Source organism: Aythya marila, assembly GCF_965140915.1.
Source record: "Aythya marila genome assembly, contig: HAP1_HAP1_SCAFFOLD_154, whole genome shotgun sequence".
NCBI classification, from domain to species: domain Eukaryota; kingdom Metazoa; phylum Chordata; class Aves; order Anseriformes; family Anatidae; genus Aythya; species Aythya marila.
The window spans coordinates 1,302,269-1,370,202 of record NW_028137218.1 but is presented as its reverse complement, the minus strand read 5'-3'; the positions used below and the strand labels follow the sequence as shown (position 1 = coordinate 1,370,202).

At 50.1% G+C, this 67,934-nt stretch overlaps 3 protein-coding genes across 3 annotated transcripts; 1 reads left to right on the top strand and 2 right to left on the bottom strand.

Annotated features, from left to right (window-relative positions):
• Positions 1 to 20,572: 20,572 nt before the first annotated feature.
• On the bottom strand, positions 20,573 to 21,508 carry LOC309891084 (olfactory receptor 14C36-like; the record flags this gene model as incomplete). Its single annotated transcript, XM_082785468.1, has 1 exon — positions 20,573 to 21,508. The coding sequence occupies one exon, from the start codon at positions 21,506 to 21,508 to the stop codon at positions 20,573 to 20,575; it is 936 nt and encodes a 311-aa protein (XP_082641594.1).
• Positions 21,509 to 51,879: 30,371 nt separating this feature from the next.
• LOC309891083 (olfactory receptor 14J1-like) lies at positions 51,880 to 52,794 on the top strand (the record flags this gene model as incomplete). The annotated part of the gene is made up of 1 exon (XM_082785467.1): positions 51,880 to 52,794. The coding sequence occupies one exon, from the start codon at positions 51,880 to 51,882 to the stop codon at positions 52,792 to 52,794; it is 915 nt and encodes a 304-aa protein (XP_082641593.1).
• A 9,881-nt stretch (positions 52,795 to 62,675) lies between these two features.
• Positions 62,676 to 63,638, bottom strand: LOC309891082 (olfactory receptor 14C36-like; the record flags this gene model as incomplete). Its single annotated transcript, XM_082785466.1, has 1 exon — positions 62,676 to 63,638. One exon carries the CDS (start codon positions 63,636 to 63,638, stop codon positions 62,676 to 62,678), a length of 963 nt encoding a protein of 320 aa, XP_082641592.1.
• Positions 63,639 to 67,934: the final 4,296 nt, after the last annotated feature.

Sequence of the window (67,934 nt, the reverse complement as noted above, 5' to 3'; positions counted from 1 at the left end):
TCTTCACTGACCTTGGTGTCTGCAGGGTTGTTTTCTCTCACAGTTTCTCAGTCTTCTCTCCCAGCTATTTTCTCATGCCATTTTCAACCCCTTTCTTTAAAAAGCTCTCATAGATGTACAAACAACATTACTCATTGGCTGAGTTTGGCCAGCAGCATGTCCCTTTTGGAGCCAGCTGGAAGTGGCTCTTCTCTAAGAAGGGGCAGCTTCTGGACTCTCCTCACAGACACCAGCTCTGCAGCTGCCCCCTGCTACAAAACCCTTTCCATGGAAGTCCAATACAACCTCCCACCCGCAAAGTAAAAACAGAGCCCAGACAAGCAGCAGCAGACCCATGAGCTGGCAATGGCAAGGCACATCAAGGCCTTCTAGCAGAGGCAAACCCTGGGAGAACTGCTCTGAGTTTTTTTGGCTTTGCCCTCCAAGGAGGGTTTTGGCAGGGGTTGAGCTATTCCACACTTGTGCTTAGGTGGGAGGTTAGAAACCAGCCCAGGTGTTTGTACCAATCCCAACACACCCACACACATCCCAGAGCAAAAGGAACTGCACTACCACAGGCCACCTCTGCACACCTGTGCATTTCCCTACAGGACACATTGGGTGACACACACCTTGGACATTCCAGGATGAAGGGGCCTCTGCAGAGATACTGGAGCTTGGCTCAGGGCATATGCTAAACCTGCTCTGGGCTGGAAAGCTCCCCAAAGTGCTCAGTGCGGTATTTCCAGCCTGTGGAGTTCAAGTAATAGTCAAACAAGCTTTGAGGATGTGCCCCAACACCCACCTGCACAGCCATGGGCCTCCTGTTGCCTCCTCAGACCCTGAATCACAGCTGACCTCAGCAGAGCATCCCCACCCATCTCCTCTTTGAGTCCTGTGAGCTGATCACATCCGTCTCACCTCACCTGCCTCCTCCAAACCAAGTGATTGCTACAGGACCTCTCAAGCCCTGCCCAGCCCCATGAGGTCAAACTGCTTCAGTTAGGTGTCTAGACCACAGGAATGCAGGATTTGGGGATTAGGTGTTCAGGTTAGGGTTTAGGAATTAGATCTTGCCTTCCAGGGTTAGTGGTTGGGCAGAGTATTAGAGGGAGGCCTGTGTTTACTGCTTTGGGTTCCAGTCTGTGTGTAGTGTAGAGACTGTTATTTGTTGGGATTTTCTTCAGGGCTCTGTTGAGGAGTCATGTCATGGAGTTCAGTGCTAAGGATGAAAGGCTGAGGAATAGGGTGAGAATTGAGCTAAGAGTGGATGGTAATGCCTTATGGGTTTGGGACTAGGCTAACCCATGCCAGGTGAGGTTTGAGGTTAGGGGTAAGAGTAGTGGATTCCTTGCAGAGAGAGGGATAGCATTTAGATGTAGGGGTAGGGCTTACAGTTACTGCTTAGAAATATTGCCAGGGCTTGACATGGATGTTTTCCTAGTAAGTGTTGCAGCTCACAGCCTTACCTGAACCCCTCTTAACTCTTCAAAATCTTTCCTTTCTGTTAGCGAAACCCCTCTTCTCTCTCCCAAATCCCCCACCGTTATTCTCCCAGCTTTCCCCTGGCCTTACCAAATGTGTCACCCTGTTGGGGGCAGCTTTCTGAAGGCCTTTATGACCTCAGTGGCTCTGCCTCACTGCTGTTGGCCAGCCATGTGCTGGGACAGAAGTGACCTCACAACCAGCATCCACAGGGCTACAAGGAGCTGTTGTGCTCAGGAGGCCTCTTCCCAGCCCACCCCCCCAAGAGCAGTGGGTGCAGGGGATGCCCTGCATAATCCCTCAGGTACTCTGCCTGCCAACCAGCTCATGCTTCAGAAGGCCTGCCACACATCTAGACTCACATTTCCTCATGCAGCCTTTAGAGAACAAGGGCCCAGCTCCTGCTCTGCTGCTCCTCCCTGTCTCTGCCAGGAGACCAGACCAGCCCAGCCCAGACCCTCTCTAGCACTCCACAGCTCCCTCTCCTCTCTCCAGTCTAACTCAAACCAGCCACCAGAGGAGACAAGTCTAGGCTGGCTCCAAGGCAGCAAATGCAGAATGGAGGGCAGTGGCTGTGTCTCTGCTGCAGCCATCTGCAGGAGATCCCTTACCCTTCCAATGTGCAAGCTCTTTATAATAAGATAGAGAAAATCTACATGAAATCTAAACAAGGAAACCTTTCCTATGAAGTAGTGAGGAACGGGAAAAGGTTATTCGGAGAAGTAGTACCCCACTCCCTAGTAGTTTTCAAGGCCAGGGTGAATGGGACCTTTAGCAACCAGGTCTTGTGGAAGGTGCCTCTGACCATGGCAGTGTGGCTGGAACAAGATGGTCTTTAAGATCCCCTCCAACTCATGCCATTCTATAGTTCTATGATACTGGAGGCCCCAAATTGGTTGTGTAGCTTGTGTAGACAGAAGGATTTCAATTCCTGTGAAAATGTTTCCTTCCCATGTATTACAAGTGTCACCTTGTGGGTATGCAGTCTCATAATGGAACAAGAAAAGATAATTCTCAAGACAAACTCTTCTTTTGAATTACAGAAAAAGAGAGCACTGGAAATAAGTGTCCATCCCCAGCTGCAAGAAGAGACACCAGTAATTGCTTCAGTCATTTTCAAAGTTGATTCCCCTGGAGGCCCAGGGACGTGGCAAGAGCTCCCTGTGCTGCTGAGCTGGGTTGGGCTCCTGGGCACAAGGGGAGCTCCTGGCAAGTGGGCAGTGCTGCAGAGAGACAGCTCTGCCCAGGAGCAGCTCCTCTAAACAGTGCAGCAGGGCTGGGGCACTGCCTGCAAGGGACAAGGGCGGCTGAGAGAAGGGAGGGAGATGTTAAAGGCAGTGTGAAGGGGGGATGCTGAGAGCTCACTGCAGGGGAAATCTTCACAGTCCTGAACAGGGTAAGTCTCCGGCTGCAGCGCAATGCAGCTCATGTTCCTGGTGCCATCTCCAGATTTGATGGAATATCCCACAGTAGACAGGGGCTTTCAGGAGAACACTCAATGTTTCTTTGGATAAGAGGAGAGCAACAAGCTCCAGAGCATGGATTCTCTTCCATAAACAGAAGAGGGACAGGACACGAGAGTTCCTTCTTGAAGGGCCAGCTGCAGGCTGTGAAGGCAGGGTGCAGACAGGGGTGGCCAGGGCTGTGGTGCAGAGCAGGGTCCCTGCTGTGCCCCCGGGGCTGTGTGCCGGGGCAGGTCCTCTGCCGCCTGCCAGGCTCAGCACTCAGCCTGCCTGGGGAGCTGCCCAGGGCGCTACGGGGAGAAGCTGTGGGTGGAAGGAGCCCCCCAGCAGGGCAGGACAGGGCAGGGTCCTGCTGGTGCACTGAGGTTACTGTTTCCCAGAGGCTGCTGCCTGTGGAAGGCTTCTCACAGATACACAAAACCCCCAGAACACCTCAGAGTGGACTCCTCAAGGGAAAGTTCAGAGGAAGAGTTTCCTGAAGACATGTATTCTGTGCTTTGAGATTTCTCCTCTTGCTTTGTGGGTGGCAGTTAGAGATGGAATTTATTTCTCCATTTGGATGAAGGCACTGAGACCGCAGTTATTGTAAGGTCTTTTAGGTCTGAGCTGCTCCATAGCCTTTGAAAACATGGAGTTATCCCTGAAAATTACCCTGGGACAGGAGATATCTACAAGGCAGATGTGAGTACACTGTGGATGGGATGGGTCTGTGAGCAATGGCATGGAGGAGATATGGGGACAGGGAAGAAGACCCCAGCAGGGACAGATTGAGGCAGGGGCAGGGAGAAGAGAGGGAACTGCCTGAAACTCCAAGGGAGAGGGGATTCAGGCACTCCCTGACAGGCCTGCAGTGCAGGCACCTTCTCTGCAGCAACCCCCTGCTCTCCCCTGCCACCCAGCACAGCCTCTGCCCTCAGGGGCTTTAGGGCATGAGCCACCTCCTCCTCAGCTGGACCTCCAGAAGAGGAGAGGAACCTGTTTCCTGCAAGGCGATACGCAGTTATCAGAATTATATGAGTACTTGCCCTGCAGTGTCACTTCTCTAGGTGGCATGCAAGCTTGGTAAGCTAAAGGCTTCCCTGCATGCCCATCTGCCTGTCTGTCAGCAGGTTGGACCACTGCAACGTTCTTTCTTATTTCTAAACCTGTGTGTGGTTCTCCCACTCTCTTTGTCTGGGGTGCAGGTGGATGTAAGTTCTGACATGGACTGGCAAGGCCTTGCCCTGAGGGTGTCTTCTTGGGAAAAAACTGCCCAAGCTTCATTTTAAAATGATAGGGATGGTGTCATTGAGTTGGGAGGGTAGGAGAATGAGCTCACACATTTCTCATTCGTCTCTGGGGACAGTGATTTCTTTTAGAGAAGCAGGTGGGTTGCTCAGGGAAGTTAGCCTAACTTTTCTCTGTTTTTCCCTCCATGGACAGGCAACCATGCCCAGAGGCAGCAAATGTCCAACAGCAGCTTCCCCACAGAATTCCTCCTCCTGCCATTCGCAGACACACACGAGCTGCAGCTCCTGCACTTCGGGCTCTTCCTGGGCATCTACCTGGCTGCCCTCCTGGGCAACGGCCTCATCCTCACAGCCATAGCCTGCGACCACCGCCTCCACACCCCCATGTACTTCTTTCTCTTCAACCTCGCCCTCATCGACCTGGGCTCCATCTCCATCACTGTTCCCAAAGCCATGGCCAATTCCCTGTGGGACACCAGGGCCATTTCCTATGCAGGTTGTGCCACCCAGGTCTTTATGTTTGTTGTCTTTCTCACAGCAGAGTTTTCTCTCCTTACCCTCATGGCCTATGACCGCTACATTGCCATCTGCAAACCCCTACACTATGGGACAATAATGGACAGCAGAACTTGTGTCAACATGGCAGCAGCTGCCTGGGGCAGTACTATTCTCTATGCTGTGCTGCACACTGCCAATACCTTTTCCCTTCCCCTCTGCCAAGGCAATGCCCTGGACCAGTTCTTCTGTGAAATTCCCCAGATCCTCAAGCTCTCCTGCTCAGATGCCTACCTCCAGGAAGTTGGACTTCTTGTAGTTAGTGCCTGTTTATTATTTGTTTGTTTTCTTTTCCTTGTGCTGTCCTATGTGCAGATCTTCAGGGCTGTGCTGAGGATCCCCTCACAGCATGGCCGGCACAAAGCTTTTTCCACGTGCCTCCCTCACCTGGCTGTTGTCTGCCTGTTTCTTAGTACTGCCACATTTGCCTACCTGAAGCCCTCCTCCATCTCTTCCCCTTTCCTTGATCATTTGCTGGCGGTTCTGTACTCGGTGGTGCCTCCAGTAGTGAACCCCCTCATCTACAGCATGAGGAATAAGGATCTCAAGAATGCAGTTAGTAAACTCGTTTTGGGGAGGTTTTATGGTACTCATAAAGATCCCTTCACTCTCCATTGATGAATCTCTATACATCCCTGTCCAGGCTTCTGTTTTGGTCATTCTAATTACTATTATATACTTTTTTTCTTTTTTGTCATTATGTCTGTTTTTGCCCTTTGCATTCTACATAAATATTTTTATTCCCCCCACTTCTATAAATGAATGAACCAGTTCTGTCCCATATGGAGGCCCATATGTGCATTTAACACTGTAAGTGAGTCAGTGAAGACTCTCTCATAGCATCTCTAAGAAAATGGAATTACCCCAGTGCACTTTCTGAAGACTGGGCTTTCCTTCCCTAACAAGTGCCGAGAAAAGGCCCAAAGCATTGCTCCCCAGAAGGGTCTGCTCTTGCTTCTGTTCAGGAGGGAATTATCATTGTCACATTGTGACCTGACAGAGACCTAGGGCTAGATTTAAGATTCACACATGAGTGTCTGCTCACAGCAGAGACAGGGAATGGTCACTGTATTACATAGCCAGGGCCGTTTCCACATGTGACCCATAGGTGATGTCCTTCAGGAGGGGAATCTGGAACTGCCTGCAGAGCCCAGGACACCTCCAGGGACAGCAGAGCCTGGCGTGGGCAGTGACTGCAGCCCCCATGAATGTGAGAGGTCTCCCACTGTGTGCTCAGCCACAGGGAAAGAACTAAAGCCAGGTATTCACAGGAATTCTGTGACTGCAGTCTCAGAGAAAAGAGTGGCACCCAGCAGGCAGAGGGAAGGGGAGCTGGGGACTGATTCATTTCCCCCTTTGTGAAGTACCTCTCCCTGGTCCAGCCCAGTGATCCTGGCTGTCTGCTTCCCACCCTGACTAGCACAGCCACGCAGATTCACCCCACAGCACCATAGCCCATTTGCTCTGCACAGCAGCACTGTCAGCGTGGGTATGTACTTATGGGGAGCATGGGGACTTTGGCATAATGACCACATGGACACCAGGGTTCTTTAAGGACCAGTAACTGCTTCTCCTTTATTGATGACATAACTTCAGCTCTCCTATTGATAACATGAATTGAACTCTCTTATTGAGGACAAGACTCCCTTCTTATACCATTTGCTCTACAGCAGTACTTTTCCACTATTCATCGGCCAACAACTTTGCCTGGCAACAGCAAACACCCAGCAACTTCCATGTCTTAACAGCTGGAGAACAAGCAGTCTGAGACAGCAAGGTGTCTCCTGAATGACACTTCTTTGTTCCTTCTAAACACTTTACATTCCTCATGGTCTCAGTCCAATGTTATCACCAACCATGGGTCTTGTTGACCCCCATGGCCACACTACCACAGGGGACAGCCATTCCACTGTGCCCAGGGGGAGCTGATCTTTGAAATCTGACCAGCTCCATTCTTCTGCTGCCATCAGTAGCTATACTGGGGGAACAGACACCAAGACAGTGGATCAGCACTGGGTCATGGGCCCAGAGATTTTCAGTACCCAGCTGCAGAAAGCACTGACTAACCTGATCTACCTATAGAGCTATCACTGGTCAGAGAAGATGATGGTAGTGGACACCTCCAGAGCTTCATTCTGACTCAAGGAAAAAGGGGATGGACTATGGAGTTAGAGTGTGTGACAGTCCTGTGTTTTGAGGCCTCTGAAGGTTGGTGTTTGTAATTTCTGCTCATCAAGGGTGCTTGGTGAGTGAGGTAATTCTCAAAATGAGATTCTTCCCAATGGGAACCTGAAACACAGTTGGTGCAAGGATACTACAGAAAAGTTCTCAGAAACTCTGTAAGACATTCCAGAATGACTGAATCACAAATTAGTTGGAGCTGGAAACAGTCTCTCTCCATGTTTATTGTAAGCCCTCTTATTCAAAAACCGGACTATGGTTTCCTGCAGAACTTTGGACTACAAAGCTGGTGAAGGGACTGGAACACAAATGCTATGAGGAGCAGCTGAGTGAAGTGGCGTTGTTTAGTCTGGAGAAGAGGAGGCTCAGGGGAGACCTTACTGCTCTCAACCACTACCTGAAAGTCAGGTGTGGGGAGCTGGGGGTCAGTCTCTTCTTGCAGATAGCTTGCAATAGGACAATAGGGAATGGCCTCAAGTTGCTCCAGGAGAGGTTCAAGATGGAAATTAGGAGAAATTTCTTCTCAGACAGACTGGTTAGGCATTGGAACTGATTGCCCAGGGAGGTGGTAGAGTCACTATCCCAGAGGGAGGGGGGGGGGGGGAGGCTGTTAGAAAATTTTGGATGCGGTACTTAGGGACATGGTTTAGTGGGTAATATTGGTGGTAGGGAGACAGTTGGACCAGATGATTTGGAGGTCTTTTCCAACGTTTCTGACTCTGTGATCCTATGACTCTCTACTCTAGGCCAGACAAGCCCAACTCTCTCAGCCTCTCTTCATGGGAGCATTGTTCCAGCCCTCTGATCATTTCTGTGGATGTCCTCTGGACCAAGTTGAAGTCCTAGGTCCTAAGTCTAATGAGTGTGTTGTGCCTGGGCCACACAGATGGATGCAGTACTCCAGGTGGGGTCTTTTGAGAGCAGAGTAGAGGGAGAGATTCACATCCTTCAACCTGCTGGTTACGCTGCTTTTGATGCAGTCCAGGATATGGTTGGCTTTCCGGGCTGTAAGTGCATGTTGCTGGCTCATGTCAAGCTTTTCATCTACTAGTACTCCCAAGCCCTTCTCCATAGCGCTGCTCTCAATCCGCTCATCGCCTACTCAGCACTAATGTTTGGGATTGCCCTGAGCCAGGTGCAGGACCTTGCACTTGCCCTTGTTGAACTTCATGAGGCTTGCACAGGCCTATCTCTCAAGCCTGTCACGATCCCTCCAGATAATATCCCTTTCCTCCTGCATGTCAACCGCACTGCCCAGTGCTGGGAATGGTGGGTGTGAAGGGCTTCTCTGGGACCACCGCCCTTGGGGCAGCATCTGCTAGGGTGTCCAGAGAACAAGGGCAGAGAACATCATAAAAAACAACAACAGATATTTATAGATGTATATATATATATATATATACACATATATGTGCCTATCAGCCTATCACCATATTAGTATATGGTATTCTTTGATATATTCTATTATATTACATGTTGATACATTCTTTGGAACCACTCTGATGGCAGGGTTCAGAACAATTGACTCTGGTTCAACTTGTGGTGGAACAAAAGCCCCAGGTGTCTTTGCATGGGGCTGCTCTCCAGTGTCTCTTGCCAAAGAAGAGCCAAAGACACCACCAGGAAGAAGGAGGCCTTGCCACCACTTCCTCACAGGTTCTGGAGCAATTCAGAGGGTGTTGGTGCAATGGGGACAGTGGGGAGTGGCCAAGAAGATGAGCCTGATGCCATCTTGGCCGCTGCATGCCAGGGGGCAGTCGGCAAAGGGGTGTCTTATGCTGTCTTTTCCAAGGACCTATGGCTCAGCTGGGCCCACAGAATGAAGCCTCAAAGCAGTCTGATACTCTGGGGTCCGTGGAGTGGAGAGCTGCACTAAAATGGAGTGGCCTTCCATGTGCAAAAGTCACAAGCTGCCCCCTCCTGTGGGAGCATGGGCCATCACCACTGCTGTTCATTAGTATTGTAGCATTACAATAGTATCACAACTGATTGTTCACTAGTATTTTTCATCCTGGCCATGGTTCTGATAAGGCAATTTTGGAATTTTCCATTATGACTGCTCTTCTGGTACCTCCCAGAATGTACATTTCTGGTACTCCCCAGAGCCTGGGATGCAGGGTCCGAGACATGATCAGGGAGTGCCTGTTTGCACTCACCTGTTTTAACTGTTGCTTAATGGAGGGCTGATGTGACAGGAGGTAATTCTGAACCATAGCTCAGGTGGGGAAAAGCTACTCCAGCACCTTTTTCTCCAGTCACTCTATCTGTAAGAGAAAGTGGTTGACTTGTGGTCAAACTCAGATTCCTTGCCACACTAATCTTGGTTTCCAGTGTGATCCACCCTTTCCCCGTGAGAGATTTCAAGGGGAACCTGTCACATGCTGCCCTGCCAGGGAGGAGGCTGAGGGTGCACATGGAATTGGGAGAGGACCCAGTGAGGACAGCTGACCTGAACTGACCACAGGGATATTCTGTGCCATAGGATGTCATGCACATCAATTAGAGCAGTGGGGAAAGAAGGAGGAGGGGGCATGTTCAGAGTAATGGTGTTTGTTTTCCTGAGAAGTCATTACATGTGATGGATGCTGCTTTCTTGGAAATGGCTGAAAATCTGCCTGCCAATTGCAAGTAGTGAATGAATTCCTTGGTGTACTTTAGGTATCAATATCAGGAAGGACATTCAAGAGGTTTAATTCCACATCATCAAAAAGAAAAAGAGAGGGGGAGAAATAAATAAAGCTCTTTTGTCTGGTTTCACAAGTTCTCTGTTAGGAAAGGGAAAGTCCCACAGCGTATGGGATGTGAGATTTGTTAAGTGATCCCTTGGGAAGCTCATTTTGTTTGTTTGTTTCTTTTTGCCTCCTCCTGGAGGCAATGTTAAGGCACATGCAGGACAAGGAGGCGATCTGGGACAGCTAGCATGGTTTCAACATTGGGAAAGCATGCCTGACCAATCTGTTTGCCTTCTATGAAGGAATGACTGAATCACTGGACAAGGGAAGACTGACCAATATCACCTACTTGGACTTTTTAAGGTCCGTGACATAGTCCCACATGACATCCTAATCTCTGTTTCCCAATCAGTGGGAAATTCACTAGACCATCACAACTTTTAAAACATAATGGATAGGGGCTTTTCAACTTTGTCTGGTTAGAGCAACATTTGCTGATTAGGAATATGTACATGGCCTAACATGAATGTTTTCCCAGAGTGCTTTAGGAGCATCAGCCTTACCTGAACCCCTCTCACCTCTTCCAAATCTTTCCTTTCTCTTAGCCAAGACCCTCTTCTCTGACCAGAATCTCCCAACTTTATTCCCCTAGCTTTCCCCTGACTTCCCCAAATGTGTCACCCTGTTGGGGGCAGCTTTCTGACGGCCTTTATGACCTCAGAGGCTCTGCCTCCCTGCTGTTGGCCAGCCAGGTGTTGGGACACAAATGACCTCACAGCCAGCATCCACAGAGCTACAAGGAGCTGTTGTGCTCAGGAGGCCTCTTCCCAGCCCACCCAGAAGCACCGGGTGCAGGGGATGCCCTGAACAATCCCTCAGGTTCTCACTTCAGTGCCTGGTAAAATTGTGGAGAAGATTGTTCTGGGAGCTATTGAAAAACACATAAAGGACAATGAAGTCATTGGTCAGAGCCAATATGGGTTCACTAGGGGAAGGTCATAACTAATAAACCTAATTTCCCTTTCCACAAGGTCACCAAGCTAATTGACTAAACGAATCCAGTCAATGTAATCTTCCTGGATTTCAGTACAAATTTCAATACTGTCTCTCACAGTAACCTTCTGGACAAAATGACCAGAATACAGTTAGAGAAAAGTGTAATAAGATGGGTGAACAACTGGCCAATGGGTCAGGCCCAGAAGGTTCTTGTAAATGAGGTTATATCAGGCTGGTGGCCAGTCACTAGTGGGGTTCCACAGGACTTCATTTTAGAACCAGTCCTCTTCATTTTTTTCGTAAATGATTTGGATGAAGGACTTGAAGGTTTTTGAGCATGTTCAGGGATGACACCAAACTGAGTGGAGCTGTTGACTCTATTGAGGATGGTGAGGCCTTGCAGAGAGATCTGGACAATTTAGAGAGCTGGACAATCATCAACCACATGAAGTTTAAGAAGAGCAAGTGTCAGATTCTGCACATGGGAAGGGGCAACTCTGGTTATATGTACCAACCTGGGGACAAGATGCTGGAAAACAGCCCCACAGAAAGGGATCTGGGGATTTTGATCAACAGCAATTTGACCAAGAGCCAGCAGTGTCCTTTGGCTGCCAGGAGGGCCAACTGTATCCTTGGGTGCATCAAGAAAAACATTGCCAGACGCTCAAGGGAAGTGGTTGTCTCGCTCTACTCTGTGGCTAGAACCTAGAGCTGGGAAAGGTGGTTGCAAGGAACTGCTCTGGGACCAGTGCCCTGGGGCAGCATCTGCCAGGCTGTCCCCTGTTCTGCTGGTCCTCTCTGTCTCTGCCCAGAGGCCAGCCCAGCCTATCCCCTCCCCAGCTCTCCACATCTCCCTGTCCTCTTCCCAGCCCAGCAATCTCTATGGGTGCTGGAAACCAACAAGCAAGAGCAGAATCATCCATCACTACCTTAATGCTCATCCTGGGACTCTGATCTCACCCTCACGTGCCCACAGAGAAACAAAGAAAGGAGAATCGCACAAGTCTATTCCTTAGTAATATCCATGACTGCACCTTTGGGAGAAGAGCTGAGCCTTCAGGCACTGCCCTGAGAAGATCCCCTTTTATGCTGGAGATGCTGGTATGGAGCCAGCTGTTCTAGAGAAGTGCCCCTGGCCTGTCCCTGCCTGTAGACACCGGGCTGCAACACATCAGCATGGTGAGCAAGCGACAAGAGCTATCAGTCCTCACAGCAACACAAGGGTTTAGAAGGGACGTGAAGGAGAACAGCTCGGGAAAGGCCAAGCTGTCTGCCTCCCAGGCATTGCTGCTGTGCCAGGACCCTTTCTCCCTCAATGTCTGCACACAACCAAGTGTCCCTGCAGCTCCACAGTGGTCTCAAAAGAAGGATATCAGGAGAACAAGTCACTGTAGGGACGTTCCTCTTATTAAAAGATTCAGAGAGCCTGGATCCTTCTTTACACCAAGTCTCTGAGTCACATGAAACAAGTAGATACTGAAATGGAAGGTGACGAACAATCATATTTCTTTGTTAATAACTTTATCACAAGGAATGTAAAGAAAAAAAAAAAAAGAAAAAATAATATATAAATAAATCAATAAAGAGAGAAAAAATAACATCTGGGCCAGTAATGTGTTATGTTATGAGTGATCTGCAGAAGATAGGTAGTATATTGCTTCTGAAAAGCATCCAGTCATCACTTTCCATACTGCTTCTTTCACCTCCTTGTTCCTCATGCTGTAGATGAGGGGATTCACTGCTGGAGGCACCACCGAGTACAGAACTGCCAGCAGAAGATTAAGACAGGAGGAAGATGTGAAAGGGGGCTTCAAGTAGGCAAAAAAGGCAGTGCTGATGAATAGGGAGACCACGGCAAGGTGAGGGAGGCATGTGGAAAAGGCTTTGTGCTGGCCCTGCTCTGCGCACATCCTCAGCACAGCCCTGAAGATCTGCACGTAGGACAGCACAAGGAAAACAAAACACCCAAATGCTATTAATACACTAAGCATAAGAAGCCCAGCTTCTCTGAGGTAGGCATGTGAGCAGGAGAGCTTGAGGATCTGGGGAATCTCACAGAAGAACTGGTCCAGGGCATTGCCTTGGCAGAGGGGGGAGGGAAAAGGTATTGGCAGTGTGCAACACAGCATAGACAGAAGTAATGCCCCAGGCAGCTGCTGCAGTGATGACACAAGTACTGCTGTCCATTATTGTCCTGTAGTGTAGGGGTTTGCAGATGGCAACATAGCGGTCATAGGCCATGATAGTGAGTAGGTAAAATTCCGCTGTGATAAAGACAGTAAAAAGACCTGGGTGGCACAGCCTGTATAGGAAATGGTCCTGGTGTCCCACAGGGAGTTGGCCATGGCTTTGGGAACAGTGGTGGTAATAGTGCCCAGGTCGATGAGGGCAAGTTTGAGGAGGAAGAAGTACATGGGGGTGTGGAGGTGGTGGTCACAGGCTATGGCTGTGAGGATGAGGCCGTTGCCCAGGAGGGCAGCCAGGTAGATGCCCAGGAAGAGCCCGAAGTGCAGGAGCTGTAACTCGCGTGTGTCTGCGAATGGCAGGAGGAGGAATTCTGTGGGGAAGCTGCTGTTGGACATTTGCTTCCTCAGGGCCTGGTTGCCTGTCCTTTGGAGGAAAAGAGAGACATATTAGAGAGACTTCTCTGAAGAAAACTTTCACCATGTACCACTGAAACCTCCTCAAAAAGTCTCACTGCCTCTTCCCTGTGAGCTCTGTATTTTTTCTGTCCAAGCATGCCTTGGTGATGAGGCATATTTATGTGTTTTCAGGAGGAATCCATACTGCTTTACAGTATCTAGTAAAGTGTACCAGAGACGGATCTCAGAGACGGAGCTTCAGTCTCTGACACAAACCTGACAACTCCATTATCATTCCTCTGGTTGCCCTTCAAAGTAGGAAAGCGAGACCAGAAAACCCAGAGATTGCCTTCCATTCAGATACTGCAGATTTTCATTTTCCCTGTCAAGAATGTTCCCCAAAGATGCCCCTAAGGGTGCTATGGAACTGTGAGCAGCCTGCCCCAGCAAGCAGCCTCTGGGCACCAGCAGGACCCTGCTCTGCCTTGCTTGGGGGGCTCCTTAAAGTGACAGGTTCTCCCCGCAGTGTCCTGGGCAGTTCCCTGGGAAGGCTGAGTGCTGAGCCTGGCAGGTGGCAGAGGCCCTGCCCGGGCACACAGCCTTTGGGGCACAGCTGGAACCCTGCTCTGCACCACAGCCCTGGACACCCCTGCCTGCACCCCAGCTGTGCAGCCTGCAGCTGTCCCCAAAAGAAGAAACCATCATCCCCTATCCCTGTGACAGCTTTGAAAAGTAATACCCTGCTCTGGAGCTTGTCATTCTTCTCCTATCCAAAGAAACTCTGATAGTCCTCCTGAAAGCTCCCATAGGCTGTGAGATTTGCCAGCAAATTTGGAGATGGCAACAGGAACAACAGCTGCGTTGCCCTGAAGCCAGAGACTTACCCTGTTCAGGGCTCTGAAGATTTCTTCCACAGTCAGCTCTCAGCATCCTCCCCCCACACACACACTGCCTTTAACATGTCCCTCCCTTCTCTCAGTCACCCTTGTACCCTTCATGCAGTGCCCCCAGCCCTGCTGCGCTGTGCAGAAGAGCTTCTCCTGGGCAGAGCTGTCTCTCTGCAGTACTTCCCACTTGCCAGGAGCTCCCCTTGGGCCCAGGAGCCCAGCCCAGCTCAGCAGCACAGGGAGCTCTTGACATGTCCCTGGGCCTCAAGGGGAATCGACTTTGAAACAGACTGAAGCAATCCCTGATGCTCCTTCCCTCTATAACTTAAAGAAACTTTTCCAGCACTGTCATTCCTCATACAGGAAAAGTATGAGGTCCAGGAATCACCTTTCTGTGCCCTGGTTTTAGGCAGGACACCCATCCAAGGACAGGGAGGGATCTCCATTCCCCCTCCTGAGGGAAGAGTTTCAGCTGAATCAAGCAAGGCATCTCATTCTTTGCAGTCCAGAAGCTAGGAGGGGGCTCAGCTGTCTCCCATGCCTCACACAAGCCCACAGGAGTTGGGATTCACAGAATCACAGAAGCATCTAGGTTGGAAGAGACCTCCAAGATCACCAAGTCCAACCTCTGACCTAACACTAACAAGTCCTCCACTAAACCATATCACTAAGCTCTAAATTGAAACGTTTTTTAAACACCTCCAGGGATGTCGACTCCACTACTTCCCCAGTCAGCCCATTCCAATGCCTAACAACCCTTTCAGTAAAGAACTTTTTCCTAATATCCAACCTAATATCCAACTGGCAGAAGAGCTGACTAAGCCACTCTCAATAATTTATCAGCAGCCCTGGCTATCCAGGGAAGTCCCAGATGACTGGTGGCTAGCAAACGTGATGCCCATCTACAAGAAGGGCTGGAGGGTAGACTGGGGAAACTATAGGCCTGTTAGTTTGAGTTCAGTGCCAGGGAGGATCAGGGACTACATTATCTTAAGTGTCATCACATGGTACTTACAGAGCAACCAGGCGATTAGGGCCAGTCAGCATGGATTTATGAAAGGCAGGTCTTGCTTGATGAACCTGATCTCCTTCTATGACAAAGTGATGTGCTTAGAGGGTGAGGGAAAGGCTGTGGCTGTGGTCTACCTTGACTTCAGTAAATCTTTTGACACCATTTCCTACAACATTCTCCTCAAGAAACTGGCTGCTCATGGCTTGGACTGCCATATGCTTCATTGGGTTAAAAATTTTCTGGGTAGCCAAGCCCAAAGAGTCATGGTGAATGGAGTTAAATCCAGTTGGAGGCCGGTCACTAGTGGAGTCCCCCAGGGCTGAGTACTAGGGCCATTTTTATCAATGACCTGGATGAGGGGATAGAGTGTGCCCTCAGTAAGTTTGCAGATGACGCCAGGTTAGATGCATGTGTTGATCTGCTTGAGGGTGGGAAGGCTCTACAAGAGGATCTGGATAGGCTGCACCGATGGGCTGAGGCCAGCTGCATGAAGTTCAACAAGGCCAAGTGCCGGGTCCTGCACCTGGGGCACAACAACCCCAAGCAGATCTACAGGCTGGGAGATGAGTGGTTGGAAAGCTGCCAGGCGGAGAAGGACCTGGGAGTATTGGTTGATAGTCGGCTGAATATGAGCCAGCAGTGTGCTCAGGTGGCCAGGAAGGCCAACAGCATCCTGGCTTGTATCAGAAACAGTGTGGCCAGCAGCACTAGGGAAGTGGCTCTGGTGAGGCCACACCTTCAGTACTGTGTTCAGTTTTGGACCCCTCGCTACAAGAAGGACATCGAGGTGCTTGAGCGAGTCCAGAGAAGGGTGATGAAGCTGGTGAGGGGTCTGAAGAACAAGTCTTATGAGGAATGGCTGAGGGAGCTGTGGTTGTTTAGCCTGGAGGAGGTTCAGGGGTGACCTTATATCTGTCTATAGATACCTTAAAGGAGGCTGTAGAGAGGTGGGAGTTGGTCTGTTCTCCCACACGCCTGGTGATAGGATGAGGGGGAATGAGTAAAAATTGCACCAGATGAGGTTTAGGTTAGATATTAGGAAAAACTGTTTTACTGAAAGGGCTGATAGGCATTGGAATGTGCTGCCCAGGGAGGTGGTGGAGTCACCATCCGTGGAGGTCTTTAAAAGACATTTTGATGTTGAACTTAGTGATATGGCTTAGTGGAGGACTTGTTAGTGTTAGGTCAGAGGTTGGACTAGGTGATCTTGGAGGTCTTTTCCAACCTAAATGTGATGCTGCGAAAAGCTTGTGTGTTGAGATAAAGACAGTTTAATAAGACAGAAAAGAAAGAGAAAATAATAATAATAATGATGATAATTATATATTTTATGATCAATAATAATAAATATTTTTATTACTATTACAGAATGTACAAACCAAGTGATTCTCAAGGCACTTGCTCAACACTCATTGACTAATACCCAGCCTATCCCCAGGCAGCTGTCTCCTGACCCTGGCCAGCCTGCAGCAGGATCTGCTCTGCAGGCCTCTTGACCTTACCTTTGTTTACAACAAAATCATCTTTCAAAAGGATTTGAACTATTTTCTTTCTGAAATACTTGTGCTGTGTTACCCCACTCAGTGATGCCATCAATGGACTGCAGGTATTCAGAAGCTTCCCCCTGTTCCAGAACAGTCTGGATCAGTCCATGGCAAATGGCAGGGCTGTGTATCCACCCCTGGGACAGTCAATTCTAGGTGTATTGGACACCCCTGAAGTGAAAGCAAACTGTGGCCTTCACCCTGTTGTCAAAGGGCTAGATAAAAAATGCATTCGTGATATCCATTGTGGCATACCACTTGGCTGCCTTTGACTCCAGTTCGTATTGCAGTTCTGGCATGTCCAGCATGGCAGCACCCAGTGGTGGAGAGACGGCATTCAGGCCACAGTAGTCTACCATTAGTCTCGACTTACCATTATACTTTCACCCTGGCCATATGGGACTATTAAAGTGTTAGTGAGTCTTGCTGATCACTCCTTGACTCTCCGGTTGATGACTTACATTATGGATGGAATGAGGGAGTCTCGGTTAGTGCAATAATGCCTCAGGTGCATTATTGTGGTAGTAATGATCACCAGTTGTTCATCAATCTTCATGAACCCAAATCAACTGTCACAGTAGTTGGAGTGGCTGCAGGACCTTTGGAATGTGTTGGAGTGGTTGCAGGGCATAACACAGGGGTTGGAGTGGCATTGATTGAGTCTCCGTAAGCAGAGGTTAACTCCCAGCATGTTGATTTGTGTCTCTTTGGAATGGCCGTCGTAATCACACCACTTTTTCAAGGGTTTCTCTAGATTTTTTGGATTCTGCATTTGTTCAGGGGTGAATTTCCAAAGCATTGGAGGTGTTCACTGCTACAGGTACCTGCCCATATCCTCCCTCAATCCCTGCCACTCCAAACTCTCCTGCCTCTGGACAGATCTCTGGATGGCATTCTTAAATAATTGTCTGATGTTAAACAAAAGCTGAAACATATTCATGAGACATAACAATACGAACATGCTGTTTTGACCATCCCAAGGATATTCAAAGCTTTGCAGAGCTATTGGCAGTATCCTGGAAGAGAAGGGGGAAATGAAGGAGAAAGGGAGAGTTAACAAGTGGGGAAAAGCGTCCCCCTCTTGTCCTCTCCATGTCCCAGTCCACCAGTTCTGGGGGCTGAGTATCAGGAGAACAACTGGTGCTGCTGCTAAAGACTGAGGGAAAGAAGGCATTAAGTACCTTAGCCTTTGCCTCATCTCTTGTCACTATGTTTACCCCACCTACAATAAAGGATGAAGATTTTCCTTAATCTTCCTTTAAAGTATTTCTATAAACAGTTTTGGTTGTCTTTGACAGTAATAGGTCAGTAATTGAGCTCCTTCTGGGCATTGCCACTTCTAATTTTGACCCTGAACAGTATCATAACATTTAGGACACAGCTCTGGACAAAATGACAGCACACAGGAGAAGGAACCACAGAAAAGGTGGAACCTGGCAGCCTGCAATTCCCTACCCTTCTTTGATTCTGTGCTGCAATTCCATTCAGCTGGTTACTCCTGTATTATCCAAACTTGCCTGCAACTCCTGATGCTGCTGTCTTTTCAGAGATAGCACAATCACACAAAGGTTGAACCGTCTGCCTGCAGACATTAACAGCTGACAGAATGGAGCGTCAGTGTGGGGGAGCCTTGAGAAACTGCATGAATCTACAGTAATCTCTTGACATTTACAAGGAGAAGAGTCTAGTCCTGCACCAGAGGAAGAGGAGCCCCACACATCAGGGCAGACTGGGACCCTGCTGAGTGAGCAGTGCCCAGGAGGAAGAGGAGGGCCTGGGCACCACCATGGATGCCATATGAGCAGTGGTGTCTGCTCACCATGAACCAGGCCAGATTCCTACAGAGCTGCCTTACGAGGAGCACGGCCACCAAGAAAACCTCAATTACCAGACTCATCTCAGATCCGGTGAGACACCGCATGGAAGAGGGTCTACAGCCAGCAGGGAAAGAGGTGCAGGTGTGAGTGTCCCAAGGACTGCATGGGGTGGAATGGAACAAGGGCTGTGGCAAGGATGAAAGTCCAAAGAAGACCAAGTTCTTTGTGTCCATGGCTATGGCTGTTGTCAGTGTCACTGTGGCCTATGAGGAGACAGCTTATCGCTAAAGTGCCAGGGCCTCATTGCCTCCTGACACCCAACCATGAACCAGGCAGAGGTCATACCACTGTCCTGAACTTGGCAATGCACATCCCCATCTCATACTGTCCCGGAAAGAGCCCTGAGCAATGTGTAAAGAGAAAGGATCTCCCTTCTGTACTGGGTCTGGCTGGAATGTTAACTTTCCCTGCAGCAGCACATACAGTGCTGTACTCTGTACTTGTAGCTGGAACAGCAGTGTTATCACACCTGTGTTGTGTCTACTGCTGAGCAGCAGTGGCACAGCATTGGGCCTTTCTCTAACCCTCCTAGGGGGTGGGCAAAAAGTGAGGAGAGAAACATCACTAGGGCAGCTGACCTAAACCAATCAAAGGGATATTCCATACCATGTGATGTCACACTCAGCAATAAAAGGTGGAAACAGGAAGAAGAGGGGAGGGGTGGGCTCTCGTTGGGAAACGTCGGTCCTCCTCTCGAACACCGGCTGCGTGCGTTGAGGTCTTGCTTCAAGGACGTGGTCAATCATTGCTCATTTGTGGGAAGTAGAGAGTAATTTCTTTCCTCTGCACTTCCACATAGCCTTCATTTGTTTTATTTGTTTGTTTTCCTCCTTTTTTTTTTTTTTTTCTCCCTTTCCCCCTCCCTTTTTCCCTTTCCCTTTTTATTTCCCCTTATTTAAATTGTTTAGTTCATGGTAGTCTTTATTTAATTATTATAATTATTTCCCTTTAATTAAATTATCCTTATCTCAACCCGTGAGTTGTTCTTTGCTTTACTTCTCCCCCTCCTCATCTAAAGGAGGGGGAGTGAGAGAGCGGTTGTGGGGTTTAGCTGCCCAGCACGGTAAAACCACCACAATAAGACTCTTTTAAGCACTGAAAAGCTGCATTGCGGTCTCCCAGGACCCTTCTTTTCTTCAGGCTGAACAGCCCCAGCTCTCTCAGCCTTTCTTCACTGGAGATGTGCTCCAGTCTTCTAATCAGCTATGTGAACCTCCTCTGGACCCACTCTAACAGATCAACTTTCTTTTCGTGTTGGGGACCCTACACTCCAAATGAGGCCTCACAAGGGCAGAGCAGAGGGACACAATCACCTCCCTCATCCTGCTGGACACTCCTCTGTTGATGGAGCCTGGGGTGCAGTTGGCTTCTGGGCTGCAAGTATGCACTGCTGCCTCATGTCAAACTTTTTGTCCAACAGAACCCACAAGTCCTTCTCAGCAGGGCTGCTCTCAAGGAGTTCTTCTCCCAGTCTGTCCTCATGTCTGGGACTGCCCTGGCCCAGGTGCAGCGCCTTGCACTTGGACTTGTTGAACCTCTTTAGATTCACATGGGCCCACTTCTCAAACTTGCTCAGGTCCAAACAGATATCATCCCTTCCTTTTGTTGTATCAACAGCACCACTCAGCTTGGTGTCATTGGCAAAGTTGCTGAGGGTGCACTTGATCCCACTGTCTACGTCTTCTGATAAAAATTTTAAACAGTGCTGGTCCCAAGACAGGCCTTGAAGGACACTACTCCTCACTGGCCTCCACCTGGACATAGAGCCATGGATAGCAACTTCATAGAGCAATGACCTCCACCTGATAATAAAACAATTTCTTCATCCTGTTCCTGACCACAACATTGGAAGAATAACCCAACGACCAGGCACCAGCACTGAGGAAACACCCTTTTATTAAAGAGACCTGACAGGGGTAGCCAGCTATACCTTAACAATAGATACAGATACAAGGGCCTCTGGGTCAAAAAGAGTGGGTTTAGGCCACTCTGCAGAAGTGGAGTGAAGGCAGATAATTATCACAGAAAAAGATTATCACAGAAAAAAAGCACAAAGACCAGCAGTTTCCTGAGATGAATCGGAAATCCCTTGTGAAGAGACATGTGCAGCTTACTGCTGCTGAAGGACTACTGATTGACTCAGCTTCTTCAGTGCATCCTTGAGCTCCTGGTTCCTCATGCTGTAGATGATGGGGTTCACTGCTGGAGGCACCACTGAGTACAGCACTGTCACACCCAGGTTCAGGGATGGGGAGGAGATGGAAGGGGGCTTCAGGTAGGCAAATAAGGCAGTGCTGGAAAAGATGGAGACTACAGCCAGGTGAGGGAAGCACGTGGAAAAAGCTTTGTGCTGTCCCTGCTTGGATGGTATCCTCAGCACTGATCTGATGATCTGCACGTAGGAGAAAAGAATAAAAATAAAACACCCTGAAGCTAAAGAGAGACTAATCAGAACAAGCCCAACTTCCCTGAGGTAGACATCTGAGCAGGAGAGCTTGAGGATCTGGGGAATTTCACAGAAGAATTGGTCCAGGGCATTGCCTTGGCAGAGGGGGAGGGAAAACATACTGGCAGTGTGCACCATGCCATTGAGAAAGCCACTGCCCCAGGCAGCTGCTGCCATGTTGACACAAGTTCTGCTGTTCATTATTGTCCCGTAGTGCAGGGGTTTGCAGATGGCAACGTAGCGGTCATAGGCCATGATGGTGAGAAGACAATACTCTCCTCCAATCATGAACAGAAAGAAAAAGACCTGGGCAATACATCCTGAGTAGGAGATGTTCCTGGTGTCCCACAGGGAATTGGCCATGGCTTTGGGAACAGTGGTGGTAATAGTGCCCAGGTCGAGGAGGGCGAGGTTGAGGAGGAAGAAGTACATGGGGGTGTGGAGGCGGTGGTTGCAGGCTACGGCTGTGAGGATGAGGCCGTTGCCCAGGAGGGCAGCCAAGTAGATGCCAAGGAAGAGCCCGAAGTGCAGGAGCTGCAGCTCGTGTGTGTCTGCGAATGGCAGGAGGAGGAACTCTGTTGGGAAGGTGCTGTTGGACATTAAATGCCTCAGGGCATGGTTGCCTGTCCATGGAGGAAAATGCACAATCAAGACAGGGTATCTGAGCAAAATCCACTCTGTTTCTCATGGAGCTCCTGCGCACTAACTTCCATTCTTCCCTTCTCAGGGTAGCATATTTCCCTCTCCCCAGCTGGCATTCTGCCCTGTGCTGGGTGAGTGCACTGTAAGGAACACAGTTCTCTGCCTGAGTGCCAGCATCTGCTCCTCTGCTGACCCCCCAGCCTGCTGTCCCAAATTACTTACATATGCAAGACCTCCAGTGCAAGAGAACAAACAATACAGAGAGGTGGACGGAAAAGCAGCATGACCGAGAGAGGGGAGGGAGAGATGAGCAAGCAGAAAGGGGTCACCCTCCCAGCCGTGCCTGCTGCCTGCCAGGCAGCACCATGGCAGAGCAGTGGCTCTCAGCCCTTTGCCAGGCAGTGGGACAGGGCACATGACAGGAGAGGCAGACCTTCTTTATTCTGGGGCTCTGTCTATCCAACAGGCAGCTCCTGCCCAGAATCCCCCAGCCCAGAGGGCAGAGGCTCTGCTCAGTGGGAGAGGAGAGCTGAGGGGGGTTGCTCAGGGACGGAACCTGCACTGCAGGGGATAGCAGGGAGGTGCCCATGTATCCACTGCAGCAGGGTTTCCTTTTTCAATTCCCTTTCTCCCTGCCCATTTCTGCTGCCTGCAGGAGTCCCCTCCAGGAGCTCTATTTCTGTTCCCATGTCTGTGCCCTGCCAGTGCTCACACACCCCATCCCATCTGCTGTCTGCTCAGCTCTGTCCTGAACCCTCTCAGTGTGTGCAGGTGCTGAAGAGCAGGTCACACAAGCCCTGATGAAACTGGGAAGGTGATGCTGCTGCATTATGAAGGTCTGAGGGTGCTGAAGGCACTTTTTGAGGTTCCTCATAAAAATTGAGGTGACAGAAACTCCAAATCTTCTGTACTCTGTACAGCTCTGTTTCCATTCCTATCCTGATGAACCAAAGAAACCTGAAAGCACGGCGTTAGGAAAGCCCAGACCACATCAGGCAGCCACAGACTTGATCTTCTGTCTGAAGAGTCCCCTCTGATATGGTCTGGGGGTGCTGTGGTGCTGTGAGCATCCTGCCCCTGCTCTGCCCTGCCCTGCTGTGGGGGCTCCTTCCACCCACAGCTTCTCCCCGCAACACCCTGGGCAGCTCCCCGGGCAGGCTGAGTGCTGAGCCTGGCAGGCGGCAGAGGCCCTGCCCTGGCACACAGCCCCTGGAGCACAGCAGGGACCCTGCTCTGCACCACAGCCCTGGCCACCCCTGCCTGCACCCTGGCTGCACAGCCTGTAGCCAGCCTGGTGATTAGGAAGCCTCATGTCCTGTCCTTCTGACAGTTTTGTCAGGTAATCAGTATTCCAGGGAATATCCCTGTCCTCTGTACTAGAGAAGCCAGCCGTGGTAGAGAAGCCTGCATGGGAAGTGGCAGCTATAGAAGAACCCTGTAGGATATTGCATTACCTGCCCTCACACAGACACTTACCATGTTAGAGCTGTGAAGATTTCTCCCACAGTGAGCTCTCAGCACTGCCTTTACACTGCCTTTTTTTTTTTTTTTTTTTTACAGTGCCTCCACACTGCCGTTAATATCTCCCTCCCTTCTCTCAGACGCCTTTGTCCCCTGCAGGCAGTACCCCCAGCCCTGCTGTGCTATGCAGAGGAGCTGCTCCTGGGCAGAGCTGTCTCTCTACAGCGCTGCCTAATTGCCAGCAGATCCCCTTTGGCCCCCGAGCCTGGCCCAGCTCAGCAGCACAGCTCCATCCCAAGGCCTCCCTGTCTCTACCCCTTCAGCCTCCCTGGAGGTGTCCCTGGACCTCCAAGGGAATTGACTTTGAAAATGAAGCAATCCCTGATGTTCCTTCCTTCCACTGGGCAAGGAAACTCATTTCCAGCACTGTCATTATGCATTGTCAGATGAACAATATGGGGAATGACACAGAATCACCTTTCCATGTCCTGGTTTCAGGCAGGTCATCCATGCAAGGACCTGGAGAGATTTTTCTTCCCCCTGGTGAGGAAAGGGTTTCAGCTTAGTCAACCAAGACATCTCATTCTTTGCAGTCCAGAAGCTAGAGGGGGGTTCAGCTCCCTCCCATGCCTTACACAAGCCCACAGGATTCCTCTTGCCTGGGCACAAACCAGGCATCTGCATGTAATCTGCTTGCCTCAGCTCCCAGCACATTGAATGGAGACAGAGGCCAGGAGGGAGCTGATTTTCCAGAGGTGGCCAGAGACAGATGCAGGTAACTGCATGCTCTGATGGATTAATTGTGGGAGCCAGAGAGCATCCAGAAGCATCATTTTTAAGTGCAGGGAGATTTTCTTGGGCTAACAGAAATGAGAGCAGATGCCTACATTTAGCACCACTGAATCTTTTTAGTGTCCATTAGTATTCTCTGAGCAACCTACACTGCTTTCACTTGACGATATGGAGTCATGTAGCACAGGGAGAGCTAACTTTCTGTCTTCTCCATCAACTCTGTTTACAACATCTCCATTAGTGACCATAATGGCAGTGGCCTCATGGACATCTCCACATTGCCTAAGCCAATTCAGGGAAGGTTCTTGATTTTGTTATGGCCAAATACCGGGCCTGTAGCGCTACATCAGATGTCAAGACTCTCACACAAAACTACCTGTGGCTGGAAGGGCCAGCACTGGTCCTGGGAAGGAAAGCCATCCCCATCCAGAGCAAACGCATGGCAGAAAACCAAGGCAGCAATTGCAGACAGTTTGCTCCCTCCCTCCACTTTTACTCAGCCTCTTGATGTCATTGAACAAGCCAACAGTTTTCACAAAGTGCCTGTCAGCAGCACCTGGTTGTTCCTGGAGATCAGCTTCACCTCTGCCAGAGGCCTTCAGGGGCTGTAGAGACACACCTGGCAGCAAATCTGTTTCCTGCCAGGCCTGTCCAGGGTGTCCCAGTTCTGATTCTCTGTCCTTGGGGACAGCAGGGTTTGCTCTCTCTGTTGACATCCCATTTCAACTGTACGTTCCCAACTGCTGTCCACTCCAGCATGTCTCTGGCTTCAAACAAAGCCTTTGCACACTTGGAGTTTTGGAAATTTGTTACCAGGCTTCCCAAAAGGAAAAGAAACATCTTGGCCTGATGTCAGAGCTGAGGGACATAAGGAAGGAGATAGAGGACTTAGGTGCCAGACCTCAAAGCAGCATTTCTGGGCCTGTTCAGGAGGCTGTTAGTGGAGATCTCATTGTCAGTAGCCCTGAAAGGCAGAAAAGCTCATTGCCATAAAACATTCCTCTGCAAAAGTTGCATGCAGATTTCAAGAAGGTCCACGAGATGAGCTGGGGAGCTAAAGCTTGCTTAGTATTACTTTGGTTGAGGAGTCTTTCCCAGAGCATATCCTCTTGGATCTCATTGCTTGGAGTATTGATAAGAAAGTGACTGAAAGTGAGGGTAGACCATACCTGACCACCCGCAATATTTCCTAGGATGAAATGACCACATCTGTGTGTGAAAGGAGAGGAGTGGGTCTCATTTACCTGGATTCAATACAATCCCCCACAGTATTCCCTTTTCCAATAATAACAGTGTTGGAGGGATAGGCCAATTGAAACTCCATGATGTCCAGCAAGGACAAAACCCCATTTCTGCTTCTGAGGTGGACAACTGCCCTACTGTGACACAGGCTAGGGGCTGTATAGTTTTATAGAATAGAATTTAAATGGATCAAAACAAATTGAACCAAATAGAACAGAATAGTTCAGTTTGAATGGACCTTCAAAGGGTATCCGGTACAAGTGACCAATCTCTTGAGGGCTAACCCGGAAGTCAGAGACTATATATGAGAGCATTGTCTAAATGCCTCTCTGACACTGGCAGGCCTGAGGCATCAACCAGGTCTCTAGGAAGCCTGTTCCTGTGTTTGACCACCCTCACAGAAGTGAAAGGTTTCCTATCTCCAGTGTGAACCTCTCCTTGTGTAGCTTTGTTGTCATTCCCACACATCCTGTCGGTTACCAGGGAGAAAAGATCGTCACCTCCCTCTCCACTTCTCCTTCTCTGGAAGTTGTCAAGAGTAATGAGGTCACCCCTCAGCCTTCTTTTCTCCAGACTAGACAACCCAAGTGTCCTCAGGCTCTCCTCACAGGACATGCCTTCCAGCCCACCTTTACTGTCCTCCTCTGGATGCTTTCAGCTCCACATCTTTCTTCTATTGTGAACACCGGAATTGCATACATGATTTAAGTGGAGGCTGCACCAATGCTCAATATAGCTGAAAACTCACCTCTTTTGACCATCTCTCTGTGCTGTGCTTAATGCATCCCAAGATGGTTTTTGCCCTCTTGGCTGCCAGGGCACCCTGCTGGCTGATGTTGAGCCTGCTGTCAAGCAGCACCTTGAGAGCCCTTTCTGCTGAGCTGCTCTCTAGCCACTTGTCTCCCAGTCTGTGCTGGACCTGTGTCCAGCATTACTCTGTAATCATCTGAGGTGATCAGCTCCAGGCAGTCACTTTCTCCAGAGCAGTGGCAGATCACAGCCTACAAGGGTTTCCTGAGCAAGGACAATTCCAGGGGAGCGCAGAGACCTGACTAGAGCTTGCAGCTCTCACCAGAGTGGCTGATAAAGCATGGGCATTGATGGCAACCAACCCCCACCCCCACGAGTGCCAGTGACCAGGAGCATGGCCAACAATGTGGGGAAACGGAGCAGGTCTGGCTGGTGCTGTTGTTGGTGCAGCCATTGACCCAGGAGGTGCACGGAGGGCACCCAGTGAGAGAGGGCCATCCAGCAAAGGGTGGGAGGCACCAGGTACACCTGCACCCCACACCCAGGCCTGCACAGCCTGAGGGCATGCACCCCACTGATCCTCAAGGCAGAACGGTAGCCACTCATCTCCAGGCAGAGGCTGCAGGTCCAGCTGGGTCACCAGCACCATCTGCCCCAGCAGTGGCTGATGTCTCCACCCAGACAGAGCTGCCGAGGAGTGAGACTGCCGTGCAGACCTCAGGCTGCTGGAAGTGCCCAGGCCTTTCCCCTAGGGCAGGGACAGGCAGCAGAACTGCCTGACAAAGGTGCGCCCAGTTGGAGGACCTCCTGCAGCAGGGGGCTGAGCTGCAGGAGGCAGGGAGAAGGCTGCGTAGCAGCAAGGAGGTTGATGAGGAGTTGGAAAGCTGGATTCTGCACAGTCTGCAGGGAACCCACAGCCCACAGCCAAACAACCCAAAACTCCCTCACTGCACTCACAGAAGGGAGGGGGGCCAATATCGCCAGAGGATGGAACGTGGCAACGACAAGGGAAGAAGAGTCTTCCCCCAAAGCCTGAGGTGCCCTTACAGAAAACGTCATCTCTCTATTGATGGAAAAGGAAAGACCTGTGGCAGGGGGTTGGAGCTGGGTTAGACACACCAGTCTGTTCCCCACATAATGGTTAGGGCAATCCCAAGCACAAACACAGGCCAGAAAGAATGGATTGAGAGTAGCCCTGATGAAAAGGACCTGAGGGTGCTGGTTGAAGAGAAGCTCAACATGAGTCAGGAATGTCCACTTGCAGCCCCAAAAGACTACAGTATCCTAGGCTGCATCTAAAGCAGAGTGACCGGCAGGTTGAGGGAGGTGATTCTTCCTCTCTTCTCTGCTCTTGTGAGACCCCACCTGGAGTTCTGCATCCAGCTCCGGGGCCCCACCACAACAGACACATAAGATTTTGGACATAGGACTTAGAGAGTGGGACCAGAGCAGAACCACAGCAATAATCAGTGGAGTGGAACACCTCTCCTGTGAAGGCAGGCTGAGCCAGTTGGGTTTGTTGAGCCTAGAGAAGAGAAGACTCTGGGGGGAATCTTCTTCTTGCCTTCCAGTACTTAAAGGGAATTTACAAGTAACATGGGGAGCGACTTTTTCCAACTCCAACCAATTTGTGATTCAGTCATTCTGGAATGTCTTGCAATGTCTCTGAGAACTTTTCTGTAGTATCATTGCACCAGCCGTACTCCAGGTTCCCAAGGGCAGAGACTCATTTTGAGAATGATACCACTCACTGTGTAACCTTGAGGAGCAGGGATTACAAACAGTGGCGAGGCCTCAAAACACAGCATGGTCATGCACTCTAACTCCACAGTCTAGCTCTTTCTTCCCTGAGTCAGAAGGGACCTCTGGAGGTGTTCACTACCATAATCTTCTCTGAGCAGTTATAGCTTTACGGTAGATCAGGTTAGTCAGTGCTTTCTGCAGCTGGGTATTGAAATGTCTGAGCCCATGACCCAGTGCTGATCCACAGTAGCTGTTCCACCATTACAGACACTGATGCCACCAGGAAGATGGAGCTGGTCAAAATTCAAAGATTAGCTCCCCTTGGGTAGTGGGGAATGGCCATCCCCACACTCCCCACATGTGGTCCCCAAGCTGTTGGTACTGCTGCACACAACAAACAGGCTCCCGTGTCCTTGGAGGTATCCTGGGCTCTGCATGCAGCTCCAGACTCCCCTTCTGAAGGACTTCATCTACGGGTCACATGTGGGAACAGCCCTTGCTATGTAATGCAGTGACCATTTGCTGCCTCTGCTATCAGCAGACACCCATGGGTGAGTCTTAAATCTAGCCCTTGGTCTCTGACAGGTCACAATGCAAAAATGAGCCATTCCCTCCTGAACTGAAGCAGGAACAGATCCTTGTGGGGAGCAATTCTTTGGGCCTATTCTTGACGCATTTTTTGGGAGAAGGAAGTCCCAGCCTTCAGGCATTGCACTGGGGTAATTCCATTTTATTACTGAGATGTCATGAGAGAGTCTTCACTGACTCACAGTGTTAGATGCACATCTATATGGCCTGCTAATGGGACAGTACAAGCTTATTCATTCACAGCAGTGGGGGGAATCCAAATGTTTATGTACAAATGCAAGGAACAGAAGCAGTAATAATGACCCACCCCCTAAAAAAAAAAAGTAATTAATAATAATAATAATGAGTACAAAGACAACACAAGCTTGGAAGGGGATGGACTTGTATTCATTATTGGACAGTGCAGGGATCTTTATAAGTACTGGAAAATATTCCCCAAATCTGTCTCCTAACTGCACACTTGAGCTCCTTGTTTCGCATGCTGTAGATGAGGGGGTTCACAGCTGGGGGCACCATGGAGTACAAAACTGCCAGCAAAAGGTTGAGGAATGGAGAAGAGATGGAGGGGGGCTTCAGGTAGGCAAATGTGCCACTGCTGATGAACAGGGAGACCACAGCCAGGTGAGGGAGGCATGTGGAAAATACTTTGTGCTGGCCCTGCTGCGAGGGGATCCTCAGCACAGCACTGAAGATTGGCACATAGGATAGCACAAGGAAAAGAAAACACCCAGATGCTAAAACAACACTAACCACAAGAAGCCCAGCTTCTCTTAGGTACGCATCTGAGCAGGAGAGCTTGAGGATCTGGGGAAGTTCACAGAAGAACTGGTCCAGGAGATTTCCCTGGCAGAGGGGCAGTGAAAATGTATTGGCTGTGTGCAGCACAGCATAGAGAAAAGTACTGCCATAGACAGCTACTATCATGCCATAGACAGCTACTATCATGAGCCATTTGCTGAGGCGATCGGCTCCGGGGCAGACGTGTTCTGCAGCGGAGCAGGGGACCGAGGCGGGCAGGGCTTTTTGTCCGGCATCGAGGCCACTCGGGGGAGCCGCCGGGACCCGGCTGTCCTCGCGAGGGAGGCTGACAAGGCGAGGGCGGAGCCAGCAGCGCCCCCTCCCAGGCTGTTAAAAGCTGCCCCTAGGGAGCGCGAGCGACCAGGAGCGCGGCGACCAGGACGGGCAAACAGGGCGTGGCACGTCGAAGGGCGTGGCAGTTTGCGCGGCAGTTTGCGCGGCAGTTCGCGCGGGCAGGGCGAGCGGGGGGCTCATCGTCGCTCTTTTGCAGCTGCCTCTCCCTTCGGTGCTTGTAACCTGCTTGCGTAGAACCTGACCATGGTATCGACCAGGCAGAAAACCGTGGCCTCCGCATCTCATGCGGCATCTCCAGCCACGGTCGCCAGTGTGTCTACTCAGACGGAGGGCTCGGGGAAACACGCAGCCGTCCAGGTCCTGGGCTGCAGAGTGTGCCCCAGCCTTCTGTCGGTCTCCGACAGCAGTGGTGGGTATGCCTGTGGGAGGTGTGCCCAGGTTGAAGAACTGCTCGGCCAGGTAGCGGAGCTCCGGGAGGAGGTGAACAGGCTCAGGAGCATCAGGGAATCAGAGAGGGAAATTGACTGGTGGAGGTGCGCTCTACCCTCTCTGAGGCAGGTTCACGAGACTGCCACGGCACAGGCGTCTCCTGTTACGCAGAAGACGGAGGTTCACTCCTCCAGCCAGGCAGCGGGAGGAGACCTAGATCAAGGGGGGGAATGGAGGCAGGTGGCTATTCGGGGTGGTAGGCGAGCCCTCTCTCTGCCCACCTCACCTTCTCACCTACCCTTAAATAATCGATATGAAGGACTAGAGCAAGACAATCTAAATGACAAAGTAGACAAACACCCGTCCCAGTTGGAGGGGGCGCCTAAGACAATGCGACCTACACGTCGCATTGCCACATCATCCTTCAAAAAAGAAAGAAGGGCTATTGTTATGGGGGGCTCCCTCCTGAAAGGGACAGAGGGACCGATATGCCGACCAGACCCAACCCGCAGAGAAGTCTGTTGCCTCCCTGGGGCTCGGGTGAGAGACTTTGCCAAGAAAGTCAAGCGCCTGGTACGGCCCACTGACTACTACCCGCTACTGGTCTTTCAGGCTGGTAGCGATGAAGTAGCAACAAGAAGTCCGAAGGCGATCAAAAGAGACTTTAGGGATTTGGGGCGACTACTTAGAGGATCAGGGGCGCAGGTGGTGTTTGCCTCTGTCCTTCCGATAGGGGGGATCGAAGCTGAAAGACGTACTGTTCGCATAAACTCGTGGCTTCGAGACTGGTGTGACCGGCAGAATTTCGGTTTCTTTGATCATGGGAAGGTCTATGCTACACCGGGCCTGATGGCACCGGATGGGATGCGCCTCTCTCGGAGAGGGGTAAGGATCTTAGGTCAGGAGTTGGCAGGGCTGATAGATAGGGCTTTAAACTAGAGTCGAAGGGGGAAGGGGCTAAAACCAGGCGAGCCGGTGAAGACCTAAGGGATGGTACGCTAGAATCAGAGGGGCTGTGTGCCAGTGGGGTCCTTTGGTCAGATCCACAAGGTGCTGAGTGTAAGGAGACGCACCTGAAGTGCTTTTACACAAACGCACGCAGTATGAGGAATAAAATAGATGAGCTAGAAGTCCTGGCCCAGTCCCGCAACTACGACATCATCGGCATAAGCGAAACCTGGTGGGATGAGTCCTGTGACTGGGGTGTTGCGATAGATGGTTACAGGCTCTTCAGGAGGGACAGGCAGGGTAGGCGAGGTGGTGGGGTGGCGATGTATGTGAAGCAGGGGCTGGACTGTGTGGAACTTCAGGTCGGCGATGGCAAAGTTGAGAGCCTCTGGGTAAGGATCAAGGGACGAACGAATAAAGGGGATGTAGTTGTGGGAGTCTATTACAGACCGCCTGGCCAGGATGATAGCACCGATAAATTATTCTTTACAGAACTAAGAGAGGCCTCGAGATTAACTCCCCTTGTCCTTATGGGGGACTTCAACTTGCCGGACGTTAACTGGGAGTGCCACACGGCTGACACGAGCAAGTCCAGGAGGTTCATGAAGCACCTAGATGATAACTTCTTGGTACAGGTGCTAACGGAGCCAACTAGGAAAGGTGCCCTCCTAGACCTGTTGCTAGAAAACAGAGAGGGTCTGGTGGGAGATGTGGTGATTGGTGGCCGCCTCGGTCATAGCGACCATGAAGTGGTTGAGTTCAAAATTTATGGTGACAGAAGGAAAAGTGCCACCAAAACCTCATCCCTAGATATGGGGAAAGCGGACTTCAGGCTGCTCAGGGAACTAGTCAGTAAGGTCCCCTGGGAAACTGCTCTTGAAGGCCTCGATGTCCACCAGTGCTGGTCACTCTTTAAGCGATGCCTCCTAGAAGCACAAGATAAGGCAATTCCAAAATATCGCAAGTCAGGCAGGCGGGGCAGGAGGCCGGCGTGGCTGACCAGGAACATTCTAATGGAGATTAGGCGGAAACAGAGAGTGTTTCGCTACTGGAAGGAGGGCCAGGCGTCATGGAAAGAATACAGGGATGCTGTTCGTGTTTGTAGGGAGAAAGTTCGAGTGGCCAAAGCACAGCTAGAGTTGAAGCTGGCTGTGTCTGTGAGAGAAAATAAAAAGGGTTTTTTTAGATATGTAAATGGAAAAAGGAGAACTAAAGAAAACATAGGGCCGCTCCTTGATAGGGAAGGTCTCCTCACAGACGATGACGTAGGCAAAGCAGAGACGCTTAACGCCTTCTTTGCCTCTGTCTTCAATGCCGATGATGGGCTTCGGGACCCAGGGTGCCCTGAGCTGGAGGACCGGGACGGTGGGGATGACAAACTCCCAACTGACCCTGAACGTGTGCGGGATTTGCTACTCCACCTGGATCCCTACAAGTCCATGGGTCCGGATGGGATTCATCCCCGGGTGCTGAAAGAGCTGGCGGATGTCATCGCGGAACCTCTATCAATTATTTTTCAACGATCCTGGGAATTTGGAGAGGTCCCTGTAGACTGGAAGCTGGCAAATGTTGTGCCAATTTTCAAGAAGGGTCAGAAAGAAGACCCTAGCAATTACAGGCCTGTCAGTCTCACGTCAGTGCCTGGTAAAATCATGGAGAAGTTGGTTCTCGGACTCATTGAGGCGCACCTGGGGGACAAAGCAGTCATTGGTCCCAGCCAGCATGGGTTTGTGAAGGGTAGGTCCTGCCTAACTAACCTGATTTCCTTTTATGATAAGATCACCCGTATGGTGGACCAAGGGAAACCAGCTGATGTGATTTTTTTGGACTTCAGCAAGGCTTTTGACACGGTTTCCCATAGGATCCTACTGGACAAAATGTCCACCATACAGCTAAATAAAAACATCATACGATGGGTGAGCAATTGGCTAACGGGCAGGGCCCAAAGGGTTATGGTAAATGGAGCTGCGTCAGGCTGGCGGGCGGTCACCAGTGGGGTCCCTCAAGGCTCCATTTTAGGACCGGTACTTTTCAATATTTTTATAAATGATCTGGATGTAGGAATAGAGGGTATTTTGAGCAAGTTTGCTGATGACACCAAACTTGGAGGAGTTGTGGACTCAAATGAGGGCGTAAAGGCCTTGCAGAGGGATCTGGACAGGTTGGAGAGCTGGGCGATCACCAACCGCATGAAGTTCAATAAGAGCAAGTGCCGGGTCCTGCACCTGGGACGGGGAAACCCTGGCTGCATGTACAGACTGGGCGATGAGACGCTGGAGAGCAGCCTAGAAGAGAGGGATCTGGGGGTCGTGATAGACAGCAAGTTGAATATGAGCCAGCAGTGTGCCCTGGCAGCCAGGAGGGCCAATCGTATCCTGGGGTGCATCAAGAACGGCATCGCTAGTAGGTCAAGGGAGGTGATTGTCCCGCTCTACTCTGCGCTGGTGCGGCCTCACCTCGAGTACTGTGTGCAGTTCTGGGCACCACAGTATAAAAAGGACATGAAACTGTTGGAAAGTGTCCAGAGGAGGGCTACAAAGATGGTGAAAGGCCTTGAGGGGAAGACGTACGAGGAACGGCTGAGGTCACTGGGCCTGTTCAGCCTGGAGAAGAGGAGGCTGAGGGGAGACCTCATCGCAGTCTACAACTTCCTCGTAAGGGGTTGTCAAGAGGCAGGAGACCTTTTCTCCATTAACACTAGTGACAGGACCCGCGGGAACGGGGTTAAGCTGAGGCAGGGGAAATTTAGGCTGGACGTCAGGAGGGGGTTCTTCACAGAGAGGGTGGTTGCACACTGGAACAGGCTCCCCAGGGAAGTGGTCACTGCACCGAGCCTGTCTGAATTTAAGAAGAGATTGGACTGTGAACTTAGGCACATGGTCTGAACTTTTAGGTAGACCCGTGCGGTGTCGAGAGTTGGACTTGATGATCCTTAAGGGTCCCTTCCAACTCAGGATATTCTATGATTCTATGATTCTATGATTCTATGTTGACACAAGTTCTGTTGGCCATTATTGTCCCATAGTGCAGGGGTTTGCAGATGGCAATGTAGCGGTCATAGGCCAGGATGGTGAGAAGATAAAACTCTGCTGCGACAAAGAGAATAGAGAAAAAGACTTGGGTAGCACAGCCTTCATAGGAAATGGTCGTGGTATCCCAGAGGGAATTGGCCATAGCTTTGGGAACAGTGGTGGTAATAGTGCCCAGGTCAATGAGAGAGAGGTTGAGGAGGAAGAAGTACATGGGGGTGTGGAGGCGGTGGTCACAGGCTATGGCTGTGAGGATGAGGCCGTTGCCCAGGAGGGCAGCCAGGTAGATGCCCAGGAAGAGCCCGAAGTGCAGGAGCTGCAGCTCACGTGTGTCTGCAAATGGCAGGAGGATGAACTCTGTGGGGAAGCTGCTGTTGGACATTTGCTGTCCTCTCAGGGCAGGGTTGGCAATCCATGGAGGAAAAAAAGAGGGACAAGTTAGAGAGATTTCTCAGAAAAATTCACACCTTCTCCCACAGAAATTACCCTTCCATGAGTTGAATGAGGAATGAGTCAGCTCATCTCCAACCCTCCCAACTAGATGACAGCATGTCTGACAGTTTAAAATGAAACTTGGGCACCTTGTTCCCAAAAAGATGCCCTCAGGGCAGGGCCCAGCATTCCATGTCAGAACAGAAGCTTACACCCACCTGTACCCCTGACAAAGAGATTAAGAGACCCCCACTCAGGTGGACAAATAAGAAAGAATACCACAATGCTCCAATCTGCTGACACAGAGAAAGGCAGATGGGCGTGCAAGGAAGCCTTCAGTTTACAAAGCTTGCACGCCACCTTTGGAAGTGACACTGCAGGGCAGCTACTCTTAGTCTCATTCTTGTGCATCACCTTGCAGGACACCTGCTCCTTTCCTCTCCTGGAGGTCTTCCTGAGGAGGAGGTGGCTCATGCCCTAAAGCCCCTGTGGCCAATGCTGTGCTGGGTGGCAGAGGAGAGCAGGGGATTGTTGCAGAGAAGGTGCCTTCACTGCAGGCCTGACAGGGAGTGTCTGAATCCTCCCTCCCTTGGTGTTTCAGGCAGCAGCTCCCTCTCCATCTATGCCCAGGTCTCTACTTCCTTGAGCTGTCCCTGCTGGCAGCTGCTTCTCTCTCCCCACTTATCCTCCCTGCCACTGCTCACAGACCCCATCCCACCCGCTATGTGCTCAACTCTGTCTTGCAGACACCACTTGTGCCTGTATAATTTTCAGGAATATCTCTGTGTGTTCACTGGTTATGGAGTAGCTCATACCTATCAAGAGCTAAGAAGAATTTGGCTCTCAGGGTCTTCATCAAAATGTAGAAATAAATTCCCATCTCCCACTACCAACCAGGAAAGCAAGAGGAGAGAAGTCAAAATGCAAACACCTTCCCTTCAAGAATTCCTTGCTCTGATCTTCCTCCTGAGGAGTCTCCTCCAAAATGCCCTCGGGGTGCTCTGGAGCCTGACTCATAGAGCAGCATCTGGACAGGAGGAGAGTCCTGCTGAGCTATGGGGTTCCTCATCGTCCTAAAGATCTCTTTCAGTGTAAAGATCCAGGGGCATCTGTCATTGATAGAAACCTGACAACTTCATTATGATCCTCCTGACTGCCCTTCAGGGAAGGAAAGTTAAAGCACAGACTCCAGAGAGTGTCTTCCCTTCAGGTAGTCCCTGTCTTGGTTTTCACTGTCAAGAATATCCTCAAAGATGCAGTGGGGGTGCTGTGGAGCTGTGAGAAGCCTGCCCCAGGCAGCAGGCTCTGGGCACCAGCAGGACCCTGCCCTTTCCTGCCCTGGCAGGGGGCTCCTAACAGCCACAGCTTCTTCCCACAGCACCCTGGGCAGTTCCCTGGGCAGGCTGAGTGCTGAGCCTGGCAGGTAGCAGAGGCCCTGCCCTGGCACACAGCCCCCAAAGCACAGCAGGGACCCTGCTCTGCACCACAGCCCTGGACACCCCTGCCTGCACCCCAGCTGCACAGCCTGCAGCCAGCCCCATATGAATGAACCCTCACGTCCTGTACTTCTGACAGTTTTCAAAGGAAATCTTGGCTCTGGACCTTGTCATTCTCCTCTTATCCAAAGAAGCTCTGAGAGTCCTCCTGAAAGCTCCCACAGGCTGCGGGATTTGCCAGAAAATCTGCAGATGGCATCAGGAAGAACATCTGTGCTGCCCTGCAGCCAGAGACTTACCCTGTTCAGGGCTCTGAAGATTTCCCCCGCAGTCAGCTCTCAGCATCCCCCCTCCACACTGCCTATAACATCTCCCTCCCTTCTCTCACTGCTCTTGTCCCCTGCAGGCAGTACCCCCAGCCCTGCTGTGCTGTGCAGAGGAGCTGCTCCTGGGCAGAGCTGTCTCTCTGCAGTGCTGCCCGGTTGCCAGGAGCTCCCCTTGGGTCCAGGAGCCCAGCCCAGCTCAGCAGTACAGCTCCATCCCTAGGCTTTGCTGCCTCTTTACTTCTTGTCTCCCTTGAGATGTCCCTGGGGCTCCAGGGCTGACAGTTCCTGCAAAGCAAGAGTCACTTTTACAGAACATACTTTAAAGTCAACTCAAATAATTGCCAAATATCCCTTTGAAACAGCAGAGAGAGGCTGAATACAGAATTACAGTTATTCCTAAGAGAGTTTGACTGTCTCTGAGAGGTGCAAGCGTTCCCTCTGGAAAACTCTGTTCATGGCCAATAACAAATAGGACACACAGGCAGGGATGGGGAGGGGTTAGGTACCCTTGTGCAGTGCACCTATCCATTTGTGGCATCTCATCCCCAGCTGGAAACCCTTGATCCATGTGATGATCCTTCTGTGATGAAGCTCCCCTTACACACCGCACAAACCCACAGGACCTTGTTCAGTTGCTTCAGTTCAGTGTGGCCTCTATGTGTGTGAGCAGCTGGAGTGCATGGAGCTCTGCCTGGGGATGAGTGAGGATCTGACAGTGTGCTGATTGGACGGGAGAAAGGGAGGGTACAGACAGGGGACATTATAGTGGGAGTCTGCTGCAGGCCACCTGATCAGGAAGACCATCAGGTGAGGCCCTCTGTAAAAAACATAGAAGCAGCCTCACATTCAAAAGCCCTGGTCCTCAGGAGGGACTTCAACCACCCTGGTATCTGTTGGAGGGACAGCACAGCAGGGCACAGTCAATCCAGGAAGGTCATGTGATGCATTAATGATACCTTCCTTCTTCCATTGATAGCAGAGAGAAGTGCTATGCTGGACCTCGTTCTCCGCAACAAGGAGGGGCTGGTGGGGAATGTGAAGCTCAAGGGCAGCCTGGGCTGCAGTGACTGTGAAATGGTGCAGTTTAGGATGCTAAGTGCAGCAAGGAGGGAGCACAGCAATCTCACTTCCCTGGACTTCAAGAGAGCAGACTTTGGCCTCTTTGGGCATCTCCTTTGTAGAGTCCCATGGGACAAAGCCCTTCAGGGGAGAGGGGCCCAAGGAAGCTGCTTAGTCTTCAAGGATCACCTCTTCCAAGTTGCGGTGATTTTACTTTGGTGGGTGGCTGAGCTCCAACACAACCACTCTATCACTTCCCCATCCTCAAAGGGAAAGGGGGAGAAAATAAGATGCAAAGGGCTCAAAGGTTGAGATAAGGAGAGGGAGATCACTCAGCAATTATTTTGATGGGCAAAACAGACTCAGAGTGGGGAGACAGATAGTAAAATTTATTGCCTATTACTAACAAACTAGAGAGGTGAGAAACAAACTAAAGACGCCCAGAAACACCTTCCCCTGATCCTCCCTCTTCAGTGGGGGAATGGAGGCTGCGGTCAGTCTATAGCATATCATCTCCACTTCTCTTTATCGGTCACCCTCTTCCCTTGCTCCAACGTGGGGTCCCTTCCACAGGATGCTGTCCTTCCAGAACAGATCTTGCATGGGCTTCCCACAGGCAACAGCTTCTCGAGAACTGCTCCAGATATGGGTCCGTACCACGGGGTCCATCCCTCAGGAGCACACTGCTCCAACCTGGGTCCTCCATGGGCAGCAGCTCCTGGCTCCTGCTCCTGCGTGGGCTCCTCTCCACAGGCTACAGCTTCAGGCCCTGCAAAGGGCCATTTCTGACAAAGACTCATGGACTCCTTAGAGCAGAAAATAGGAGGCCATGATTACAAGTGGGCAAAGGCCCTGTGCAGGTGGCTCTGAGGCTGAGAAAATGTTAGGTTTGTTTCATCAAGCAGAAAGGCCAAGGCCTGCTGCCAGGCCTGGGCAGAGAGGTCCTGTCCCTCACATAGGGCTCTGGGCTCTTCCTCAGGGAGTGGGATGTGTGGTATGCAGTGCCAAGTGAAAGACAGTTGTGTGACACTTCCTGGCCTCCCTTTGGACGTGCAAAGTGGGGATAGAGGCCCAGTGGTAAGAAGACAACATGTCTCCTCCTAGGCCTCAGTGGCAGAGAGACCTGCCTTAGCCAGGAGGACAAGACCTTGGTTTTCCTGGCTATGTTTCGCCTTCCCAGTGCCCTTGTCCCTCTCCACTGCTGGCTGTCCTATGCTGTTCCGCACCTGCCCTTGTTTCACTGCATTTTACAAACATCCATATTGCTTTCCCACCTTGCTCACTCCTTGACATTTCTGTGCTTTCATTGATGTCTGTACCCTCTCCAGCTGTGCCCTGAAACACTATGTCATGGAGGGATAATAGATTCCCTCCAGGTCACCTCTGACGATTTTTCACATCCCTTCCACTATCGTATCTTCTCTCTCAAGCCTTATCTCCAGCACCCAAGCTTTGCTTTAAGGCAGGTTTTCTCTCACATGCTGTTTCCCATGACCAAGGAAAGTTCCAACACTTCAAAAAACATTCTTTACACAGGAATCCTCCTTACCCATCAGCTTTTCTGTGGCTTGTCAGCTGACCGGACACAAGGAACCTCACCATGGTCCTCCAGGCCACGTGGCCTTCCTGCTGGCTTTTCAGTTCCTCAGAAAGAAGCAACCAAGCCACATACCTGTCTGTCTCCAGTCATATACTCAGGCACAATACACTTAAAAAAAACACAACCAAGGCCAGTTCTGCATGGGCCTTTCAGGTACTTGGGCAGAGGGCATCACACAAGCACCATGCCAGACAGGTGCCTTCTGCTGGCCTGTGAGAGATGCTGGGACATGTGAGCCTAAAAGCCCATCTGTCAGTCAAGGGGCAAGGGTTGACCCGACAGCTACTTCAGAAAGATGGGACCTCCCAGTCCCTTGCCCAGCCATGCTCCTGCTGCTGGCCTCTCAGATCCAGAGGCAGAAGTGACCTCACAGTCCCCACCAAAGCCAACTGTTTCTGACTGGACACCTTATAAGGACATCCAAAACTGGCACCCTCCTTGACGCCCAGCTCCTAATGCAATAAAAGCAAGGTCGTTGTCATCATCCAAGGCCATAGAGCTCCTGATGGCTTTTCAGCTTCTCTGATGGAGAGCAGACTACTACATGCAAGTTTCGTTAGGTACTAGGTTAGGAATGACTTTGAAATAAATATTGACACTAGCTGCATGTCTGTGGCTCCTTAGTTCTTTATGACAACTTAAATGCCACATGCATACAGCAGCCATGTGCCTGAAGGTGGCACATCAGGCCCTCAGACAGAAGTTCCCCGACACCCACCTGCACAGCCATGGGCCTCCTGCTGCCTCCTGAGATCCCGAAGCACAGCTGACCTCAGCAGAGAATCCCCACCCATCTCCTCCTTGAGCCCTATGACCTGACCAGGTCCATGTCACCTCCTCCAAGACCAAGCAATTGCTGCAGGACCTCTCCAACCCTTCCTAGCCTCATGGGGTGAAACCACTTCAATTTTGTGATAAGAGTGCAAGAACAAGGTATGTGAAGATCAGGTGTTCAGGTTAGGGTTTAGGGATTAGATTTTGCCTTCCAGGTTAGGGGTTGAGCAGCATTTTAGAGGGATGCTTCTGAGTTCTGCTTTGGGTAGACAGTCAGTGTTTACAGTATGAGCTAGATCTTTGGTTAGGGTTTCATTATGTGCTTTGTTATGGGATGAGGGTTGGTGTTAAGGATGGCAATTTAATGTTAGCGATTAAGGGCTAGGGATTAGTAAAAGCAATAGATTAAGATTAACCGTAACATCTGATGTATTTGGGGTTTAATATAAAGGTAGGTTTTGACGTAAGGGATTAGATTCCTTCCATGGTGAAGCATAGCAATTAGGGTATCACTAGGTTTTAATGTTCCTGGTTAGAAATATTGCCAGGGCTTGACATGAAAGTTTTCCTAGTAAGTGTTGCTGCAACATGAGCCTTACCTGAACCCCTGCACACAGTATTCCAGGTGGGGTCTGACAAGAGAAGAGTAGAGGGGGACAATCACCTCCCTCTCCCTGCTGGAGTCCCCTTTTTTAATGCAGCCCAGGACATACTTGGCCTTCTGGGCTGAAAGCACACACTTCTGGCTCATGCCCTTCTTCTCGTCCATCAGGACCCCCAGGTCCTTCTATGCAGGTCTGCTCTCAAGTTCTTCTTCTCCCAGTCGATATAAATACTGGGGATTGCCCCAGCCCAAGTACAACACCTTGCACTTGGCCTTGTTGAACCTCATTAGGTTCTCATGGGCCCACTTCTCCAGTCTGCCCAGGTCCCTCTTGGATGGCATCCCTTCCTTCCACTGTATCGACCGCACCACTCAGCTTGGTGTCATCTGCAAACTTGCTGAGGGTGCACTCGATTCCATCATCTATGTAATTGATAAAGATGTTGAAATACATTGGGCCCAAGGCTGGCCCCTGAGGGGCACCACTTGTGACCGCATTGCTTTATTCAGCTGTTTTTTTCATGATGCATCGCTTTATTCAGCTGGTTTTCAAGAGGACCATACCTCCAAATGGGAATTGACCTTGAGACTCTGTCTGTCCCACTGGATATGATGGCACCCTTAAGAAACAGCTGATGGCACTTGGGCTCATTCAAGTTCATCTCACCACGCCCACACCATAGGCTGTCTCAGATGGACAAGACAAACATGGGCTTCAGATGTAGTCATTTAGTGTTCGTAGCTGGAGGAACAAACCACCTGTGTGAGCTAGGGTGAGAGCCTAGTGCTCGCGATGGTGGTTGTGAGGGGCTGCTCTGGGACCATTGCCCTGGGGCAGCATCTGCCAGGGTGTCCAGAGAACAAGGGCCCAGCCCAACCTCTGCACTTCTGGTCCTCTCTTTTCCTACCAGGTGGCCAGCCCAGTCCAGACCCTCGCCAGCTCTCCAAAATTCCCTGACCTTTTCACAGCCCAGCCCATCCCAGCAGAACAGCTCAGGCTGGGATGGCTCCAAAGCAGCAAATGGAGAATGGGAGATGAATGGTTGCCTCTCTTCTACTGCAATTTCCTCTCCCTCCTTTCCACCCTGTCTCCAAACCTTTTCCTTCCCACAGGGAGCCTTCAGCCCCCCAGCCCAGCCTCACTCCCCAGCACAGCACAGCACCACACTGCTGGCCCTGGGGCTCCTCAGGCAGCACCACTGCACACACACAGTGCCAGCTCTGCTCCCGAGACACCCCATGTCCCACACAGCCTTGCCCCAGCCCAGCACGTCTGGGCTGACCTGAGGAGTCATTCCTGCAGCCCCTGCCCATGCTGCCCACATTCCCTGAGCTGGCAGTGCTGCTCTGAAGAGTAAGGGGGTTGTGTTCCGTGGAGCCATGGGGGCACTCTGCAGGGCCGTGCTGGTCAGGCTGGGAAAGCAGAGCTAGCACGAGGGGGACACTGCCACTGACTGCCTCCCACACGAGTGGTTCTTTGGCCATGGAGGATGTGCACAGGTACCTGGCCTTCTTCAGAGTCAGAGATTAATAGAAGAGAAATAAACAAAGCATGGAGCCTCGTCCAAGTCTGTCCCTTTGAAATATCCATGAGACCAGCTTTGGGAGAAGAGCTGAGCCTTCAGGCACTGCCCTCAGCCGATCCCCCTTTATGCTGGAGATGCTGGTACGGAGCCAGCTGTGTTAGAGAAGTGCCCCTGGCCTGCCCTGCCTTTGGACACATGACTGCCACACAGCAGCACAGTGAGCAAGTGACAAGAGCAATCAGTCCTCACAATAACACAAAGACTCCGAATGAGAGTGTGGAAGGGGAGCAGCTCAGGAAAGACCAAGCCCTGGGGCTCTCTGGCAGTGTTGCTGTGCCAGGTCTCTTCTCCCCTTCGACCTCTGAACACAGCCAAGTCCCCCTGCAGCTCCACCACATGTCTCTGAGGAAGGATCTCAAGCAAGCAAGTCACAGCAGGGTCTTTTCTTTTATTTAAATACATCTCAAACACACTATAAATACACCTTACTTATACCAAGTCTCGGAGACACCCAAGGTAGATACCGAAATGGAAGGGTTTGAAAAACATTTCTTTGTGGACAACTATATTAGAAGTAAAGAAAAACAAAGAAAAAGAATTATATCTGGTCCTGTATTGAGTTGTATTATGACTGATATACCAAAGAAGGCAGGCATTTCATTGGTTCTGAAAAACCTCCAGTCATCAGTTTCCAAACCGCATCCTTGAGCTCCTTGTTCCTCATGCTGTAGATGAGGGGGTTCACTGCTGGAGGCAACACCGAATACAGAACTGCCAGCAAAAGATTCAGGGAGGAGGAGGACATGGAGGGGGGCTTCATGTAGGCTAAAAACGCAGTGCTGAGAAACAGGGAGACCACAGCCACGTGAGGGAGGCATGTGGAAAAGGCTTTGTGCCGGCCCTGCTGCAAGGGGATCCTAGTCACGACCCTGAAGATCTGTACGTAGGAGAAAAGAATGAAAACAAAACACCCAAAAAATAAACAAGAACTGAACATAACAAGGCCAATCTCTCTGGGGTAGGCACCTGAGCAGGAGAGCTTGAGGATCTGGGGAATCTCACAGAAGAACTGGTCCAGGACATTACCTTGGCAGAGGGGGAGGGAAAAGGTATTGGCTGTGTGCAGCACAGCATTGAAAACACCACTGCCCCAGGCAGCTGCTGCCATTTTGGCACAGTTTCTGCTGTCCATTATTGTCCCGTAGTGCAGGGGTTTGCAGATGGCCATATAGCGATCATGAGCCATGATGGTAAGAAGATAAAACTCTGCTGTGAGAAAGAAGGCAAACATAAACACCTGGGTAGCACAACCTGCATTGGAAATGGTCGTGGTATCCCACAGGGAATTGGCCATGGCTTTGGGAACAGTGGTGGTAATAGTGCCCAGGTCGAGGAAGGCGAGGTTGAGGAGGAAGAAGTACATGGGGGTGTGGAGGCGGTGGTCGCAGGCTACGGCAGTGAGGATGAGGCCGTTGCCCAGGAGGGCAGCCAGGTAGATGCCCAAGAAGAGCGCGAAGTGCAGGAGCTGCAGCTCATGTGTGTCTGCAAATGGCAGGAGGAGGAACTCTGTGAGGAAGCTGCTGTTGGACATTTGCTGCCTCTGCACATGGTTGCCTATCCGTGGAGGAAAAGACAGCGATAAGTTAGAGACTTATCCGAGCAAAACCTCTACCATTCTTCACAGAAAGCTGCTCAACAAGACACGCTGCCTCTTCCTTGTGAGCTCTTTTTTTTTTTTTTTTTTTTTTTTGAGTTTAAAGTTGTCTCAGAGATCGGGCAGATCCTCTCTGGGCTCAGCAGGAGTTTGTACTTTCCTACAGTGTCTGGTAAATAGCACGAGAGACATATCTCAGGTGCCCACTAGCCAGAGGCATCTACCTGTTTGCAAGTGTTGAGCAGGATATCCCACAATCCCACAAGAAACAATGAAGATGTTTTTGGTGCTGTCTGTAGGCTAAGGGCTGTGAAGGGAAATTAGAAGGTTTCTCACAGACCCGCAATTCTATTTCAGTGTAATGATCTCTGAGGTTCAGTCACTGATACAAACCTGACAATTCCATTACGATCCCAGTGATTGCCCCCTTAGCAGAAAAGTGAAAGCAGAGATCCTAGAGAGTGCTTTCCCTTCAGGAAGCTCCTGCCTTGGTCTTCCCTGTCAAGAATCTCCCCCCGAGATGCCCTGGGGTGCTGTGGAGCTGTGAGCAGCCTGCCTTAGGCAGCAACCTCTGGGCAGCAGCAAGGTCCTGCCATGTCAGGAGGCCTCCTTCACACAATCACACAATGTCCAGGGTTGGAATGGACCTCTGAAGATCATCTATTCCAATCCCCCCACCAAGCAGGATCGCCTAAGGCACATTGCACAGAATGGTACCCAGGCAGGTTTTGAATATCTTCAGAGGAGGAGATTCCACAACCTCTCTGGGCAACCCATTCCAGGGCTCTGTCACCCTCACAGTAAAGAAGTGCTCCCTCATATTCAGCTGGAGCTTCCTGTGCTTCAGTTTGTGCCCATTGTCTCTCGTGCTGTCTTTGGGCACAAATGAAAAGAAACTTGCTCCATGCTCTCAACACCCTCCCCTCAGATATTCATATACATTAATGAGGTTTCCCTTCATTCTTCTATTTTCAAAGCTAAAGAGGCACAGCTCTCTCACCCAGTCCTCATACAACAGGAGCTACAGTCATTTAATAATCTCATTTTAGTAGCCCTCTTCTGAACTTGCTCCAGTAGTTCTATGTCTCTCTTGTACGGGGGAGTGCTGAACGGGACAAAGTACTAGAGGTATAAACTTCCACCCACCACTTCTCCCCACAGTGCCCTGGGCAGCTCTCCAGGCTAGCTGAGTGCTAAGCCTGGAAGGCGTCAGAGGCCCTGCCCCAGCACATAGCCCCTGGGGCACAGTAGGGACCCTGCTCTGCACCACAGCCCTGGCCACTCCTGCCTGCACCGTGGCTACACAGCCTTCAGCCAGCCCCATGAGACGGAACCCTCAAGTCCTGTCCCTCTGACAGCCTTGGCAGGTAGTCCCTGCTCTGGAACTTGTCATTTTCTTCTCCATAGAAGCTCTGAGAGTCCTTCTGAAAGCTCCTACAGGCTGTGGGATTTGCCAGCAAATCTGGAGATGGCACCAGGAACAACAGTTGTGTTGCCCTGCAGCCACAGACTTACCCTGTTCAGGGCTCTGAAGATTTCTCCCGCAGTGAGCTCTCAGCATCCCCCCTCCACACTGCCTTTAACATCTCCCTCCCTTCTCTCAGCCGTCCTTGTCCCTTGTCCCCTGCAGGCAGTGCCCCCAGCCCTGCTGTGCTGTGCAGAGGAGCTGCTCCTGGGCAGAGCTGTCTCTCTGCAGTGCTGCCCGCTTGCCAGGAGCTCCCCTTGGGCCCAGGAGCCCGGCCCAGCTCATCAGCACAGGGAGCTCTTGACAAGTCCCTGGGCCCCCAGGGGAACAGACTTGGAATCTGACTGAAGCAGTCACTGATGTTCCTTCCCTGCACTGGGGAAGGAAACTGATTTCCAGCACTGTCATTCCTCATATCAGAAAAAATATGAGGTCCAAGAAGCACCTTTTCAAGTCTTGGTTTTAGGCAGGGCACCCACACAAGGACAGGGAGAGATCTGCCTTCCCCCTGCTGAGGGAAGTGTTCCATCTGAATCAAGCAAGGCATCTCCTTTTTTTTTTTTGCTGTCCAGAGGCTAGAGGGGGCTTAGATGCCTCTCCCATGCCTCATGGAATTCCACAGCCATTTCCTCTTGCCGTGGTTTAGATGGGCGCACACCAGACATCTGCATGTCAGCTGTGTGTCTCTGCTCCTAGCACATCGAATGGAGGTGGAGGGCAGGAGGGAGCTGCTGAGATGCAGACACCAGGTGACATTGGAGGTGCCAGAGTAACATTGACTGACATTTTTGGTGTCAGATTTCTCTGGGTCATAAACAGAGGTGACATGAGGAAACTGCTACCAGCTGTAGCCCAATGGCAAAGAAGTAAAGGCAGGATCTATTCAACCTCTAAAGACTTTATTGCTCCCAAATCCATTTAGATATGAAATGTAGATGTGAAATGTGCCAATGTAAGTATGTTTGGGAGATATAATATTTCCATTTAAGTTATTGGGAGGATATGCATTTTTGGAAATATCTATATAAATTTATATTTGCATAGAGGGAGTGTCCTCATCTTGCTGGGACATGTCCCAGACCTATGAAAAAAATCATGAGATCTTCTAGACAATCTACAAAATTCTGAAAATGAAGACTTCTTACACATCGTGAAGAACAACAACACAACATTTTTTTATTTATTTCACAGAATTACTGAATGGTTGAAGGGCCCTCCAGAGATCATCTATTCCAACGCCCCTGCTCCAGCAGGCTCACCTAGAGCATGTTACACAGGATCACATCCAGGTGGATTTTGAGTATCTCCAAATAAGGAGACTCCACAGCCTCTTCGGGCAGTCTGTTCTCGTGCTCTCTCACCCGAACTGTACAGAAGTTCTTCCTCATATGACAATGAAATCTCCTGTCATTCAATTTATACCCATTACCCCTTGTCCCATCACTCACCACCACTGAGAAGAGCTTGGCCCCATCCACTTTACATTGTCCCATCAAGAATTTCTAAAGGCTGATAAGATCCCTTCTCAGTCTCGTTGTGAGATACGTTCAACTGATTCGTGTCAGTATGGAACAGTGCTAGGGCCACATGGTATGATGAATGTGACCTTCTGTCTTACATACCCTTGTATAACCACAAGTCTAAGAAAAACAGAATGGTTAATGTATAGAGTTCTTGTACCTTGCAAAGGAATTCGTGTCACTAGGGAGCAGTTCGGTCTGTCTCTGGGTCCTGCACTGGCAATTTAATTCTTCCACATATGTGGTTTCTTCCCTTTCCTCCCAGTGTCCCAGTCTGCCCCTCATTATAGTCAATTTATCAAATCTTCAGAAATATTCCTCAAATCCATGAGCCTATTTGCTTTTGTTACTGATTCCGAACTCTTATTCCTAACAGTTACAGCCTTTTTGCCTTCTTTGTGGTTGATTTAGCACTGCTATAGATGTGACTGGACTGTCCCTGTGAATGGCCTGTGAGGAATGTTTTAACTACTCGTGAAGTGTCAATAAGAGAGCTATTTGTATTTGTGTGTTCTTTCTTTGAAGTCTCTGATGTCTGGGGGTTTCAGAACAACTGATAACAACTAGTGACTGTTATGGCTTCTGAATGGGACACTATGCAAGCCCCTGATATCTGGCCAGGTGGCCAGGAGATTAAGGAGAAGAAAAAAGAAGCTGAAGGATGGCTAGGAGACAAAACTTGCAGAGGACGCTGTGTAAGCTTTTGACATGCTGCCAAGGAGCACAAAGGGGAAGGACAAGAAAAAAAACCTGAGCGGAAGACTACAAGCCTTCAGCATGAAAGACCCCCAGAGAGCCCCGGGGGACGATTGGAGACTGATGAGCATGCTCCAGTAGGAGGGTTTGGATCCCGGAAGCTAGTTATAATAACCCGTTTTTTTTAGAAGTTGTAATGAATATGTATCAGCCTAGGAGCATAAAAATCAGCTACTTGATATAACTGGTGTGCGTCTAGGTGGAACGGAGACTCCCGACGCACCCAGCGCTGTTTGCTTACCTCTATTCTTTTAATAAATTGTAAACTTTGATTTTAATCCTATTTTGGGACTGAGCGATTTATAACATCGTCTTCTCTAGGGTAAACTGACCAAGCTTATTTAGAGTTTCCTCACAGGACAGATGTTACAATACCTTAATCATCTTTGTGGTTCTACACTGGACCCTGTCTAGAAGTTCTATATCCCTCTTGTACTGGGGAGCCCAGAACTGGACACAATACTCCAGTTGTGGCCTCACCAGGGTTGAGCAGAGGGGGAGGATGACCTCCCTCGACCTGCTGTCCACACTCCTCTTGATGCAAGCTAGGACGTCATTGGCCTTCTTGGCCACAAGGGCACATTGCTGGCTCACAGTTAACTTCTCCACCACAACTCCCATGTCCCTCTCCACAAAGCTGCACTCCAGCAGGTCAGCCCCCGACCTGTACTGGTGCCTCAGGTTGTTCCTCCCCAGGTGCAGGACCCCACACTATCTCCTGTTGAACCTCAGTGAGGTTCCTCTGTGTCCAGCTCTCCAGCTTGTCCAGGTCCCTCTGAGTGGCCACACAGGCCTCTGATGTGCCAGCCACTTTGACAAGCTTTGTATTGCCCACCAACTTGCTGAGGGTGCACTCTGCCCTTTCATCTAGGTCACTGATTAATAAATTGAATAGCACTGGACCCAGTACTGACCCCTGGGGGCACTGTTGAGCACAACACAGAGCTCTGCCATTCAGCCAGTTCTCGATCCACCCCACTGTGCGCTCATGGATCCCACAATCCAAGAGCTTGCCCAGGAGGATGTTATGGAAAACAGTGTCTAAAGTCTTGCTGAAGTCAAGGTAGACAACATCCACTGCTCTTCCCTCATCCAGCCAGCCATTAGTCTCAATGTAGAAGGCTATCAGGTTCGTCAAACACAACTTCCCCTCGATGAACTCATGTTGACTGCTTCTGATCACCTTCTTTTCCTCCATGTGCTTATCCAAGGCCTTTTGAAGACAGAGAGACTTAGCAATAATGTTTGACAGTTCCCTCAGTACCCTTGGTTGCATCCCATTGGGGCCCATAGATTTCTGGGTGTCCAACTTGCCTAAACAACCTCTAACCCTATCCCCTTCAACTTGGGGAAAGTCTTCTACCCTCCAGGTTTTCCCTCTTGTTTCCAGGCTCAGTAGTGTTTGGGTTCTAGCCTTAGCAGTGAAGACGAAAGCAATGAAGGCATTCAGTAACTCTGCCTTCTCTGTATCCACCATCACCAAGGTACCCACCTCCTTTAGCTGAGCACTCACATTTCCCTCAGTCTTCCTTTTGCTGCTGATGTATTTGAAGAATCCATTCTTGTTATCCTTGATGTCTGTCGTTAAATTTCATTCTAACTGGGCCTTGGCCTTCCTCATTGCATCCCTGCATTCTCTGACAATGTTCCTAAATTCCACCCAAGTCGTCTGTTCCTTCTTCCACATCATGTACGCTTTCTTCTCCTGTTTAAGTTTTCCCAAGAGCTCCTTGCCCATCCACGCAGGTCTCCTGCCCCCCCTTGCTTTTCTTTCTTGTAAGGATGCACCAACCCTGAGCTTGGAGGAAGTGGTGCTTGAATAGCAGCCAGCTCTCCTGGACCCCCTTTCCCTCTCAGGCCCTGGCCCAGGGGATTCTTCCAATTAGGTCCCTGAAGAGGTCAAAGTTAACTCTCTTGAAATCCAGGCTTGCAGTCCTTCTTTTGCCCTGATCCCTCCTCAAAGGATCTTGAACTACAACATCTCATAAGCACTGCAGCCAAGACTGCCCTCAACCTTCGTGTTTCCAATTAGACCATCTCTTTTTGTTAGCACCAGGTCCAACAGCACCCTTCTCTTTGTTGGCTTACTTTCTTCCTGCATCAAGAAGTTATCTGCAGTGGTCTGTAGCAACACCTGGACCATTTGTTCTGAACTGTGTTGTCTCACCAGCAAATATCTGGGTGGATAAAGTCCCCCATAAGAAGCAGGGCCTGAGAACGTAAGGCAACTTGCAGCTGCCTGTAGAAGGCCTCATCCACTTCCTTTTCCTGATCCAGTGGCCTGTAATAAACACCCACCACACCATCACCCCAGTTGGCCTGCCCTTTAATCCTCACCCATAGGCTCTTGACTTGCACTTCATCCCCTCCTAGGCAGGGCTGCATAGATTCCAGTTGCTCACTCACAAAAAGAGCAACTACACCATCTTGCCTTCCTGGCCTGCCCTTATTAAAATCACAGAGCTGTCCATGGCCACATTCTGGTCATGGGAGATGTCCCACAATCTCTCAGTCACTGCAGCGGGATCATAACCCTGCAACCGCACTGCACACACACCTCCAGTTCCCCTTATTTCCCATGCTGTGTGCACTTACATAGAAATATTTGAGTTGGGCTCCCAATGCATCTGCCTTTCTGGATGGAGCAACTTTAACTCATCCATGTGGGCCTACGGTAGCTCTCCTGTTAAGCTCTGTTCTCTCTCTAGGCTCTGGGCATCCTTTGTCAGCTCTGATGTTCAGCTGCGGTGAGTGAGATGGCATGTCATCCTTTACCTTATCCCCAGCATCCCAAATGATATCTCCCTCCTCCGTCGATACAAATTGGAGTCAAAGGCAGCCTACTGCTACGCCACGATTGATATCCCTAAAGCATTTTTCTCAATTCCTTTGCCAGCAGCATGCAGGACACAGTTTGTTTTAATTTGGAGTGGCGTCCACTTCACCTGGAATCAACTGCCCCAGGGATGGAAACCCAGCCCTATCATTTGCCGTGGACGGATTCAGACTGCCCTGGAGCAGGGGGAAGCTCCTGAATACCAGCAGTACGTTGATAGCACTCTAACAGCACAAATCACACTTGTAAAATCTGTCTCTCCCATGTTCAGCAAGGAGCAGTCGGTGATGACTTCAGTCTGCTTCAAACACCACACCCCAGCAGAGATCCTGCTGCCTTCAGGAGCTGTCAGCCCTGAGGCCTTGGGGACACCTCAAGGGAACCCAATGACACAGAGCAAGCGATGCCATGGTCGGGTGCTGTGCTGCTGAGCTGGGCTGGGCTCCTGGGCCCAAGGGAAGCTCCTGGCAAGCAGGCAGCACTGCAGAGAGACAGCTCTGCCCAGGAGCAGCTCCTCTGCACAGTGCAGCAGGGCTGGGAGCTCTGACTGCAGGTGGCACAGGGAGAGGAGAGAAGGAGAGAGGGCTTGGAGCCAGTGAGGAGCGCAACAACAGAGGGCAGCGTGTGGCAGGACACATCTGCAGGCTCTTGGCACTGTGAGTCTCTGGCAGCAGGACAATGCAGATGCAGTTCCCAACGAGGTCGTCTACAGCTGGCACATCTTATGGCTGATAACATCTCTCAGGATGGTTTTCTCTGTTTCTCCAGTGAGGAGCAGGAGGTGCTCTAGAGATCAACATTTATAACGGGGTCTTTCCAGTGGAAGACTGGGGCTTGGCTTACTTGAAAGGAAAGGCTTTTCTGGATTCTGCGCATTCAGATTCCTGCAGTGGAGAGGAATCTGAGTGAATCTGAGCACACAGCTTGTGAGATGGGGTCTGCAGGACATGGACAGGGAGGAAACTTAGACACAGAACCAGCTCCCAGCAGGAACATGGGCAGGCAGTGAGAGGGAGCTGCTGCCAGAAATGCTGTGTGAGGGAGGGCTCAGGCACCTCCCTGCCATCCCCTGCAGGGCAGGTGCCTTCCCTGGGCCACCTCCTGCTCTCCTGTCCCACCAGCACAGCCTCTGCCCTAAGCCCCTGGTGTCCCCAGCAGGAGCTGACTCCTCGTCAGGCAGAGCTGCAGCAGAGAAGGGTCTGCTGAGTGTCCGTCTGTCCCTCCCTGGCCTTGCCTCCCCTGGCAGCAGCACGCTGGCATTCCTGCTGGCTTCTCCACCTGGCCGTGATGCTGCTGTTCTTGTTTTCGGGCTGGTAGGGGATGGGGCTTTCAGATGCACATAGAGGAGGCCTTGCTGTGCTTGGCTGGTTAGGGCGTACAGGGACAGGGACAGGGTCTGGAGATGTGCCCTTTGAACCTGGATTCCTTTACTCCCAGCATTGTCATGGTTTTGTAGGCACTGAAACAGGCACCACAGGGAAGTGCTCACAGGCTGCCAGAATTCAACAAACATTTGGACAACCCCCTCAAGCATATGGACAGATTTTTGGGTGTTCATGTACCAATTCGGGGGTGGGATTTGGTTATCTGTGTCGGTCCTTTCCATGTCAGGATATTCATTCTATGCCTGTATGATCCTCTGAGTGCAATTGTCTTGCACCACAAAGTATCAAATGAGGCACAGGTCAAATGAGACCAGTCTTGTCTGTTCTATCTGAAGGACATTGCACTAAAGGCACCATCCCTTGTGTCTGAGGATCCACAAGGTTTCACTTGAACTGCACGGGATTTATGCCTTAGAAAAAGTCCTCAGGAGTGGGGTGGGCAGCTAGACAGAAAACAAGAAATAAATCCCCACAGCCCTGCCATGCAGTTGGGTGAATTATCAGTAACAATAAGGAAATACAAAATAACAATACAAACAACACAAAAGTTCTTTATCATGAGGTGATTGAATCTGAGATTACTCCGTGTTCCTCTTTACCTCTGGCTATGGGGCAGGACTTATTCCTGCATTGCCCACAGCAGAGTCTCCTGCTCCCAGGGACACCCTCAGGCAGCATCAAGCAAAGCATATGAAAGTGACCTGTTAAACAGCTGTCTGAAAGTGGAAAATTGTTTACAGGGGGGGCTATATGAAAAATTGAACAAGTTTTTCTCTGGTATGTCTTCGTTATTAAAGCTTTTTATTTTTTAATGTATTTAATTTATTATTTTATTATTATTTTTAAATTATTAATGATTTTTTCATGCTTGGAAAGGCCTCCATGTCCAACATCAGCTCAGTGAGTGAGTTTCTCCTCCTGCCATTTGCAGACACACACGAGCTGCAGCTCCTGCACTTCGGGCTCTTCCTGGGCATCTACCTGGCTGCCCTCCTAGGCAACGGCCTCATCCTCACCACCATAGCCTGCGACCACCGCCTCCACACCCCCATGTACTTCTTCCTCCTCAACCTCACCCTCCTGGACCTGGGCACTATTACTACCACTGTCCCCAAAGCCATGGCCAATTCCCTCTGGGACACCAGGGCCATCTCCTATGAAGGATGTGCTGCTCAGGTCTTCTTTTTATTCTTCTTGCTTGGAGCAGAGTTTTCCCTCCTCACTGTCATGGCCTACGACCGCTATGTTGCCATCTGCAAGCCCCTGCACTATGGGAGCCTCCTGGGCAGCAGAGCTTGTGCCCAGATGGCAGCAGCTGCCTGGGGCAGTGGCTTTCTCAATGCTGTCCTGCACACAGCCAATACATTTTCCCTGCCCCTCTGCCAAGGCAATGCTGTGGACCAGTTCTTCTGTGAAATCCCCCAGATCCTCAAGCTCTCTTGTTCACGTGCCTACGTCAGGGAAGTTGGACTACTTGTCTTTAGTCTTTCTTTAACATTTGGTTGTTTTGTTTTCATTGTGCTGTCCTATGTGAAAATCTTCAGGGCTGTGCTTAGGATGCCCTCTGAGCAGGGCCGACACAAAGCCTTTTCCATGTGTCTCCCTCACCTGGCCGTGGTCTCCCTCTTTCTGAGCACTGGCATGTTTGCCTACCTGAAGCCACCCTCTATCTCCTCCCCATCCATGGACCTTCTGGTGTCATTTCTGTACTCAGTGGTACCTCCATCAGTGAACCCCCTCATCTATAGCATGAGGAACCAGGAACTGAAGAATGCAGTAAGGAAATTACTTGCATAAATTGTTCTTAAGCATCAGTAATAAGCCCTCATGTTAAAAGTAGTAACAGGGTTTTTCACAAAATGTTAGGGAAATAGTTTGAAATTGTCTTTATTATTACTTTTTCAAACATCTGATAGTATTATTTTTATTTCAAGAAGTTTCTTCTTATCTTCCTACCTGTTGATTTTTATTTTGAGTCAGTCATCTGCAGTACTTTAAGAACCAATCTTCCTGTGCAGAGGAAGTCAATAAAGAAACCATGAGATATTAAATGGTCTCAGGGCCTGTCTCTTCTCATCTCCTCTGCAGCAGGTGGAGCAGCCCCAGCATGGAGGAGGGACTCAGGGCCAAGAGCCCAGCTGCCACTTTGTGAAGAGGCCCAGGTGCCTTCTCGGGGCTGCCCCTCACCATTGGTAAAGAAGAATGCAGCCTAATGTACATCCATTTCCTGAGCCATGGCTGGCCCCAGCCCTGGGGCTGCTGGGGAGGCCCAGAGCCGCCTTTGTCCCAGCAGCTGTGGTGCCTTGCGAGAGGCTGCAGCTGTGGTGGCCATGCCCAGAGCCCTGCAGCAGCCTGTGGTGGGCACTGCCCTGGGGCCAGCCCAGACTGGGCTGTTGGGCTGGGATGGGCTGGACTGGGCTGTGCTGGGATGTGGCGGTCTGGGGAGAGGGCATTGAAGTGGGGAGAGGTGGGCAGGGGCTGGGCTGGGCTAGGCAGTGCCTGGTACAGGGCAACAGCAGCGTCAGGGTGTGTTGGGAGCATTTAGGGGAGGGCTCCCAGCAGGGCTTGGTGCTGCAGAGCCAGGGCTGCGCAAAGGGAGCCCAGAGGTGCAGGGGCAGGGGAGAGGAGGCCGCTCTGGGCCCTTGCTGGCCTGGGCAGAGCAGGAAGAGGGCCCAGGGCATTCGTCCCCTCACCATGGCCTGCCAGAACCTGCAAGGCAGTCATGGAGCATCCAGGACCAGGCTCTGCACTGTGGCCACAAGCCCTACGTGCCCTCCTCCTGCCATGCTCCATGCAGTGGCTGCAGCAGAGGGGAACCCCAGCCAGCCCCTTAATGGGGCTCTGCCACCTGCCTCACCCCAGACCTCTCCAGCGCCTTCCTTGCTGCTCTCTGATGCATGCCAGGACCTCCCTGTGCATGCAGGCCAGCACATCTGCTGAGGGCTAGTGCAGCTGCTGCAGGGGCAGGGAACTCAGCATGGCCCTTGCAGCCCCCTGCCCTGGGCCTGCCTCTCCACTTGGCCTCGGCTCCGGCCTTGACTCTGCTGGCAGGAGGGCTCTTGGCATGTGCTTCCTGGCCTCCCCTCGCCTCCAGACAGCGGTTGCCCACTCAGGCTGCTGGCACAAACGTGTCCTCACAAGCAGCACCACCTCTTGGGCTTCTTCTCCTGGCCTCCCTGACCCCACTGCCTGGACTCCTTGTCTCTGCTGGGTCCCCTCCTTGTCACCCAAATGTGTCCCTTGGCTGTCAGCTCCCTCTCCCCTGCCCCACAAGATGGTAAAGATGGGGTGGGACATATTACCATGGAGTGTGGAAGTATTTTGTAATCTGCATTGGTGATGGCACAAAAAGACGCTTCCTTCACCAGTGATCTACATCCTTCTTCAGGTGAATTTTCAGGATCTATATTCATCACAGGAGAAGAAATACTGATGGTTACGAGCACTTGCATTTCATTGCTTTCTCCATCATGGTGTACTCCCTCATCTTCCAGGCACTTCCACCCATCTTGAATAAACTATCCATATTGAATGTCCCCTTTCTAGCTGCCTGTCTGGACCTATGCACTTCCCATGGTTCTGCTTTGCCCCCCCTTACTCTTTGATCATTCAGACCACTCTCACTGACCCAGTTGCTGCTTTGAACTTCATTGATTTCAAGGTTGCTCATCGATTAGCAGTGTGCCTAATTGTTTCTGTAGCAAGCTCCTCATCTTTTATCACTGAATTAACATCATACAGAATAATACTTAATTTAATACCTAGAATTTCCTATAAGTCAGTATAAAATACTGACTAATAATTTACAGTCATGCTTTTGGGAAGGTAAATCTGACTGGAGACATATAAGATGAGGAGCTTATTTTGCTGTTTAGAAAATTGCTCCTTGTTTATTCCTGCCTGTTTTATAATAAGGAAAAACCCTTCTGTGTGCAGCCAGGTCTCTAAGGAAAGCAGGTGGGAGCTGGTGCAAGGGGGCTGTAACATCCAGCTGCAGACTTCAGTGCAGAAGTGTGGAGTAAGGAAAAGTGATGCAAGCTCCAGGTGGCCAGTGAGAGAAATGTCAGGGTTGGGGTGGTGAGGAGCAAGGTTGTCCGTACATTGTCAGGCCTCAAAAGGCTGCTTTCCCTCCCTATGGATGTCTCCATTGGAGAAGCCCTGGATTAATATCAATTGAAGAAAGATGCTCAAAACTGAAATGCAATAAAATTCACCCTTTAAAATGAGAAGAGACTTTTATTAGGTGCTTTTTGAAATCTTCCTCCTTAACTACACTATGAAAGCTCTCCGATTAGTTCTCCAAGTCTTGAAGACTTGAATAGAACTATGGAAGACATATGTTTGCTTAGGAGTTTCTGCATTGTAATGAGTTCCATGGTGGATTTTGGCGCTTAGTCTGTGAATGTCAGGTACTGAGAGGAGAATGATGAAATTGCTTAAGAAAGTAAAGTCAGAAGGAAAAGTTGAAGTGACTTGGAGTATTAATGGGCCCCACTGAGGGCCGTTACCAAGAGATTCTCCTCAGGGACTTGTTAGGGCAGATAATTGGAGGCCATGATTACAGATAGGCAAAGCACTGTGCTGAGAAAAGTCTGGGTTTGCTGTGCTGAAGTAAAAGGGCCAGGTCCTGACTCCAGCCACTGGAAAGGAATGTCCTGCACTCCCATGTCTGGCTCTGGGCTCTTGCTTGGGGTCTGTGGGATATGGTGGGCAGGGTGATGCCTCAAGAAGAACAATGGTATGACACCTCCCTGCCTCTGAACAGGGTTTCAAGAAAGCAATAAGCCCCCTTGCAATTACTTTCATCTCCTCAGAAGCTCTATCCAAGGGGACAAAAATGTCAGGGCTGCTGGGGCTTTCTCTTCTTGATAGCACCCACCTCTTTGTCCTCTCTAGACTTTCCTATGCTGCCCCACACTTTGTCCTATTTCCCTGAAGTCTGCAGACACCCATCTCTGTTCACCACCTTGCTTTCATCCTGGCATTTCTGTGGTTTCACCGATGTCTCGTCAACCATCACCAGCTGTTCCCTCAAACACAAAGCCATGGTCTGATCAAAGACACTCTTTGGGTGACCTCTAGCACCACAGCACAGCTCTTAGAGGGACATTTCTGCGGGTGCGGGACCCTCCGATTTTGGCGTGGGGAAGCAAGTGATCAACTCAATATGAGTGGTAATACGAGCTTCAACTTTATTGCACAGATGTCCATATATTTATACACAGCAATAATTATGCCTACTGGTCAATATCCTATTGGCTAAGCCTAGAAGTGTTGCAAAAAACACTGTTCGTCCTACTTGCAGTTACAGCGTATAAACTTCTTCCTTATCTTCCCGAGACTCAGATCCACCTGCTTATCTCTCTCTCAAGGACTGACTGCTCCTTGCATATTTCACAAGAATGCTTCTCATTCAGCCTACTCCATGACTATAAACGCTGTATTTTCATTGCCTTGCTTGTACAATTGCTCTAGGGACCCATGCCCTTGCTCTTTGAGCCATTCTTCAACACATTTCTTCCTCTTCATGGCCAGTGCTAACCTTCCAAGGTGCAATTTCTGGCAAGTTTTTCTCTCCTGTTCTTTCCTACTAAAAAAGAATGTTCCATCTGGGTGGAAACCACTCCTAAAGTAGGCATCCCAACCCATTGGCCTTCTTGCGGCCTGTCAGCCAACCAGAAAGAAGTCGTCTCACCAGCATCTTCCAAACCATGGTCCTGCTGCTGGCCTTACAGCTTCTTGTGTAGACACACCCAAACCTTGTGCCTCCTGCTGTCCAGTCATGGACTCAAACAGAAGGGACAGGACAACCCATATGAGGGCCTTCTTTCTGTCTGGGTCCTCCTGAGTATGTAGGTAGAGGGGATCCCACAGTCAGCATGCCAACCAGGTGCCTTTTGCTGGCCTGCCAGGACCACTAGCAGTTATCAGCTGAGAAGTACAGATCCCAGGTAGAAGTGTGACCTGTCATCTACTTCAGACAGAAGTGATCTCACAGTCCCTTTCTGTGACACGTTCCTGCTGCTGCCCTATCAACTGCAGAGACAGAACTGACCTCACAGTCCCTTTCACAGGCCAATTCCTCCTGCTGGTTTGGGAGATCCTGAGGCAGAACTGAGCTCAAAAGAGCATTCCCACCCATCTCCTCCTTCTGGCCTACAAGCTGATCAAATCCATGGCCCCTCACATTCATTCATGCCATGTGACTGCACAGCAGTCTCACGGTTCTTGCCCTGCCCCGAGAGAACAGGAACCTGAAGTTAAGGGTTAGGAAAAGGGTTAAAGGTGAGAAGGTTAATGTACAGGAAGACAGGCTTAGGAAGTTAGTTGCTCATGAATGGCATTAGGGACTGTGGTAAACTTTTCTGGGTGAGAGATTAAGCAGACGTTTAGTGGGAGGGTTTGGTGTTCTGCTTGTGGTGTCAGATCTGTGGTTAGGGTATGGGCAAGCTCTTTGGTTGAAGGTTTTGTTTAGGTCTAGAAGAAGACTAGGGATAAACAGAGCATTTCAATGCTATTGTTAAGGGCAGGGATGAGGGTGAGCAAGAGAGGAAAGGTAATGGAAAGGGGTTATGGACTAATTTTGTCTAATTTTGGAAAAATTAGAGCAGTGGATTCCTGTAAGGGTGTGGCACTCAGTGGCACTGAGATTTGGATATTAATATAACAGATTAAAAAAGGGTAATGGTCTCACATGACTGCTTTAAGTCAGCTTTATGGTGGGATCAACATTACCTGAATAGTCTTACCTCTCCAAAATCGTTAGCTTCTGCTATCCAAGCTCCTCTTTCCTTCCCCAAATCTCACATCTCTCCTGGTCAGGTTCCCCCTGCCTTCCCCATATCAGTCATCTTCTTAGTGGCAGCTTTCTGATGGCTTTCGTGAACTCAGAGTATCTGTCTCAGCTTTGTTGGCCACTCTGTTCCTGAGAAAGAAGCAGCTCCTAAGGCAGCACTGAGAAGGACACAAAGGCTGTCAGAGCACCCCGTGCAATGTGCCCAGCAGCTCTGCAACACCACAAAAGTGTGCTTCCTGCCTACATGTTTTGGTTCTAGAATGGCTCCTATGGACCCAGGGTAACTTTTTTCCCTTCACTCATGAAGGCTTTGTGTTCCCCCAGACATCTCGGAGGCAGTGGCCCCCTCTGTGTCAAAAACTGAAAGCAGCCCTGAAGGATGAATTAGGCAAAAGCTGAAACTTATGACACGACAACACCTCTTCAAGACCTCTTCCTCGATGGGGCCTATCAGGTACTTAGGAAGAGAGGATCTCACAGACTATTTGTAAAGCAGGTGAATTTCAAAAAAGTCTTCAAAAGACGTTTAGATGTAGAGCTTAGGGATATGATTTAGTGGGGACTGCTGGCGTTAGGTCAGAGGTTGGACTCGATGATCTTGAGGTCTCTTCCAACCTAGAAATTCTGTGATTCTGTGATTCTGTGATCTGCTGGCCTATCATGGAGACCAGCAGATGTGAGCCTAAAGGCACAGATCCCAGCCAGGAGTCAAGGGATGACCTGTCAGCTGCTTCAGAAAGAAGTCAACTCTGAGGCTGTTTAACAGCCATTCACTGCCTACTGAACTTAGAGCTTCTGAGATACAACTGCCCTCGTAATGCCACATGTACAAAACAGCCTGTTCTTGGATGAGAATCTGACCAAGCTGAAGTGAGCTGGTTGTGATCCTTCCAGCCCATGGCATTGCTGCTGGACTCCCAGCCTCTCTGACGCACAGGATCCAGTTCCATGCCAATCCTATGTGGTGCTAGGGCAGGAGGGAGCTTGCAGGCAATGTTCCAGCCCCCTGTCTGTTGGTGCTCTCTCAGCTCCTTGTGCAGAGTGAAGATCACGTTATTATTCAGAAGCCATGTGCCTGAAGCTGGCCTAGAAGACACTCAGGGGAAGTGCCCTCCCAGCCCCAGCCCCAGCTCCAGCCACAGCTGGGGGTGCTGCTCTGTAGAGCAAGGGGCCTGTAGTGCCCAGAGTATGGGGGCACTATGCAAGATCATGCTGGGCAGTCTGGGAGGCAGACCCAGCTCAGGGGGTCACTGCCATTGCCCCAGGGCTGTAACAAATCACTCGCCAGTCTCCTTCAGTGGGGCTGCTGTGTGCCTGGGGGCTGCAGAGCTCTCCTCTGCCTGCTCGCACCAGATTGAGCACTTGAGCCCTAGTCAGTCCACCTTGGACACGCTCATGCTCTGCGGTTGTCTCCCAGGCTCATATTGTCCGTGCAGATCACCTGGGCTCTCCTGGAAGCTCCTGGCTCCCTCCAGGAAAAAAATAAAAAAATAATAATAAAAAAAAAAGGGAAAAAATAAAACTCATGTACCATCAGCACCATCATGTTCTGTGGAGCCTGAGTGTCTAGGAAATAGAAATATTCATCAGGTGCATGGCCACTAGCAACTAACAGGGAACTGCCTGTCCCTGCCTGCAGTCCCAGCACAGCCCCACAGCAGCACTAGCACCAAGCTCCAGGAGCAGCCGGGCCTGACCCCACCAGCAGGGCTCAGCAGGACAGGGCGGCAGTGGCAAGAGAGCAGCTCTGCATGCACCAACCACTTGTGCTCCCTGGCCCTGATGCTGGGACAGGGCTCTTTTCCTCAGCACCCCTACACACAGGCACTGCCCCTGCAGATCCAGAACAGGTCTCAGAGGAAGGATGTCAAAGAAGGCAGTGCAAGCTCCTTTCTTTTGTTTATATTCACAGAGAGCCTGGCTCATTTTGTGCAGGGTTTTTGAACTATGCTCAACAAGTAGATAATGAAATGGAAATGGGATGACTAATACAATTTTAATGTGCAAAATTAGCTGAATTAAAAATAAGAAAAAGTTGTAATAAACATACACATACACACAGAGAATACTGACCATTCCTGTAATAACTGACATTATCACAGAACCATAGAATCACAGAATCATCATCAACACATGCACCTAATTTGGTGTCATCTGCAAACTTACTGAGGGTGCACTTGATCCCCTCATCCAGATCTTTGATAAAGATATTAAGGAGAACTGGCCCTAATACTGAGCCCTGGGGGATGGCATTAGTGACCAGCCTCCAACTAGATTTAACTCCATTCATCACAAGTCTTTGGGCCTGGCTACCCAGACAGTTTTTAACCCAATGAAGAGTACACCAGTCCAAGCCATAAGCAGCAAGTTTCTCGAGGAGAATTCTGCAGGAAACAGTGTGGAAAGCCTTACTGAAGTCAAGGTAGACCACATCCACAGCCTTTCCCTCATCCACTAGGCACGTCACATTGTCATAGAAAGTGACCTTTCTATTAGTGACCTGAAGAACCCTGCCATTCTCAAACCTTTAACTAAGTCACTGTTTCTATTGTCGCAGATTCTGTTGGAACCATTCTGTTACATTGGTTGATGATTACATGTTGATTCAATGCACTTACAAACCTTACCATCTAACTTTGCTATTTACCCTCAAAGTATAAAATAAATCATAAATGTCTGCTGCATTCAAGTTGTGTAAAGTCTGATTTGTGACACCCCCCCAGGAGCTTGAGAAAGCCCCTCGGGCACAGGCTTGGAGTGCTCCTTCTGCAAGCAGCACTCCATCCCCTGGGAGTTTGCCCGAGCAGAGAAAGTCACCCAAAGACTTGCTTTCAGGAGACTTTGCAGTCCTCTCCTGCTCTGCCCATCCCTTTCCAACAGGTTAGCAGCTGGTCCCAAGACAGCAGGAAACAGCCCTTCCTGCCTTGGTCATTTGCAAAGCCAGCTTCCCCAGCAATGGAAATTTAGCAAGTCTGTTGACAACGCCGAGCTGTGTGGTGCCGTTGACACGCTGGAGGGAAGGGATGCCATCCAGGGGGAACTTAACAGGCTTGAGAGGTGGGCCTGTGCAAATGTCATGAAGTTCATCAAGGCCAAGTGCAAAGTCCTGCTCCTGGCTCAGGGCAATCCCAAATATCAGTACTGAGTGGACAATGAGCAGATTGAGAGCAGCCCTGCAGAGAAGGATTTGAGAGTACTGGTGAATGAGAAGCTTGACATGAGCCATCAGTGTGTACTTACAGCCCAGAAAGCCAACCAAATCCTGGGATGCATCAAAAACAATGTGACCAGCAGGCTGAGGCTCTACTCTGCTCTCAAGAGACCACACCTGGAGTACTGCATCCAGCTCTGTGGCTCAAGCACAACAGATGTGTTAGACTTAGGACAGGACTTCTGGTATGAGCCCAGAGAACGGCCCCAGAAATGATCAGAGGGCTGGAACACCTCTGCCATGAAGACAAGCTGAGAGGGTCATTCTGGAATGAATTTCAATGTTTCTGAAAACTTTTCTGTAGTTTTCTTGCACCCATTTTACTGCAGGTTCCCACGGAGCAGAGATTCATTTTGGAAATTACCCCACTCACCAGGTAACCTTGAGGACCATGGATTACAAACACCAGCTTCAAAGGCCTCAAAACATAGAATTTTCATGCACTCTGACTGCGCTGTGCAGCGCCTACTTCCCTGAATCAGAACGGACCTCTGGAGTAGTCCACTACCATCCTCTTCTCTAAGCACTGATAGTTTTACAGGCAGATGATGTTAGTCAGTGCTTTCTGCAGCTGGGTTTTGAAAATTTCTGGGCCCATGACCCAGTGTTGATCCACTGTCTTGGTGTCTGTTCCCCCAGTATAGACACTGATGCCAGAAGGAGGATGGAGCTGGTCAAATTTCAAAGATCAGCTCCCCTTGGACAGTGGGGAATGGCGGTCCCTGTGCTCCCCACATGTGGTCCCCAAGCTTTGGTACTTATTTGCAAAGCAAATGGTCTGTGTTCCGTGGGATAAATCTGCATGGCCGTGCTAGTCAGAGTGGGAAGCAGACTCAGCCAGGTCCGGATCACTGGGCTGGACCAGACAGAGGTACTTCATGAAGGGGAAAATGATTAACTCCCTAGCTCCCCTTCCCTCTGTCTTGCAAGTGCCCACTCTCTTCTCTGAGACTGCAGAGTCACAGGTTCCCTGTGAATACGTGGCTTTAGTTCTTTCCCTGTGACTGAGCCCATAGTGGGAGATCTCTCACTTTCTGAAGGGCTGCAGTCACTGCCCACACCAGGCTTCGCTGTCCCTAGAGGTACCCTGGGCTCTGCAGGCAGCTCCAGATTCCCCTCCTGACATCATCATCTACATGTGGGAAAAGCCCTGGCTACATAATACAGTGACCATTCGCTGCCTCTGCTGTGAGCAGACACCCGTGGGTGAGTGTTAAATCTAGCCCTTGGTGTCTGACAGGTCACAATGCAACAATGAGCCATTCCCTCCATAACCAAAGCAGGAACAGACTCTTGTAGGGAGCAATTCATTGGGCCTTTTCTTAGCACTGATTTGGGAAGGAAAGCCCAGACTTCAGGCATGGCATTGGGGTAATTCCGTTTTATTACAGAGATGTCATGAGAGAGTCTTCACTGACTCAGTGTTAGACACACATTTATACAGCCTCCATATTGGACAAAACAGGTTCATTCATTCCTATTCATTGGGGGGGTGGGGAATCCAAACTCTTCTGTAGGAATGCAAGAAACACAAGCACACAAAATGACCAAAAAATAAATTAATTAATTTTAATTTTATTTTTAATTTTAATATTAATATTAATTTCAACTTTAATTTTAACAATTTGAACAACCAAGACACGAGCCTGGAAGGGGATGTACTGGGGTTTGTTATTGGTACTGGAGACTGAAAGGATTTTTGTGAGTACTGAAAAACATCCCCCAAATCAGTTTCCTAACTTCAACCTTCAGCTCCTGGTTCCTCATGCTGTAGATGAGGGGGTTCACTGCTGGAGGCAACACCGAGTACAGAACTGCCAGCAAAAGATTCAGGGAGGAGGAGGACATGGAGGGGGGCTTCAGGTAGGCAAATGTGACAGTACTAAGAAACAAGGAGACCACGGCCAGGTGAGGGAAGCATGTGGAAAAGGCTTTGTGCCGGCCCTGCTGTGAGGGGATCCTCAGCACAGCCCTGAAGATCTGCACATAGGACAGCACAAGGAAAACAAAACACCCCGATGCTAAAATAGCACTAACCACAACAAGCCCAACTTCTCTGAGGTAGGCATCTGAGCAGGAGAGCTTGAGGATCTGGGGAATTTCACAGAAGAACTGGTCCAAGACATTACCTTGGCAGAGGGGAAGGGAAAAGGTATTGTCAATGTGCAGCACAGCATAGAGAAAAGAACTGCCATAGGCAGCTGCTGCCATGTTGACACAAGCTCTGCTGTCCATTATTGTCCCGTAGTGCAGGGGTTTGCAGATGGCAACGTAGCGATCATAGGCCATGATGATGAGAAGAGAAAACTCTGCTGCAACAAAGACAACGAAAAAGAAGACCTGGGCAGCACAACCTGCATAGGAAATGACCCTGGTGTCCCACAAGGAATTGGCCATGGATTTGGGGACAGTGGTGAAGATGGAGCCCACGTCGATAAGGGCGAGGTTGAGGAGGAAGAAGTACATGGGGGTGTGGAGGCGGTGGTCGCAGGCTACGGCAGTGAGGATGAGGCCGTTGCCCAGAAGAGCAGCCAGGTAGATGCCCAGGAAGAGCGCGAAGTGCAGGAGCTGCAGCTCACGTGTGTCTGCGAATGGCAGGAGGAGGAACTCAGTGGGGAAGCTCCTGTTGGACATTTGCTGCCTCAGGGAATGGTTGGCTGTCCATGGAGGAAAAGAAGATGTGTTACATAGACTTCTCTGATCAAGAAGTAAACCATATTTCATAGAAAACATCGTCACCAAGACTGCATCCTCACTGCATCTTCTTCTGAAGAAGACTTTCTCCTGCCCAGAGCTCTGGGTTTCTCTGCCAAAGAATGCTTCAGGGAAAAGGAGATACTCTGTAGGCTCAGCAGGAGTCCGTACTGCCTTACAGTATATGGCAAAGAGCACCAGGGACAGATCTCAGGCATCTAGTGGCCAGAGGCATCTTCCTATTTCAAGTGCTGAGAAGGACATCCAACAATCCTACAAGAAACAATGAAGGTTGTGCTGGTGTTGTCTGTAGGCTAAAGGGTGCAGAGTGAAGTTGTGAGGTTCCTCAAAGACCTACACATCTCTTTCAGTGTAATGCTCTGTGAGTTTCAGACCTTTCTGCAATCCTGACAACACCATTATCATACCCCTGACTGCCCTCCAAAACACGAATTTGAAAGCAGAGATCTCAAAGAGTGCCTTCCCTTCAGGTACTACAGGTGTTCCCTTTCAAGAATCTCCCCTAGAGATGCATTGGGGGTGCTTTGGAGCACTAAGCAGCCTGCCCCAGGCAGCAGCTCCCTGCCAGCAACAGGACCCTGCCTAACCCTGCCTGGCTGCGGGAGCTCCTTCCATTGACAATTTCTCCCCGCAGTGCCCTGGGCAGCTCCCCGGGCAGGCTGAGTGCTGAGCCTGGCAGGCAGCAGAGGCCCTGCCCCGGCACACAGCCCCTGGTGCACAGCAGGGACCCTGCTCTGCACCACAGCCCTGGACACCCCTGCCTGCACACTGTCTGCACAGCCTGCATCCAGCCCTGTGAGAAGGAACCCTCAAGTCCTGTCCCTCTGACAGCTGTGGCAGGGAATCCCTGCTTTGGACCTTGTTATTCTCATCTAATCCAAAGAAGCTCTGAGAGTCGCCCTGAAAGCTCCACAGGCTGTAAGATTTGCCAACAAATCTGGAGATGGCACCAGGAACAACAGCTGTGCTGCCCTGTAGCAAGAGACTTACCCTGTTCAGGGCTCTGAAGATTTCTCCCGCAGTGAGCTCTCAGCATCCCCCCTCCACACTGCCTTTAACATCTCCCTCCCTTCTCTCAGGTGCCCTTGTCCCCTGCAGGCAGTGCCCCCAGCCCTGCTGTGCTGTGCAGAGGAGCTGCTCCTGGGCAGAGCTGTCTCTCTGCAGTGCTGCGTGCTTGCCAGGAGCTCCCCTTGGTCCCAGGAGCCCGGCCCAGCTCAGCAGCACAGGTAGCTCTTGACAAGTCCCTGGGCCTCCAGGGGAATTGACTCTGAAACTGATGCAATCTCTGATGGTGACTTCTATTAGCTAGAGAGAGACACCTACTTCCAGTGCTATCTTCTCTCCTAGTTCAAAGGAAGAGTCCATTATGGGAATCATCTTTTCCTGTCCTGTTAGAGAGGATCCCCACAAATTGCCAGGCAGATGCATCCCATCTCTTCCAAGTACTTATTGTTATGCAGGGGGAAGAAAGATTTTCACAGCAACTGAAATCCTTCTGTCTACAGCATCTTCAACACCAATTGTTGGCCTGCAGGCTCATACAATCATAAATTCTTCTCATCTTTCTCCTTTTGTTCTGTTAAGAAGACGAGGTGTGGGGTGATGAGAGTGTGTGTGTGTGTTGGGGGGGGGGTTAAGGTAGGGGGAACCAGTCCTTGCCAGTCACACTGATGTTTCTTCCAGTGAGGTTATCTGATCAGGGACATTGTCAGCTGTGAAACCAATGGAAGGGGGCAATGCCACTGGTATATGGGGATGTCCTGTGGCAACAGACTGTGGACCCTTTGGCCATGTGGTCTGGAGAAAAGAAGGCTGAGGTGTGACCTCATTGCTCTCAACAGGTTCCTGAGGAAGGGAATAGGAGAGGTAGGTTCCGGTCTCTTCTGCCTGGTAACAGATGACAGGACTCGTGAGAATGGCACATAGCTGCACCGGGGAAAGTTCAGATGGGGCATTACGTAATAACTCTGTACCTTGTTAGTGCTCAAACACTGGAACAGAATTCCTAGAGACTTGGTTGATGCCCCAGGCCTGTCAGTGTTCAAGATACCTTTGGAAATTGCCTTTATTAATATGCTGTAAATTTTGTTTAGCCCTGAAGAAGTCAGGCAGTTGGACTAGATGATCTTTGAAGGTCCCTTCCAACTGAACTATTCCTGTCTAGTCTAGTCTAGTCTGGTCACTACAGACGTGGGTAGGCCCATGTATTGGAAGGCCACAACAAGGCCTCCTAGAGACTTCTCTTCTTCAGGCTAAGAAATCCCAACTCTCTCAGATGGAGATGGAGATGGTGAGCTGCAGGGATTGATGGTTGGTGTGGAACATCTATTTGATCATTTTGGGTCTCCAGTCCTGGCTCTGCCTCATCACAATGTCTTGTTCATCCCCAGTATAAAAGTTTGGGGGTGGGGGGCGGTAGGGAGAGAGGGGAAAGTATGAGAGAGAAGCCCTTGATCCTGTGCAGACATGGTTCAGAAATAACTGAAACACTGGTCTGTTATCAACACTGTTTTTGTCTTAAATTAAAAACACAGCTCCATATGAGCTGCTCTGAAGTAGAAGTATAGAATCATGAAACATTTTGAGTTGGAAAGGACTATTAAAGTTCAACTCCCCTACCCACCATGGGATTCCACTAAACCAGGGTGCTCAAAGCCCCATCCAACCTGGTTTTGAATACTTCCAGAGACATGGCCCCAACCCACAAGTTTTATGGGCAACCTGTTCTAGGGTCTCAACACCCTCAGAGTAAACAATTTCTTCCTTATATCTAAACTGAATATACCCTCTTCCAGTTTAAAGCAATTACCCCTTGTCCTGTCACTACATTCTCTGATAAAGTGTCTCACCTCAGCTTTCCTGTAGCCCCCCTGTAGCTACTGGAAGGTTGCTGTAAGGTATCCCCAGTGCCTTCCCTTTTCCAGACTGATTACAAATAAATAAATAAATAAATAAATAATTTCTCCCAGACTCTCTCTTCATAGCAGACATGCCCCAGTCCTCTAACCATTTTTGTGGCCCTCCTGTAAATGTGCTCGACTATGTCCATATGCCTATTGTGCACAATCACCTCCTTCATCCTGCTGGCAGTACTGTTGGTGCTGCCACTCCCATTAGATGTTGGGGGCAAGAGGTGGTGGGGAACTGTGTGGCACAGTGCTCTGAAGACAGGGATGGAGAAATGAATGCACAGATAGTTGCAGGCTGTGACTGCTCTTGTGGCACCAGGAAGGGAGGGTGGGAGCTGACTGGGGTTTGTCAAGGCCAACATTGTGGAAAAGTCAAGACCAAGAGAGAAGCGAAGATCCCCTCTCACACCTCAAGAAAGCTGGACGCAGTGTGACTGTTCCTAAACCCTCTCAAATCTGGTTTCCCTCTGCATTAAAACACCTCTGCCCTGGGAAACCCCCGTGCAACAGCTGTCTACAAGAGTGTTTGGTTTGTTTTAATCTTTTCTTTAACATAGAACAAAATCTTGGAAGACAGAATAGGCTACAAAAGACTTTGTTTGGAAGACAAAGTTGAAGCTGAGCTGAGACATAAATAAAAAACACGCATTTATTGTACTATTTAGACAACACTAAAACTAGTTTTTTGTTTGTTTGTTTGTTTGTTTGTTTTCCTCACTGCTCTAGCTTGTTAGTAATAGGCAATAAATTTTTTTGATCTTCATATACTGAGTCTGTCATAATGATGATTTTTGAGCAATCTCCTTCTTCTTATCTTAACCCTTGAGCTAAATTCATTGTATTTTCTTCCCCTTCCACTTTGAGGACTGGGGACCAAAGAGCCGTTGTGATGGACCTCAGATGTCCAGTTGGGTAAAACTGCCACATGTATTTATTCATTAATTTTCTTTCCCACTTCCTTTCTTACTACATTTTCCTTATCCCAACTCACAGGTCCTTGCGTATATATATATATATGCATATATACATATATTTATATTTACAGTTGTCTCCCCTGTCCCACAGGAGGTGAGGAGGTAAATGAACAGCTGTGTGGTGCTTGTCTGCCTGCAAGGTGTAGCCACACCACAGGGAAGCCTGAGAAGCAGAAAACCCCTAGACTAAATGTAAGAACCACTTAGCAATAACAAAAATGTTGGTGTGTTATCACTATTATTTCCATCACAAGTGCAAAACAGAGCATCATGGGAACCTCTGTGAAGTAAATTAACTCTATCACAGCCAAAACACACACACACCAACAACC